Below are 69,249 nucleotides of genomic sequence, written 5' to 3' on the forward strand. Positions count from 1 at the left end.
GATATACAGTATTATTGTCTTGCTTTGTATATGGCAAAGTTCTAGTTTCTAACCCAAGATTCATGATTCCATGAGATCTCTGCCATAATGGAAATGAGGAAAAAAAAGCAGGATTTATTGTAAAGTACACAGTATACTTGTGTGCAATGAAAGTGATTTCCCTACATACTTGCATATGATAACTGGAATGATGATAGTAATATAATATAAATACAGTACATATACTATAGATCAGGGGTAGGGAACATACGGCTCTCCAGCTGTTGCAAAACTACAACTCCCAGCATGCATACTGGCTCTGCTGTTCTGGGAACTCCCATGGAAGTGAATGGAGCATGCTGGGAGTTGTAGTTTCACAGCAGCTGGAGAGCCAAAGGTTCCCTACCCCTGCTATAGATCATACATATAGTGCATGTGTGCGGTGTACATATTTACAGTATGTGTTGGAAAGATCAGGTGTTCACATGCGTATATTTTGATAACCTATGTAATACCAATGTATTGATTGATTATAGTGTAACAATTATGTAATGTCAATATTTGTAATTGGTTTTAAATACTTGTATAGTGCATCAGTGTGCCTGGGGTATTATATTGTGTGATTCCTGATTACAAATAGTATAACATTATTGCTTTACATAGGAGCCATAAACTGGGAAACACTTATCTGTCTTTGAGGCACCCATACGTAATTAAGGCCATCAGCCCCTAATGTTGGTCCTTGATTCTTTGACACGAAGTGGCACCGGTGGGTATAGTAGGGTACTTGTGTCAGCTGCCAAAATGTTCTAGGATAGCCATGTGACAAAAGTAGTACTGCTCTGGAGTCTGTATACTCAATGCTCTTTGTTTCCGCATTCTTCTCACTGTTTGCTGAATATTCAAGGTGCCCACATCTTCTATCTGAGACAAGCATATATCCAGTGTACAGAAAGTACCTGGGGAAAAATAATAAGATTCAACATTAGGTTTGTTTTTGAGTAGTTGTTGTTGTCTTTACATGTATCTTGTTCTACAGCTTTACTAAACTCTACATTTCAATAGTTATTTCCAACTAGCTGGTACCCGCGACTTCGTCTGCGGTGATTGTAGCAGTGGGTATATACAGGTGTGGGTAAGGTTTTCGTACTGTGTATAAGGGATGGGATATGAAATGTAAGTTTGTATCTTGTTTTTTCTGTAATTCAGAGAATACGTGAGACTTTTGTGTTGAAGTTACTTTGTATTTGAGCTGCTATATATACGGTGTTGTGAGAAACTTTACATAGTGACTTTGGGACAGAAGTATTTGAAGGTAACCCTTTCCCGCCGATGGCATTTTTTGATTTTCGTTTTTGACTCCCCTCCTTCTAAACCCCATAACTTTTTTATCTCTCCGCTCCCAGAGTCATATGAGGTCTTAATTTTTCCTGGGACAAATTTTTCTTCATGATGCCGCCATTAATTATTCTATATAATGTACTGGGAAGCAGGGAAAAAATTCAGAATGGGGTGGATTTGAAGAAAAAATGCAGTTCTGCGACTTTCTTACGGGCTTTGGTTTTACGGCGTTCACTGTGCAACCAAAATGACATGTCCCCTGTATTCTGTGTTTCGTTACGATGCCGGGGATACTAAATTTATATGGTTTTATTTACATTTTGACCCCTTAAAAAAAGGCAAAACTGTGTTAATTTTTTTTTTTTTTTTGAAAAGTCGCCATATTCCGACAGCCGTAACTTTTTTATACATGCGTGTACGGGGATGTATATGGCGTCTTTTTTTGCAGGACCGGGTGTACTTTGTAGTTCTACCATTTTCGGGAAATGTTATTGCTTTGATCACTTTTTATTCAAATTTTTATCAGAATCAAAACAGTGAAAAAATGGCGGTTTGCACTTTTGACCATTTTTCCCGCTACAGCGTTTACCGAAAAGGAAAAATATTTGTATAGCTTTGTAGAGCGGGCGATTTCGGACGTGGGGATATCTAACATGTATGTGTTTCACAGTTTTTAACTACTTTTATATGTGTTCTAGGGAAAGGGGGGTGATTTGAATTTTTAATCCTTTTTATTTGTTTTTATATTTTTTTTCCTTTTTTTAAAATTTTTTTTTTTTTGCATTTATTAGACCTCCTAGGGGTATTGACATGGGTGGGCGGTGTCGCGGATTGTCAGAGCGGTGGGGGTCGGCAAACATGGCTGCTCCGGAGCTTTAAAGAGAGCCTCCTGGGGTATCGTTAAGGTGAGGGGCAAAGTGGTAAAGTATATGTATATGTGATTGTGTGGGGTTAGGGGCGAGGCTGTAGAGGGCAATATGAATTTTGGGGCTTGCTATGGTCCAAAGTGTGTGAGATTGCAGAGATGGTGGTGTGAGTTTGGGTTTTGTGGGGGTCCTGGCACAAACGTATGTGCGCTATTGTGACGAAAAGTAGCCTATTGCGCAATCGGGTGTATTAACTATGTTTGTGGAAAATTTCAGCCAAATCGGTCAAGCGGGTTTTGCGTGATTGAGGAACAAACATCCAAACACACAAACCCACAAACATCCAAACTCACAAACTTTCACATTTATAATATTAATAGGATTAAAGTTGCCATCAATCAGGCTCCTTGCAGTCTGGTCTCATACCTGTCCTTCCAATTCCTGCACTGCAATGTACCACAATCGGAGGCCCGCCTGGAGGACCTTTCCATTGGTTTCCTAAATCATTCACCAATCTTCTCTGTTCCTTTTTTACGGCATTTCGAAAATTGATAAGAGCAGCAGCAGAGCTGGGTACCCCAAAGTCTGGCCAACTTAAGAACTGCAAATGACTGATTTGCCTCTTCTCCCGACCCTGAAACATGAGACATACATCCGTTATAAACAAAAGATATAAAGAATGGAAAAGAAATAGCAATCATTTGTCTTATGTAATAGTTTTTTCATCAAGAAGATTGAAAAATAATTTTACTTGAAGGTTTCCAATAGTCAATCATAATGTAATTTCTGACAAGATGTAGTTATCACAGTAACAAATATAACATACTGTATAAGACTTTTCAGAAACAGTTGTCACTATCCACTTTGTTGTGACATTACATTTGTAGTCACAATATGAGAGCAAGGAACAGATCACATTAGAATATGGCCTTCAATAACATTATAAAGCGTCTATAAAATATAATAATGAGGGCGAAAATAATACCTGGCGGGTACTGACATCCAGAGTAGTCTTTCTGTAATTCTGATGGTTCTCTGCGGCTTTGTTTGTTACACTCACAGCACCATATGAAGCTACAGATCCTGGTGAGAGAGGCCAATACTGACCACACTTTCGATGACCACCTTCCTCAACTCTGCTCACAAAAAAAAGGAAAAGAATAAAAAAATTAAATACAAAAATATTCAGAATACACCCAAAGACCATCTCAATAAACTCACCGCGTTGTCATGACAATGACCAAGACATTCTGCTCCCAAACCATTTGCCAAAAATCCTGGAATGTATTTTCCATAGGTCCTGGAGGAAAACATACGGTTACTGTATGTGATATTTATTTTATTACAGCATAGAAACATAGTATCAAGATTTTTTGTGTTGTTTGACTAATATAACCGATAAAAGAATATATTGGGCACAGTGTATTCATGAGCGAGCGCTCCTCTACATCTTCCCGCCTCTCTGGGCTGTGACTGACAGGTTTCTGTCTCTGCACAAATAGCACCCTCATTGGTGGAGGGGAAGACACTTTCCTGATCAAGCCACTGGACTTTTAACTCTGCGTCCAGTGTATTTTTTTCAGCACTTCTGTTAGCCAAATGGCACAACTTTTTTTTTTTTTTTTTTTACTGTTGTTTTAGCTACTACCGTAGGGCCTTTACCTGTAACATTTGAAAATTTACTATATTCCCTGCTCCTATTATTTTAAAGTAAAGTAATGCCACAACAACAATCATCCTGAATACTATTACAGCACAGCAACCAAGCAGTTAGTTATTAAAAGGAGTGATCTTTTAAAAACAATCCCTTACGATATGCCTATTGCCAGGCTGAAGAGCAGGTCCAACAATGGCGGACCTTATATTAATGGGCACCATGTAAAAGGCCTTTATTATCAAATTAACGGAAAATAAACCCACAAATCCAGCACCAAAAATATATTAAGATCATATAAAACTTAACTTTTAATGATGAGAATTATTTAAGAAAAACAACATGAATAAATATACTGTCGAAAAAACATCCAAGACAAGGTGAAAACATCATATCACAAAAAACATGACAAATACCCCACACACACACACAAAATGACAAAAAAAAATTAGCCTCTTAGTCATAGCACAGGATTTTTAGAAATAAACCCTTGGTCTATATATATACTGTGTGAATTACGCCCAACCAAATTAGACACAAGACAAACCAATAAACGCTAATTACACCATGACATCAACCCAAACAAAATAGAAACCAAATATAAATAACACTAGCAATGACACTAAAAAAAATGACAAATAACAAAAATCCACAAAAACAACATTTGCAACAACATTTTACACAAGAACAAATAAATATACATATAAATTCTAAATCATACAACGCAATATACACAGAGGAACTCATGTGTTCATTCAAAATACAAATCTCATATAGCGACTACACAGATGAATAGATCAATAAAAACAACAATAGTAACCCACATAATCAAAAACAATATGATAGATCAATTAAATCTGCGCACTCACCATTACATTTGAAAAGCGTGGACTGCAAATAAAGATAAAGCTGAAGACAATAACATGGCAAAAACTTGGCCATGTGATCACAACCAGCTAGACAACAGATCAGCTGACCAGTGACTGCTGACTTCTTACTATTTGCTGGTCGTCTTAGACCATATGCTCATTAGTCAGCTGACTGTCTCATTCTTTTTTTCTGGGTCTTAGGATCATGTGATCACTGGTCAGCCGATCTTGTTGTGATCACATGGTCAAGTTATCTTAATATATTTTTGGTGCTCGATTCACGTTTTTTTTCATTAGTCTTTTGCCTGTAACTGAAAGGTTTTTCCGTGCACCGTTAGAGTATATTATGTGCATGATTTGATTATTTTGGGCTGTGTTTTATTTTTTATTTTTTCATTATTAACAAATAGTTATTATGATGCCCAAAGTTTCCGTCGCTAGTATCACACAGCACAACTTACTATCTCCTATTACCATTAACATATTGGAAAACGTTATTAATTACCTTGTGTACCAATGTACATATTCTTCTGTAAGTATCCATCCATAAAACTGGCATTTATGTAGTCCGAGCGCTAAAGGATTAAGGGGTTTAGATCAGAAAAAACCTTACACACACAGTAAGCAATAGTTATTGTTATAAGGACAGACTGCATGACTAGGAGCTGGTTTTTATTCCACAGGACTGCATGACACAGCTGAATTCAATGATAAAAAGAAGTGTCCACTTTTGTCCGTATATATGAGAAGCTGTTCCCAGTGTATAACTAACACTTAAAGGGATTCTATCATTAGAATCCTATTTTTTCTCCCTAACACGTAGCAATAGCCTTAACAGCAATAGCCTTCTTCTCTGCGCTGCCGTTCGTAGATATCCCAGTTTTCTTCGGTATGCAAATGAGTTTTCTCGCAGCACTGGGTGCCGCCTCATCTTCTTCTGGCACACCTCTCCGCCGCATCCTCTTCGATGGTTCTTTTTCCGGTGTCTTCTGGATCTAAATCCCAGGCATGCACATTCGGTTCTGCCATCAGGCCTTGGGTAAAACCAACTGTGCATGCCTGGGATTTGGATCCAGAAGACGCCGGAAGAAGAATCATCGCAGAGGACGCGGCGGATTGGCATGCCAGAAGAAGATGACGTGGTGCTGGAGAGTTTTCTCGCAGCGCTGCGGACGCCCCCAGTGCTGTTTGAGCGCAGTCTACCACCCCCAGTGCTGCAAGAAAACTCATTTGCATACCGAAGAAAACCAGGATATCTACCGAACGGCAAAGAAGACTTCTAATGGTAGGAGAAGAATAGCCTTTCTTAAGGCTATTCCTATGTGTTAGGGAGAAAAAATTGGATTTTTATGATAGAATCCCTTTAAGTCTCACTGTATACTGAGTGTTATTCTTCATGTTGTACCTTTTTGCTGTACAATTTAACGGGATGGCAAAAATAATATCTAATGCTCGTGCATTTGATTTCAGGGTGCTAAAAAGAGTATGTCCTTACTTTCTTTGTCCCATGATATAAACATTTTAAAATACAGAATTTACTCTGAGTCACGTTAAATGAGGAGATAGAATAAAACAATTAATAATAATGAATTCAATAATCCATATTTGGGTATGTTCACACTACTGTCATTTAAGTCTGTTGTTGTCATAGGATCAGAACAAGGAACTGAAGAGTTAATATAATGACTAAGACAGCAGTTTATTAAGCCTTTATTGATTGTTTTAGATTGTGTTAGTTTAAGGGTATGTTCACATGGCAGGATTTGCCACAGATTTTGGGGTGAATTCCATCCCCAAATCCGTGGCAGATTCTGCCCGGAATCTGTCTCCCATTGTTTTCAAAGGGAGACAGAGATCACAGCAGGGCGCAGAAAAAAGAAGCGTCATGCTCATTCTTGCTAAGGCTCACATGATTGGGCATAATCAGCAGAGGAAATCTGTGATTGAATACCAATGCTCAGCATCAGTATCCCATTGCGGCTAGACTGCGGGCGTATATATGGTGGCGGAAAATGACCCAAAGTCATTGACGTAAATACTGGGGTAGCAGCTGCCACAGGGCCCGGGACATGAGGGGGCCTGGTGGGCCTCCGATTTTTTAAATTTTTTTTAATAGGCCATTACCTGCTGCAGTAACCCCAGCACGTAATGGGCCCTATTTAGTTACCGATCCTCGCTCCAGATCACGCAGCCTCCGCTTCCCCTTCTATGTCCCATATCATGTCACTGGAGGGTAGAAGAGGAAGCGAAGGCAAGTGTGAGCAGGAGCGGGGATCGGTAAGTAAGGCCGCGGGTCCACTAACCCTAACACACACTGCTATCATTATACTCCAGGGTCTTTTCAGACCCCGGAGTATAATGATCGGAGAGCCAGGGGAGGTGAGGGAACATAGAAAATCCTGTTAGTTACCTCTCCTGGAGCTCCGGCAGTCCGTGGGTCTGTTTGGTGACATCCCAAACATCATGTGGCTAAGTGATGTCTGCGCTGGAGCCAGGGAGGGTACATAACAGTATTTTTTATGTTTGTATCTGCCCAAGATCTCTGATCATTATATTCTGGGGTCTCAAAAGAACCCAGAGTATAATAATTGTTCATGGGTGGTCCACAATGGGGCATAATACTGTGTGAAGAGGCCACTATGGGGCCTAATAGTGTGTGCAGGAATGCATTTTGTGGAGGGGAGGAGGGGGCCCCATGTCAAATGTTCGCCTTGGGGTCCAGCCATTCCTAGTTACGTCACTTCCCAACGTCATACAGGCAGGACTTTCTACACCTAAAAAATAAACAAAATGGAAGAAAACTTCCATCTTGTTTTTAACATTTTAGTCAATGGAGACAAATTCAGATGGAGGGTGCTGCACCTGCGTCATTCTGTTGGTTTTTCAGTCCATTGTTCTGATCCTATGGCAATGGACTGAAGTTGACAACAGTGTGAACGTAGCCTTATCCATTTAGTCTGAAGTATATGCAAGTAAAAAGCCTAGGTCTCACACTATGAGCATAAGCTTGCTTTTTGATAACAATTGGTATTTACATCATGCCAGTTGACACGTCTTAATTTGACTCTTGTTTGGTCTAGACATGGAACATCTCCATAACGATTTCGATCACGGTTCACAACAGCCCTATAAACAGATTAGTGAGAGAGTCATTATATGGCAAGCAAAACTATAATTTGAAAAAAACAAGTAGTTGTAATAGTATGGGGCAAGATGGGAAAAAAAAAATCAAATTTGGACATGGTTTGTATACGGTTAGAACACAAAACTTGTGAGGTGCCTTCTGTATCGTGTGACAAAGTGAGTGCTTTAAAGGGAGTCTATCATTGCCATTTTTCATGTTGAATTAAACCTATTTTAATGTAGCCTTTAGAAAAGCTATTCTAGCCATACCACTGGTTTTCTGATCCTTCTAGCCATTTTCCAGAAAAAACTTTTTTAATATGCAAATGAGTCTTCTTGGAGCACAGGGAGCATTATACCTGTGCTCCGTGCACACCCAGTTGTTAGCCTGGACCTTTATTCACCGCCCCCTTCTTGCTTGAAGATCCCTCCTCCTTCTCTTCACTGCTTCCATGAGCATCTAGTCCCGTTGGCACGAATGAAATGTCACGCATGCACTGTACACTTGGCCACCAGGGGTATGGCTAGACTAGTCTTTTTAAAGGGTACATTAAGATAGGCTTATTTAAAAATGGCAAACAGCAATGATAGACTCATGAATCGTGAGACATGAGTCGTGTTATATCCTGCTGAAACGCTGACAGTGCACTGAATTCAGTACGTTGTCGGTTTTGCAGGTGTGTGCCACAGTGCAAGAGATTTTGGTGCGGATTGTTTCGGTATTGATACGCGCGTTATACGCCCATAACGACCCATTGAAATGAATGTGATCTGTTTTGAGCGCTCACATTCTGACACGTGTATACGTGCCAGAATGCATGCGCGTTAACTACATGTGAACTGGCCCTAAGAGCGGCCGGCCTTACAGCTCAGCGTCATCTCTGGGTGGTGAGGAATGCCCCCCCTCCTTAATGGTACACTTCTGTAGTCTTGTACAATCTGGGGAATGTTCCTCACCACTAAGCAATGATGCTGAGCTATAAGGCCAGTCCTTTGGACAGTGTAGTGATAGCAGTACCAAAACCAACATTGCATCAGGGTAGATACCTGAAAATGGGTCACCTTGCAGCAATACCTTACATGGCACATATTTGAAAACATGAAACATCCTCCTTAAAGAAATAGTTATAAGGTTTTTTATTTATTATTGCACCTATTCTCTTTGATTCTTTGCCTTTGTTAATGCTTAATGCTGTGTGCATAGCTTTTCCTCTTTTTTTTTTGCCTATTTTCATGACTTTTCCACAAGGCTTATCACCTTGCTTTTGAAACATACAAAAAAGCACAGCCACACTTGATGACATGGGTTGCGCATTGCGCAAAAAAAACTAAATTATATGACAACAGTGAAATCACTTTTTCATCTTGCAAATTTATACAAGATATATTACACATATTATTGTATATATCTGTACACTTCCCCCAGTATCTATTCTCATTTATCAACCATAAGTTTCCATTACTCCTCTTTAAATATTGAATAAATTGCCCTACAATGTATATGTGGATGGAACTTAGATTTATACTGAACCTAATTCACACTTACAGTGAAGCTGAGAAAGTCCCCTCTGGTTCTTCATTCCTAATCACTTCATATTCCTCATATATGCCTCGTCTTCCCAAAGAGGTGGTGTGTTCCTTAAGCTGAGACAAGGTCATGCTTTCAGCTCCTGGTTTATGTTCACTCCCTCGTTGTCCTTCTGCGAGCACCAGTACCACCTCATCTAGAGGATCTGGTTTTCCTGCTCGGGCAGGGAGGAGGAGACAGTTCCATGAACCAGGATCCCATGGAAGTAAGCCACCTAGAGACTCAGGAAGGCACTGTGGAGGCAGGTGCTCTAGAAGCTCACTCATGTTCACCATGTGCACCTAAAAGGATGGAAAATATTGTCTATTTTTTATAGAATAGCACAATGAATACATAATGCATAGAATTGGTCAGCCAGGCTTACTCTCTCTCTTAGCTTCTCTTTAAGTAGCAGACTGATGATAGAATATGGGACTCTGAACCAGACTGGAGGAGAAACAATCAGGACTTTCTTTAGACGAGCAGGAAACGCACCCTAACGTAAAAACACAAGAGACTGCTCACAAGGAGATAAAGGGATATGTTTTGAGTGGGGTAAGTGAATTAGGATTGTAGAAAGTTAACTCGGTTTTTGTCAGTAGATTCAAGGCTTCTATCAGTGGAAAATATGAGCAAAATGTGTGAGCTACAACCTGGGTTGGAGATGACTGCAAAATGAAAGAATTATGGAGTTATTGCAGACAATGTGACCTGTGGGAGATGCCAAAGCCGGCAAAAGCTATGATTGTATGAATGGAAGCCCTAACAGGGAATTGGAACAATATTGTATGTTTAGTAGTGCAAATGGATGAATGGAGAATACACTCACCCTCAGCAGGCTCAAGATCTTCTTGCTTAATTCCAGCTCAAAGTTGCTGTACTGACTGCCCCCCATATCATAGATAAACACCAGGCCATTTCTCTGTGTGTCGACACTGCAGCGAGAGTGCACTATGCTAGTCTAGAACTGAACAAACATGTAGCACTGGGATATTGTAACTCATATCCCCAAACTGTAAGTACCAGTGGGAAAAAGAGGCGTATGCTGGCATGACATGGTGATACTTCAATAAGTTTAAGTAACTATCAAAATTAAGAAAACACATCAGTAAACTTGGTATACCTTTAGCAAATGATATCCCACCATCATGTAAACAACTCTGTGTTGCTCAACACTATACTCCGCAAATGACTTAGAGTGGCCAATTTATGTGGATTATCTCACTGTTACAAGCTCTAAGAGAAAGGTACAGCCACCTTGGAAGACCTTTTAAGCCTCAGTAACCACAACAGTGAACAAAATACCTTGTCCGAATGATACATAAATGAATGGTACCCAGTGCAAATGCACCTATAGAACCTATGCAAATAGACTCCACATTGTCCTGGTGGGAAGTTACGGTGGAATATTACTTTATTAGTTTAGGTTAGTGTTTCCTTTAGTTTGCCAGTTACACATTTCTCCATTTTTCAACTATTATGTATACCATGCACTTGACCAGAATATGAAACTTTAAACAGCAGTACATTTACTTATACATATGTATAGATAAGATTTTAGATATATATTATAAACTGTACATCAATGTGTAGGTTTTTTTTTTTTTTTTTCAAATTACGCATTTAAAGAGGACCTTTCATGGTTTGGGGCACAGGCAGTTCTATATACTGCTGGAAAGCCGACAGTGCGCTGAATTCACCTTTCCCGATCTGTGCCCCGGGTAAAGAGCTTTCGGTCCCGGTACCGTAGCTCTTTACAGTCAGAAGGGCGTTTCTGACAGTCTGTCAGGAATGTCCTTCTCCACAGCAGTGCCTATCGCGCTGCACAGTGTGAGCAGGGAGGAACGCCCAATCCCTCTGCTCACAGTACTCGTCCATAGACGAGTATTATCAGGAGGGGAGGGGGGTGAATTCAGCGCACTGTCGGCTTTCCAGCAGTATATAGAACTGCCTGTGCCCCAAACCATGAAAGGTCCTCTTTAACCCTGTTATCAGAGATTCCATGACAAAATATATATATTCATTACTGTACTGAAAGGGGCTCCTGTAGCATTTTTCTATTTATTAAAAGTGTGTTCTCTTCAAAGACATTATCTTATATTGCAATATTGTCTGTGATGTAAATGAAGTGACTGCTGCAAAGAAAACCCCTACAGAACTAGCAATTGCCAGTCTATTATTAGACCTAGTGGGCAGACTTAATATTGCATGATGTAGTCCTTTTTTAAAAAAAAATACCGTATGTTGGAAAATGTGTTTAACATAATACCTTGATTTAAAAAAAACGATGTAATTTTCTGGCGACTTATTCCATGTCATTAACTGTACACAAATACATAGAAGCTATAGAGATTTACAAAAACAAGTAATGTGTGTGATGTACAATTCCACACAGTATTTCAGATATTTGCAATAAAAATATTTAGCACTTTGTATGTTCATGAAATATTCTGAATTTTATATATGTATGTTAATTCAATATGGTTACTCAGGAGAATTGATGGCGGTAGGGATCCAACCACTTTACCCACTTTCTCTCTGTCAACAGCCTAGTTTCTCATGTGATCTTAACTGCCACCAAAGGGAATGGGCCAAATAATTTACTGGCCAAGACTAATAGCTCCACCCTATTGCCATGACCGTAGATACACAAGCCGCTTAGATTTTTCACCCTTATTTAATAGAGCAGATCTACTGATCAACATCATGCAAATACTGAGTCCTCCTCATTGTTCATATAGGCATACTGCTTGTTCATGGACCATCAAAAGTCCAGAAAACCTTTATATATTTGTAATATCCAAATTAGCTGCATAATTATTCTTTTTCTACAATAAAGGAAAATGCAGTATGGAACTTTATATTTTATTTTGCAAATTCATGTATTCTGTGATAAAAAAAAAAATTGTGAAGTTAGATCAGTTACTATAAATGTTGTGATCACCTCTTTTAGAAATTAAGAAACCTTTATTTGTCTGGTAGTTAAGGGGTGTTATAAGGTGGCAGGAGTGCACTTTTACACATATTTCTTAGATATGATGTCCATCTTCTTATAACTCCACTGTCACCCTACCATATTCAGTTTGAGAAAACCAAAGCTGGCTTTAGGTATATATTAAAAAGTACACAATTACCTAAGACTCTGTCAATGGGACAACGCTTATGAAAGTGTCTGACTACTCCGTCTGCTAAGAGTTCATTCACATTATCAAATACAAGCAGTTTTGTCAAATTGACAAATTTTAGTGTATATGTATACTACATATATTCCGGTCATAAAATGTGTATTTTAAATTTCTACTTTTAGCTGCCCATAATGTCTCAGTTTTGTATGTGTCTGGAGCAGAACATATGTACTATCTGATCTCTTTATAGATACTTTTCTCACCTCTCCACTGCACGGTCCAGTAGGTAGAAGAGAGCCTGGAGTACTGTGTGCTGCACCTCTCTACTGTTCTTTCTTGCTGGGTGATGAAGTTTGGCAGTAAAGATTGCAATGGAGGCTCCAGTAGGGGCCCGTACACTCTATTGGTAGTAGACAGAAGATAGAAAATTCATGTTAGCTTACTTCAACAATTTACAACACTTTTCAGTGTAGATCTCTAACTGATATATAAAAGAAATTCTCACCAGCACAGTAAACTTGCCACTTAGCAGTTCAGACAGCAAAGGCTCCTGTAAAGGGTTTAGTTTGACAATCCCTTCTCTCTGACGTGTCTCCTAGCAGACACACAACAAAAAACAAAACACACTCACCATTAACCATAGTATTAAAGGTGCAAATGTCAAAACTAGTCCTATTAATTCCAAGTTATTATTAAGGATACTCATAACTGATGATGTCAGTCTCAAACCTAGTGTCCTAGTAATATCAGGGTTACTAATGTGCCTATTGTGCCAGTAAGGTACAACACAACATCTGAATTAGGCTTGCACCAACATGATCATCAGCAAACAGATTTTTCCTGAATCATTGTATCAGTTCAAAACTGTATAATAATATAAAGAATTGTTATATGCGATGATATCAATAACTTGTCACTTAGGAAATACAAAGTATGTCTACTCCATCTATGATAAATTGTTCCTTACAGATACACATAGTTTGAGATGTTCACTCACTTTACCAATAAAATATCTTGCCTGTCACTCATAGCCGCTAATGCAAATACAGTAGTCACTGTTGTAAGGTGAAAACCAATATATATATATATATATATATATATATATATATATATATATATATATATATGTATATGTGACTGGCTGTCGGGAACTTAGCTGTGACAACCCTTGTGGACAGGAAGGGGTTGCTCAGGATTACAGAATTACTGCTTCTCTCACTAAATGGTGCCTCACCTGCCCACAGTTTGTAAATGGTATTGCTATGCATTTTAGCGCCATTTACTTAAAAGAGACTGGGCATCAATACCAGACAAAACTCATGGAAAAGTGTGGCACTGTCTCTAGAATTCTGAACAATCCCTTTAGACGTAATGTAGTGTCATGTTTTTATATATTAAAAGAAGATATTGAAATATATCTTGTCTTGTATTTTAACATGGTCTATCTTGTCTGTGATATAAATAAGGTCTGCAAAGAACTCTCCCTACAGAATTGACAAATTACAATCTATTGAGGGTCCCAGAGGTGGACCCAGATAAATGCAACAGAAATAAAAATATTCTGGTCTTGTTCTGTTCTGTTCTGCATATATGAGTATAGCAAAGAAACCAAGTATTAGACAGTATTGCAGTACAGTCCTTTATATAACTGTCAAATTTTTGAATGGCCATGACCAGGACACTCCTTGAAGCTGTCCTGAAATTTCTACATTATAACTATAATGCACAATGCCCGCCACAAGTTGCCCCCCACTTTGACCACCTACTCAAAATCATGCCAGTCATTGAACACTTCAGCAACAAATTGCTGTGACATACATCCCAGATCAGGACATTTCTATAGATGAGTCTCTGATCTGTTTCAAATGAAGGCTTAAATTCTGCAAATACATACCCAGCAAGAGGGTATGGTACAGCTTTAAAATGTACAAACTTTGCAAGAGCAGCTCTGGGTACACCTACAAGTTTACAGTTTATAAAGGAAGGGACACAAGAATTGAGCCCCAGAATACTCCCCAATCCTAATAGTTAGTGGGGAAAATAGTGTGGGATTTGCTGCACCCATTGCTGGACCAGAGTTATCACCTTTAAGTAGATAAGATCTATACCAGCATCCCTCTTTAGGTGTTTTAGTTCCTGAGGAACTACAGCTTGTGGAACAGTGCACAGACATCAGAGAGGCCTCCTGAGGGCACAGGTTCTGCAACCCCTCAGAGGGGGTGAGAGCAGGGCGGTCTGCAATAAGAACATGCTGTTGGTCAAGAATAAAGACAAGAGGTAACAGCAGCACCCTAATCCTTTTACGTTGTACCAGTATTGCTATCCCCAGGCCAGACTGCATTGCATAAGTACATGGGAGGGGTTGATATATTTGACCAAGTCCTGAAGGAATATTGTGCAATAAGAAAAACAAGAGTATGGTACAAAAAGCTGTCGGTGCACATCATACATATATATGTGATAACACAATGTACAAGCAGGACAGGAACATTCCTTCAGTTTCAGGAGATTCAGGAAGTTCAGTATAGGTTATCAAGGCTCTAGTATTTTGGAAGCAGGAAGGGCAGCACCCCAGGACTTCTGGAATTGAAAGTGCCCATATCGTACCAGGACAAAACTTTCCAAGTTAAGTCCCACAAACTGGACTTATGTTGTGCATCAATTTCTGAAAAAATAGATTAATGTAATACCTGTGGAGTCCAAATGCTCGCTATACCCCTTGATACATTTCTAAAGGGGTCTAATCTTCAAACCGAGGTCATTAGTTGGGGGATTTTCACTACTCTGGTATTTTAGGGGAACTACAAATAGATCATGGCACCTGAAAACTATTTCTGAAAAATGTGACCAATACCGCAGTTTACATCCATATGTGGGACATTTCCTTAGTCGGGAGAAATTGCTTAACAAATTGTGAGTACAGTTTCTCCTTTAACCCCTTGTGGAAATTAAAAAATTGGGGATAAATATGTCATGTTCCAAATTTACTGCCCAATTCTATGAATCACCTATGGGATTTAGATGTTTACTATATTCCTTAATACATTTCTTGAGGGGTCTAGTTTCCAAAATGGGATGATATGTTGGGAGTTTGCACTGTTCTAGGACTCAGAGGCTCTGCAAATGATGCATTGTTCCTAAAAACAATTACAGTAAAATCTGCTATCCAGAAAGTGTTTTGTCCAACCATGTGCCCATACAAGAGTTTACATTCACATGTTGGACATTTCCATAGTTGGAAGAAATTGTTTAACAAATTATGAGTGCATTTTCTCCTTCAACCCATTACAAAATTAAAAAGTTTGGAGTTAAAGCAACATTTATTAGAAAAACCCCCCACATTTTTCATTTTCACATCAATGGTAAAAAATTCTGTGAAACACCTGCAGGCTCAAAGTATACTATACCCCTTAAAAATTCATTGGGGAGTCTAGTTTCCAAAATGGGGTAACTTCTTGGGGATTTGTACTGTTCTAATCCCTCAGGGGCTCTGCAAATACAACACGGAGCCTGAAACTGATTCCAGTAAAATCTGCCCTCCAAAATCATAATAGCGCTCCTTTTCTTCTGTAACTTTCTAAGTGCTGTGAGAAGGTGGCAGGCAGAGTGCCAGAGTCATGGTATATCTCCCACAGATTCCTGACATATGTGTGGTTCGGGGTGGATCTTGAATAAGCTGCAGACCAGGTGTGGGTCATAGGCTTGTTACTGGGCCATTAAGGGCTGCAGAGCCTGCACTTCAGGGCAGATCCTGGGAGGAGAGGAAGTGCCTGGGTCTGTCCTGACACATTGAGAGTCTGGTGTTATGGTACAGTGTTATTTCAAGACAGATTGTCGGATGCATTTTCTCCTTTAGCTTCTCGTGAATGTGTAAGTTTGAGGGCTATGTGAATATATTAGAGAAGGACACTGAAATGTGTAAATGATACCTCCATTTTGTTTAAATTCCTGTGAAACACTAAAAGGGTTAAGAAACTTCCTAAATGCTGTTTTAAATTATTTCAGGAGTGCAGTTTTGAGAATGGGGTGATTTATAGGAGTTTATATTGCAGAGGTCTTTCAAAGCCCCTTAAGGGCAGAGATATGGTAAATTATATTTATGTATAATTTGGATAGTATGACTCTCTATATGAAAAGCATGCAATTTCAGAGTTTGAAAACTGCATTTTTTTTTTCAAAACATGGCGGGTAAGATAAGATAATCCTTTAATAATCCTACAATGGGGAAGTTTCAGTGATACAGTTTCATGGATGGTACAGTAGTATATAACAAGAGAGAAACACATACAAGCACATGGCAGATGGAGAAATACTAGGAATCATAGCAACTAAAAAGAAAAAAACACAGACACACTGCAGGATCATTTAGTTCTCTGTGCGGAGTGATGTTGATAATACAGCCCGACCGTGGTTGGAGGACACGAGGAGGGGGTCACAGCATGTAGATATAACAGGCAGAAATGTTTTTTTGCAGAGGTGGGGGACATATGCAGCTATCATGATAACATGTGGTAGTTCCTTTGGTAGGTAGTGAGATGTCATGCTCACAGCTGATAATTCGGTATCTTGTATCAGCACTATTGTTCCTTAACCACAAAAAATGCCCCAAATGTCCTTCATCACAAGCCCTCCTCCTTTCTTCTTACCACTGTATTCTACTGCCCAAAGAAGTCTGAAGCTATCCAGGTAGACAGGGTGCTGCTCTCTCGCCAAGCTTCCATAACTCCTGGGGTAGGTGGGTGATGGTAGGTTCCCAGGCTGTAACAGAGTCCCACGTGTCCACAGTAAAAGAAAGAAATACCAGTCGGCTGTAGGCATCTTAACACATCAGCAATAGACAGCAAAATCATCTCCTTGAAAGAAGAAGTCCGCATTTCCATGCAGGTTTCTCCTTCAGCTTTGTCTGCCTCATGGTGACCATGCTGTCCTTAGTTCGTGGGGAGATGGTAACAGGCACATGTCCCTACAGGAAATTCCAGCTGATCAGGTCTTGAGTCTTGTCCATGCTTTAACAATAGAAACAAAAGGAAAAAAATACTCCACAAGGTCTTCCATTCGATTTATAGTTGCTAATTCACAGTGCTAGGTTGCTTGAGTAGAGGATTCTTGAAGATACAGACAAAAAGAGTGAAAAGGAAAGATAAAGGTTGCCCTCAGCTTGGAGCTCTGTATCGAGGCTGCCACTCATGCGGCGCCATCTTGGAAGTGAATGCTGGATCTTTAAACATTACGGCTGCTCTGAAGCAAAACCACAGCCATCATGTCTTCGCTGTATTGCACAGTGGAGACATGGAGCTAACGAGTAGCTTTCAATAGAAACTAATGAAAGACAGGCCTGGGAGCCTTCAGAAGGCTCCCGGCTGTCATGATAAGAGGACGCCAGCCCCGCAGCTTGCTCCTGGTACCGGCAATCCCTGGCAAAATTGTGGCACCACCACTAAAATAGCGTCTCGGTCAGCTTTGACCAAGGCACCAGAGGGATTACTGCCTGCAATCAGTTTGGGCACAGATCGCGGGCATTAGCGCCAGCAGTCAGTTTAAGATCCCATTCATTTCAATGGGTTTTTAAAGCAAACCACCCATATCTGTTTGCAGCCTCTCCAGTGTGAAACCGGTATTTTTGCAGTTGGACATGCAGGACTTTGTGTCCATGAAAAAAAAAAAAAAAGGTTTCACGGCGGAGAGGCTGCGTACGTGGACACCAGCGGTTTGCTTTAAAAACCCATTGAAAAGAATGGGTTTTTAAACTGACTGCCAGCAAGCCATCCCCAAGCAGTTTTTCCTGGTATTTAGGTAAAATCACGGGGGACAGGTACAAGGCGCAAGTGTGAACACCGTATAAATGGGGATGAGCTGCAGTAGAAAGCCAAGCAGCTCTACAATATTTGGTGCTTTGTTTTTGGTAGGAAGTGAAGAGGTGACAGAGCTTCAAACAGCTGATCGGTGGGGAAGCCAGGTTTCAAAGCCCATAAATCTGGTATTGATAACTTATCAAGGACAGGATATCAATATTTTAGTTTTGTAAAATCCCTTTAATAATCGTAATAAAGCAGATCATTTTTATTCACTGACAGCAAGCAAAAAAATGTTGAAAATGGCAAATAATTGAAACACAAAAGTGTAAGAGAAGGAGACGCTTTCTTGTTGCCCAAGGCAGGTAATTACAGGTAGTCCCTGGCATTTAGCATTAAATACTACTGACCTGTTCCCCACCAAACCATAGCATTTTATTCATAATTATACCCTCCACATGCACATTGCTGAATGATTACCCCACCACTAATGTGTAGGTATTGCCACACAGTAAAAATCTATTCTTGTGTGATGGATACCATTTGCATTCCAATTGATACACTAAAAGGCAAGTGCTAAGTAACAGCTTGTAGTTGACTATTTCTAATTAGGACCAGCAGAAAACTGTGAATTCAAGTTTGGACTATAGGATACTAAGATATAAGACACATACAGTACTTTAGTGACAAATATGGACGCAACCCACCATTCATGGTAGCCAATACAGTGGGGCAAAAAAGTATTTAGTCAGTCACCAATAGTGCAAGTTCCACCACTTAAAAAGATGAGAGGCGTCTGTAATTTACATCATAGGTAGACCTCAACTATGAGAGACAAAATGAGAAAACAAATCCAGAAAATCACATTGTCTGCTTTTGTAAGAATTTATGTGCACATTATGATGGAAAATAAGTATTTGGTCAGTAACTAAATTTCATCTCAATACTTTGTTATATATCCTTTGTTGGCAATGACAGAGGTCAAACGTTTTCTGTAAGTCTTCACAAGGTTGGCACACACTGTTGTTGGTATGTTGGCCTATTCCTCCATGCAGATCTCCTCTAGAGCAGTGATGTTTTGGGGCTGTCGCTTGGCAACACGGACTTTCAACTCCCTCCAAAAGTTTTCTATAGGGTTGAGATCTGGAGACTGGCTAGGCCACCCAAGGACCTTGAAATGCTTCTTACAAAGCCACTCCTTCGTTGTCCTGGCGGTGTGCTTTGGATCATTGTCATGTTGAAAGACCCAGCCACGTTTCATCTTCAATGCCCTTGCTGATGGAAGGAGGTTTGCACTTAAAATCTCACGATACATGGCCCCATTCATTCTTTCATGTACCCGGATCAGTTGTCCTGGCCCCGTTGCAGAGAAACAGCCCCAAAGCATGATGTTTCCACCCCCATGCTTTACAGTAGGTATGGTGTTTGATGGATGCAACTCGGTATTCTTTTTCCTCCAAACACGAAAAGTTGTGTTTCTACCAAACAGTTCCAGTTTGGTTTCATCAGACCATAGGACATTCTCCCAAAACTCTTCTGGACCATCCAAATGCTCTCTAGCAAACTTCAGACAGACCCGGACATGTACTGGCTTAAGCAGTGGGACACGTCTGGCACTGCAGGATCTGAGTCCCTGGAGGTGTAGTGTGTTACTGATGGTAGGCTTTGTTACATTGGTCCCAGCTCTCTGCAGTTCATTCACTAGGTCCCCCCGCGTGGTTCTGGGATTTTTGCTCACCGTTCTTGTGATCATTTTGACCCCACGGGGTGAGATTTTGCGTGGAGCCCCAGATCGAGGGAGATTATCAGTGGTCTTGTATGTCTTCCATTTTCTAATTATTGCTCCCACAGTTGATTTCTTCAATCCAAGCTGGTTGCCTATTGCAGATTCAGTCTTCCCAGCCTGGTGCAGGGCTACAATTTTGTTTCTGGTGTCCTTTGACAGCTCTTTGGTCTTCACCATAGTGGAGTTTGGAGTCTGACTGTTTGAGGGTGTGCACAGGTGTCTTTTTATACTGATAAGTTTAAACAGGTGCCATTACTACAGGTAATGAGTGGAGGAAAGAGGAGACTCTTAAAGAAGAAGTTACAGGTCTGTGAGAGCCAGAAATCTCGATTGTTTGTAGGTGACCAAATACTTATTTTCCACCATAATTTGCAAAAAAATTCTTACAAAATCAGACAATGTGATTTTCTGGATTTGTTTTTTCATTTTGTCTCTCATAGTTGAGGTCTACCTATGATGTAAATTACAGACGCCTCATCTTTTTAAGTGGTGGAACTTGCACTATTGGTGACTGACTAAATACTTTTTTGCCCCACTGTACATACACTTTATAGATGTGGATTCATCAAATTTACCTGCAAAATAATGTAGGCATTGGCTACTGTTGGTAAACATGCTTTGTCTGCATGCACCTGCCAGAGTATTTGGGCATACCCTCAGTCAACATGCACATAACAGAGTATGAAGTCTGTCAGGGGCTCTGATACTCCTTTCCGATGCAATAATTGTAGAGCAGGACTTATACTATTCCATGATATTGGACCAGAACAGGATGGAATACCCCATATAAATAAATAAAGTACAAAAAGCACTCGGATGACAAAAAAAAATAATAGCCCCAGTCCTTCTCCCCACCCTGCCACTTGCACAACGCCTAAGTATATTCACATGTCAGATTTGTTGCAGAAATTTCTGAAAAATATGTTCCATTCATCTGAATGGGCTTGCTTCTGCAGTGTGTGTGTATTTTTAACCTCACTAGGGTTAATGGGACAATGACAGACATTTTGTTAACAAATCTGCAATGTGTAAATATTCCTTAATACAGGCTGTAACTCTGGATAGGTACAAGATAAGTAATGCAATGTATTTGCAAGGTTACTCAATGTACTATGTAAATTATATACATTTCAGATTTCTTGTTCACAGCTACTTTTACTTTTTCCCTTCTCTATAATTCCTCTTATTTCTACAAATATGTAAGTTTCTTTCTATATATCCCTTACCCTGTATGAGTGGAATAGTTCAATTGCTCGGACAACATCAAATTTTCTTGCCATTAGAAACTTTACAGCAACATCCCAGGAGAGAGGGGGTACTGAGTGAAAGGAAGTCCAGGCATTCATCTCCTGCAGGAACCGCTGAGTGGCCTGGGAAAAAAGCATGGGTAAGTAAAAATATCCCAGACAGGGGAGTAACAGAGCACAATAAGGTAAACAATGCTGGGAAATACAAGCAGAAATAGTGAAAATGTGAGGGGAAAAAAAAGTATGTTGCTTGTATACGCTCCTTGCTGAGTACCATATTACACTTGCCGCCTACAGCCTCTTCATAAATCAACCGTGCCTTGCGCCTGTCGGGGGCTTTATTAAAACTAACTTATGATACATCAGCCTTAATAAATCTACCTCAACAAATAATATAGATTAACCAGACATCAATATCTCATATACAAGCTGATAAAATATCTGCTGTAACTTGACCTCAAAGTCACAAATTTCTGTCTCATGTGGAAAAACTGGCCTAGAAAACAAGTGAAGACACTGTCCTTATCAGCCAACCACAACTTCAGCTTTTATTTTTGCAGATCTTGTCTGAATATTACAGAATAGAGATGAGTGAATAGTATTTGACAAATAGTTTTGAATACCTTCTCTCCCATAGGAATGCATGTAAGTGGCCGAACACCAAGGGGTTAAGCGCCGGCCGCTAACACGCATTCCTATGGGAGTGAAGTATTCGATTCTACTATTCGCTCAACACTATAAGTGATTAGATTAGTCGTTCTGGGATACAGCTCTGGTTCTGGTCTGCGTTAGTTTTTGTACATAAGGTTTAATAGTAGGAGAACTGAGTCACTCCTTGTATAGATTGGTTAACCGGTTAAGGACCGCTGGCCGTAAAATTACGGCCAGTGATCCTGGTACCTAAAGACCGGCCGATTGTAAAAATACGGCCGGTCTTTAGACTCCATTTTAGAGGGGATCGCGCGTCCCCCCGGCGACAGTCCCGCCCCCACTACCGGCGCGGGACTTGGTGAACATGCCGGGGACCGATCTGATTGGTCCCCGGTCATGTGATCGCTGTGACAGCAAGTCACAGCGATCCGTTCTATTTACAGTAGTGACGGCTGCTTCTAAGTCTCCTCCTTCTCCTCTTCTTCTTACACTTAGTTTCTTTTGTGAGGAGAAGAGAAGAAGAAGCGATATCTTAGAGCAGCAGCTGTCACAAAGCACTATACTTTGTTTCCACTGCCCAAAAACCCATCGATCACCCCATCCACTGCCCCAAAACCCCTAATTCCCACCCCATATCACCTTATACATAGATCATATATATATATATAAAAAAATAAATATATATATATATCTCTGTATATCAGATCTAGATAGGGAGATATATCTATATATATATACCCGCCATATAGGTATATATATATATATATCTGTCCCCTGTATAGCGCTAACATATTCTGCGGCGCTTTACAGCCACTGTGCCAGAGGGCTCGCAGTAATCAGCTCTCTAGCTAAATACATATATATATATCTACCGTATAAAATATATATATATATATATATATATATATATATACCCGCCATATAGGTATATATATATATCTGTCCCCTGTATAGCGCTAACATATTCTGTGGCGCTTTACAGACATTGTCAGCCAAAGTGTCAAAGAGGGCTCGCAGTAATCAGCTCTCTAGCTAAATACATATATATATATATCTACCGTATAAAATATATATATATATATATATATATACCCGCCATATAGGTATATATATATATCTGTCCCCTGTATAGTGCTAACATATTCTGTGGCGCTTTACAGACATTGTCAGCCAAAGTGTCAAAGAGGGCTCGCAGTAATCAGCTCTCTAGCTAAATACATATATATATATCTACCGTATAAAATATAGATATATATATATATATATATATACCCGCCATATAGGTATATATATATATATCTGTCCCCTGTATAGCGCTAACATATTCTGTGGCGCTTTACAGACATTGTCAGCCAAAGTGTCAAAGAGGGCTCGCAGTAATCAGCTCTCTAGCTAAATACATATATATATATATCTACCGTATAAAATATATATATATATATATATATACCCGCCATATAGGTATATATATATATCTGTCCCCTGTATAGTGCTAACATATTCTGTGGCGCTTTACAGACATTGTCAGCCAAAGTGTCAAAGAGGGCTCGCAGTAATCAGCTCTCTAGCTAAATACATATATATATATCTACCGTATAAAATATAGATATATATATATATATATATATATATATATATATATATATATACCCGCCATATAGGTATATATATATATCTGTCCCCTGTATAGCGATTATGGCGAGGAGGTTTTATACTAGTGAGGAGGCATACGCCATTCTTTGGTCAGATGCATCAGATGCGTCTGACACTGAAACATTTGCAGACAATGAAAATGACAATATAAGTGTCAATTCCGATGTGTCTTCAGGGGACGTTCTCCCTGATGACATTGACTCTTCAGATGGTGAAGGTGCAGGAACTAGCAGTGCGGCAGCACACAGTGACACTTTCCCACTAATTGATGTGCGTTCCCTCCAGTGGGCACCTGCTCCATCTTTTGCCCCTAGAGTCCACCCATTTACTGCATCTCCTGGCATAACAGTGGATGATTCCCAATTTACCCACATGAATTATTTTAGTTTATTCATAAGCGACGACCTCCTCAATGAAATTGTCCTTCAAACGAATTTATATGCCACCCAGTACATAACCCAAAAACCTTCCTCTGCCCATGCCAAAGATTGGACACCCACAGATCTAGTGGAAATGAAAAAATTTTGGGGCCTCACCCTAAATATGGGTATTGTAAAAAAGCCCTCAATCAGATCATATTGGTCAAAAAGTCCCGCACAGTCAACCCCAATATATTCGGCAGTCATGTCCAGGCTTCGCTATGAGCGAATAATGAGGTTCCTTCACTTCAGTGATAATTCACAGGCCCCCCCAAGTAATGATCCAAACCGTGATCGGTTATTCAAACTGAGACCCCTCATAAATTATTTGAACCACTCCTTTTTACAACATTACACCCCAGAGCAAAACGTCAGTGTGGACGAATCCCTCCTTAGTTTTCACGGCAGACTGAGCTTTCGCCAATATCTCCCTTCCAAACGGGCAAGATATGGCATAAAGCTATATAAGCTTTGCGAAAGCAGTTCTGGCTACACCGCCGCCTTCAGAATATATGAGGGACGAGATAAAAAAATTAATTCCCCAGGATGCCCCCCAAATTTTCCCATCAGTAGTAAAATAGTGGTGGAGATAATGCAGCCCCTGCTACACAAAGGGTACCACTTGTATTGTGACAACTTCTATTCAGGTGTGGCCCTATTTAGACACTTGCATTGTGCAAGCACAGGAGCATGTGGAACCATGCGCAAAAACCGAATTGGTTTTCCGCAGCAGCTAGTGGGGAAGGGCATACAAAAGGGGGAGTCCTGTTCTTATTCTTGTGAGGAGCTGTTGGCGGTGAAATACAGAGATCGGAGAGATGTCTATTTGTTGAGCACAATACACCCCACAGGAACAGTGGCAGTGAGGGAAAGAGGGGCCACAGCAGACAAGCATAAGCCAATAAGTGTGTCCGAGTATAACAAACACATGGGGGGGGTGGATTTAAGTGATCAAATCTTACAGCCCTATTTGATAAAAAGGAAAACCAAAACCTGGTACAAAAAAGTGGCCATCTACCTAATACAAATTGGAATTCACAATGCCTTTTTACTTTATAAAAAGAAGGGAGGCACCGACAAATATCTGGATTTCCAGGAAAAAATAATTCACAACCTCCTTTTTGACCCTCAGGACCCCATAGAGAACCCCCAGTCTGAAAATGTCAAACGACTAACTGAAAGGCATTTTATCAGTCTAATTCCCTCCACAACAACACGAGCTAACGTGCAAAAAAAATGCCGTGTCTGCGCCAAAAATGGGCGACGCAGAGATACCCGTTACTTTTGTCCCTCATGCCCCTCACAACCAGGCCTGTGTATTTCTTGTTTTGAGAGATACCACACTGTTGTTCATTATTAGAGCTCTTCCCCAGAAAATATTCCACTTCTAATTTTGTGGTTGCCACCAAGCCCCATTTTTTGCATAAACCTGCAAATTCCTATTGTTATAAACTCTAAATTCCCTAAATTATACCCCTAGATGAATACATTGGGGAACAAAAATACTAATAACATTTTTTGCATCTTTTTCAACATTTCACAAAAAATCTGGATACTCTAAGAAGATGCTAAAGCACTTATTGAATGCCTGCAAACTATTCTAGCAAAATCTGGCCTACAAAATCCAATTAGCGCTCCATCCGTTCTGAGAGCGACCGTGTGCCCGTACATTCGGGTACCAGCACATATGGGGTATTGTCACGTTCGGGAGAAATTGGGTAACAAAATGTGGGGTGCAATTTCTCCTTTAACCCCTTTTGGAAATGCAAAATTTGGGGTAAAGCAACATTTTATAGCAAAAAATGTCATTTTCCCATTTGCTGGGCCAATTCTGTGAAACAACTGTAGGGTCAAAGTGCTCAATATACCCCTTGATAAATTCCTTGAAGGGTCTAGTTTCCAAAATGGGGTGATATTTTGGGGGTTTCCACTGTTTTGGCACTTTGGGGGCTCTGCAAAAGGGACATGATGCCTGCAAACTATTCTAGCAAAATCTGGCCTACAAAATCCAATTAGCGCTCCATCCGTTCGTACATTAGATTACCAGCACATATGGGGTATTGTCACGTTCGGGATGAATTGGGTAACAAAATGTGGGGTGCAATTTCTCCTTTAACCCCTTGTGGAAATGCAAAATTTGGGGTTAAAACAACATTTTATAGCAAAAAATGTCATTTTCCAATTTGCTGGGCCAATTCTGTGAAACTCCTGTAGGGTCAAAGTGCTCACTATACCCCTTGATAAATTCCTTGAGGGGTCTAGTTTCCAAAATGGGGTCATTTTGGGGGGGTTTCCACTGTTCTGGCACTTCAAGGGCTCTCCAAATGCAACATGGTGCCTGAAAGATATTCCAGCTAAATTTGCCCGCCAAAATCCCAACAGCGCTCTTTCTGCTCTGGACCTTACAGTGTACCCATACATCACTTTACAGCCACATGTGGGGCATTTCTGTAGTTGGGGGAAAATGCGTAACAAATTGTGGGGTGCATTTTCTCCTTTAACCCCTTGTGGAAATGCAAAATTTTGGGTTAAAGCAACATTTTATAGCAAAAAATGTAATTTTCCAATTTGCTGGGCCAATTCTGTGAAACTCCTGTAGGGTCAAAGTGCTCACTATACCCCTTGATAAATTCCTTGAAGGGTCTAGTTTCCAAAATGGGGTCACATTTTGGGGGTTTCCACTATTTTGGCACCTTGGGAGCTCTGCAAATGGGACATGGTGCCTGCAAACTATTTTACCAAAATCTGGCCTACAAAATCCAATTAGCGCTCCATCTGTTCTGAGAGCGACCGTGTGCCCGTACATTAGGGTAACAGCACATATGTGGTATTGTCGTGTTCGGGAGAAATTGTGTAACAAAATATGGGGTGCAGTTTCTCCTTTAACCCCTTGTAAAGATGAAAAATTTGGGGCTACAGTAACATTTTATTACGAAAAAAGTAATTTTTCATTTTCACGTCTCAATGGTAAAAAAATCTGTGAGACACCTGTAGGGTCAAAGAGCTCACTATACCCCTTGATAAATTCCTTGAAGGGTCTAGTTTCCAAAATGGGGTCACATTTTGGGGGTTTCCACTATTTTGGCACCTTGGGAGCTCTGCAAATGGGACATGGTGCCTGCAAACTATTTTATCAAAATCTGGCCTACAAAATCCAATTAGCGCTCCATCTGTTCTGAGAGCGACCGTGTGCCCGTACATTAGGGTAACAGCACATATGTGGTATTGTCGTGTTCGGGAGAAATTGTGTAACAAAATATGGGGTGCAGTTTCTCCTTTAACCCCTTGTAAAGATGAAAAATTTGGGGCTACAGTAACATTTTATTACAAAAAAAGTAATTTTTCATTTTCACGTCTCAATGGTAAAAAAATCTGTGAGACACCTGTAGGGTCAAAGAGCTCACTATACCCCTTGATAAATTCCTTGAAGGGTCTAGTTTCCAAAATGGGGTCACATTTTGGGGGTTTCCACTATTTTGGCACCTTGGGAGCTCTGCAAATGGGACATGGTGCCTGCAAACTATTTTATCAAAATCTGGCCTACAAAATCCAATTAGCGCTCCATCTGTTCTGAGAGCGACCGTGTGCCCGTACATTAGGGTACCAGCACATATGGGGTATTGTCGTGTTCGGGAGAAATTGTGTAACAAAATATGGGGTGCAGTTTCTCCTTTAACCCCTTGTAAAGATGAAAAATTTAGGGCTACAGTAACATTTTATTACAAAAAAAGTAATTTTTCATTTTCACGTCTCAATGGTAAAAAAATCTGTGAGACACCTGTAGGGTCAAAGAGCTCACTATACCCCTTGATAAATTCCTTGAAGGGTCTAGTTTCCAAAATGGGGTCACATTTTGGGGGTTTCCACTATTTTGGCACCTTGGGAGCTCTGCAAATGGGACATGGTGCCTGCAAACTATTTTATCAAAATCTGGTCTACAAAATCCAATTAGCGCTCCATCCGTTCTGAGAGCGACCGTGTGCCCGTACATTAGGGTAACAGCACATATGTGGTATTGTCGTGTTCGGGAGAAATTGTGCAACAAAATGTGGGGTGCATTTCCACTTTTAACCCTTAGTAAATGTGTAAATTCTAGGGCTAAATGAATATATTAGTGATAGAAATTGAAAAATGTAAATTTGACCTCCATTTTGTTTTAATTGCTGTGAAATGCTGAAAGGGTTAAAAAACTTTCTACCTGCTGTTTTGGATTCTTTCAGGAGTGCAGTTTTTAGAATGGGGTGACTTATGGGGGGTTTTATTACAGAGGCCTTTCAAGTTCCCTTCTGAACTGAACTGGTCCCTTGAAAATTGTGTTTTGGAAATATTCTTGAAAATTTGGAAAATTACTGCTTGACTTGTAAGCCTTATAATATCTGAAAAAATTTAAAGAGTGATTAAAATTTGATTGCAACATAAATGAAAGACATGGTTAATTAGATTTATGAAAAAATTTGGTTGGTATGACTCTCTATTTGGAAGACTTGCAATTTCAAAGTTTGAAAACTGCATTTTTTTCGAAATTTTCGCCAAATTTCATATTTTTTAAATAGTAAAATTAGTAAAATAGTAGTAAAATAGTAAATTAGTAAAATAGTAAATTAGTAAAATAGTAAATTAGTAAAATAGTAAAATAGTAAATTTTGGTCGGTATGTTATGTCTTTGATTAGACATAACATACCGACCAAAATTTACTATTGACATGAAGTACAATGTGTTACGAAAAAACAATTTCAGAATCACTTGTCTATGTTAAAGCGTCTCAAAGTTATTGCCATTTAAAGTGACACATGTCAGTTTTGAAAAAAAAGGCCTGGTCTTTAACATACTTTTGGGTCTGGTCCTTAACCGGTTAATATGCAATGTGTGGAAAAAGGCAAAATAATTCACTCATTCCTTTTTACGACATACATTCATCCACATATAGCAGGGAAAAAATGCCGCAGAAAATCTTCATTTTCCAAAACATTTTTGGAAAACTCACCATTTTAGTTGCAGAATTGCAGGCATTTTTCCTTGAGATTTAAGAGGGAAAAAAAACCCAGAAAAAGTGCAACAAGTTTTTGCTGCATTTTTTTCCACATTTTTTCGCTACGTGGGGTCTGAAGCTAGGCTCCCACTAGTGTTGTCCTAAGGGGGCATTCACACGGAGGAAGTTGGCGTTGATTCTGGCACAGTAACTCACTGAAAAAAAAGACTCCCATTGACTTGGTTCCGCACGGAAAACGGAACACATTGCAATCAATGGGAATCTTTTTTCAGCGCTGATTCTGCAGTGAGTTATCATGCCAGAATCAGCGCCAACTTCCTCCGTGTGAATGCCCCCTTTAACTGTTGTTAGGGTCCGTTGGAGGACCAGAACAGCAGATTGGTGAACCACTACAACAGCACACATGCAGAGCCCCATGGACCCCATTAACTATTAGGGCTAGTTCACACGTGGGCAAAGGGGAGTTTTTTGACAGCGGATTTCGCTTCAAAATCAGCCCCTTTACAATGGAACCCTATGTGAACAGCTAGCTTTTTTTTCCGCTAGCTTTTTTTAAGCTAGCAGAAAAAAGAAGCGACATGACCTTTCTTCAGGCGTTTTCCGCCTGAAGAAAGCAATAGAAGTGAATGGGAGGCAAAAACCGCGCGTTTTTTTTAGCCCATTCACTTTTATGGGAGGAGAAAACAGCCTGGCTTTTTTTGGAAGCGGTTTTTACAAAAAAAAAAGCTCCAAAAAAAGCTTGGCAAGGTCAAAAAAAAGCTTCCTAATTAGGAAGCGTTTTTTTTCAGGACCAAAATAAGCCAGGAGGTTTTTACGTGTGAACTAGCCCTTAAACTGAAACCATTGGACAATGTTGTGCTAGCCGGCGGCTATGAATGAATTGTATTTGTAGCACATGGGCCACACAAGGATGTTACCCGTGAGGTTCCCCGTGCATCGGCCATAATACCACGGCCACTTTCATTGAATGAATATTTGCCACGGAAGCAGGGCCACAAAATCAGACAGGAATAGGACCTGTTCCATATTTTGTGGCCTGGAATGTGACCATGTTATATGTAGTCATGTGTACAAATGAATGGGTCAGTGTGATATGTGAGAAAAACATAGATGGTACACTGGCCAGACATACTGTCGTCTGCAAGGGGGCTAATAAAAAAAAGGCCAGTATATATCTACAGAATTATATACATTTCCATATACTAGCTTTCTTTAGCTTTCTATTGCTGGTCTATTTGTTTAGAGTCATGCACAGTGACAGGACATCTATATTCCCAACTATCTTTAAGCAAATCTGCAGCAAAATCCCCATGTCTTAGACCCCATACACACGGCCGATTGTGCATCTGAGTTGGCCCTGATTTTCAGCAGATTGCAGTTGGAGGATACACTGAGCGACATCCTGAGAGCATTCTGTTATAGACTTACCTCTAAGGGGGCTTCCGATAAGCACTGTAGGATAGGACTTACTCTATTTTCATCAGAAATCACTTTGACATGAGCATGAAGCCTTACATGCAGAAGTTTATACAGATTTAAATGCGAATTTGAAAGACAGTTGTAGCCCAAGCCTTACAGCTCAGTAAACTGGTACATTATGGAGACGTCTTCCACTTAAAATATCTCTTGTCCTAATATTATTATAGGACATTGCACATTACAGAACCGCTTGCTGTGACCACTGTAAGACAGACTGGTTTTCAGGTTATAGATGCTCACAATAGAGACGAGTTTGTCAGGTAACACCATTAAGCTCTGCTATATCTACAATACATAAAATAAAGACATAGAACATTACCTGCTCCTCCTCTTGTGTCAATGCTTGTGCCATGCCTTCAATCTGTCCTCCACTTCACAGCTGCTACTATAGGCTGTGGTTCCTGGGAGGCCTATAAAATTGACTAGGCCTCTATGACAAACCTTCACGCTGGAGGCAAATGGAGGAAGCTGAGGATTTATGGTTGAGCTACGGTTGGCAACCTGCTTGAGAAACTAATGCAGGAAGGCTCATGCAGAAGATTTAATATGAACGGGACATTTTCCTAACAGGGGTGAGGGGAAAAGGAAGCAGTCATAAAAACAGTGAGCTCCAGAACAAATCCACAGGCACCCTCTAGTGGCCGCCATCATCTCTGCAAGGCAAGGAGAAGCTTCACGTTTAACTCCTTCATCACCACCTTCTTTACACTATAGCAGGCCCTCCATACGCGTACACTCCAATACTATAGTGCCCAGCAAATAGGACCTCTGCCAGAATTAGCCTCATTCAGTCTGACGGAAATAATTAATAAACTGGGAACCATTGAATTAGAACAATTTTATTAAGTTTAAAGCCTAAGCCAAAATGGTTGCACATGCCAATTAACCCTCCAACACATGAATACCGTTTCTAGCTTTCCTCCTCTATAATGTCATTAGCTTGATAAATTTCTATAGTGTCGGAACTCACACAATGTCTGACTCCGTTAATATTGGTTTTATGTTCTGTGAAATCTTTGCACGGTCATCTTAGACATACACTAGCTGGCTATAGGTGAATAATTGTAATGTGTAAGATGTGCTGTACCGCTGTAAAGATACGATCCTTACCTTTTCTCGTACATAATTACCAATGCAGAACACTAACTAAAGCATTGATGCCTCCCAACTTTGAGAGGACAGAAAGAGGGACAAAAGGTAAATTTAGTTCCACCCACTTCGAAATTGACTCTGCCCGTTCCCATCCGTTTCTCTTTGTGCTCCCCACACAGTGTAATGCTACTACAGTCACCCTAATATTATATGCCCCCAAATTATAATTTTCTCCTCAAATTGACCCCACAGTATAAAGTCTCTCTCCTGGTGCACCCACCAGTTTAAACTGGGGGCAACTTGAGAGAGACATTAAACTGTGGGGTTAGCTGATGGGGCACATTAAACTGGGGCTACTGGAGGGGGACATTAAACCATGGGCGCAGCTGGAGGGGAACATTTAAATTTGGGACAACTAGAGGGGGACATTGATGGACTTGATGATGCCTATTTAATGTTGCTTGTTCGAAATGCATTAAATAGGTAGGCCTCTTTTAGACCAATATTTAGAGACAAATGTTATTGTTTGTATAACAAAAAAAAAATGGTATAGTTTTCCTCTATACTTTCTATATCAATTTCAAACAGTTTTCTAGATCTCTTACCTCTGTTGGATGAAATTCCGACCATGGTCATGTGATGTACAGCCTATGGTCATGTGATGCACAGCTAGTTATAATCACAGTACAGTAATTAGACATCTACCTGGTAACGAGCTGTGCACCTGTGTGTCCATCACATGACCATGAACTACATGATTATGGTCAGAATTTTATCTACGGGAAGTAACAGAATGAATGGTAGCAAGAAGAGATCTAGAAAACCGTGACAAATAGATGCGAAAAGTATATTGAAGATTGTATAACTTTTTTTTTTTTTTTTTTAAGAAATAACAATTGTCTCTCAATATTGGTCTGAAAGTGGGCAACCCATTTAACTTTACGGTACAGGATGTTGTACCATGTGACAAAATATCTTGTCACATCTACGTGACATGTACGATTAGGTTAGATCTACATGCTCACGCAAACAATATATGGCCAAAGATCATCATATAACCCTGCAACTTCTTCAAAGATGTGGGTAAATGGAGCTGCGACTGACAGTCACGAACTGCTGGGGTTTTTTTTTGCTTTTTTTTGAGAGTAGAAGTCACAGCCACAGTGCCCTTGGTGTTGCAATGTAACTCCATTCTCTTATATTAGTAAAGGGGTTGCAGGGCAACAGTGTAATCTCTCAATGTGCAACAAGAGTCACAGCAAAAGGTACCGCGTAGCCCTAGCCGTACAGTTTTTACCACATGCATCTCACTGAACAAGTGCCTTACAGCATGTAGTTCTGTAGTGACTTTTTCCAAAGACATACTGATAGGAAATTTAGATTCGAGCCCTATATGGGACAGTGACCAACAATGTCTGTAAAGCGCTGTGGAATATGTTAGTGCTATAGAAGTAAGAGAAATAAATATGGTCAAAGATCTGTGAAAACATCACATTGGTGTGGTCTGCAAGTTTAGACCACTGTTGATTCCAAAATGATAGTGCTGAATATATCTGTGGCACTGCTCACAAATTTTTGTTGCAAAGGGCATTTCAGATCAACCATGTAAAAAAAAAAAAAAAAAAAAAAAAAGTGTCCGAATTTACTAAGAGCAGCTACAGAGGTTTAAGTGTTCTTAAGAGCCCCTATTCATATTAGTAAACTAGATGGAGTCTGAGATCGCATCATCTTTTCATAGGCTTCTGTGTTGCACATGTAACCCGGACTTTGTATAAGATAAGTTACTACCGGACTACATGCTGTTGGGCAATTATTCAGTGTGTAGAGATGCATGTGAGACTAAGAGGGTGAAGTTATACACAAATGTACAGTAAAATGTATGTGGAATAGATGCATACTGCACATCATTAAGACATGCATATCACACAGTAAAATCTGATGTGAAAAATATCCACCACGTCTCGTCCTACTAATAAAATACATAATACAATGTTTTGACAATATATTTTTATTAAAAAAAATATCAGAAAAGATATAGTTTATAAATGTGCACAACTATACATTAGTAGTAGTAGCTGATACAAAGGAACAGGAAAATAATTCCCAATGTGATCCAGTGTTAAGTGAATTCCAACACAAAAATGTGGATTCCTTTCTGGAAAGTCAGTACCAACAGTCTGCTACACACTCTTATTAAGATGAAGGTATTGTCGACAGATGTTCCAATTCATAACGTCCACCCTCAGCTGCTCCTTTCCCATCTTTTTTGTGTTCAAGAATCTGCCGCATTTGCTCTTGTGCATACGCTGGCTTTTCTGTGAGGGGACTGGGTGGGGCAGGAAATCCTAGAATTTCAGGTGCCATATAAGGACGTAACCACCCAACCAGCGGAGTACTACCTGGAGTATAGTGTGTATGTTTGTGGTAAAATAGCAGGCCATCCACCTAGAAATACAAAGTACACAGATAAATTCAGAAGTCTTCATATAAAGTAAAATTTATAAGGATCAAAAGACACAACTCTCAATTTCTTCTTCCTTCAGCCCCGTCCACTGCATAGCGGTGGTTCCAGTGAACTGCAACGCTGCTTGTTATCCTTTAGCAGCTTCCAAACCTCGGAGGCTGCTGCACCAGCTTATATGTGTGAGGCCGGAAAACCACTTTAATTTAATTCACTAGGTTATGATAAGATATATGATGAATTTGTCACAAAATTCTCAAAAAACGAGAGCTATGATTGTAGCCAGAAGTCAACAGACTTCTCCTCAAGCGGAGCTCAGGATGATTGAACAAGCTAGGTGTCAAGTGGCTCTTAGAGCTGTCAAAGCACTGGAGCAGGCGGATCATCAACGCCAAAAACAAGCTCATTATATGGCGTCCCTGCAAGCTGCTGAGATGCCAGAACAATCACAGTCAGGGCGTGACGAACAAGTTCAGCGGCAGGCCAGCTTGAGAGCTGGCGAAACGCCGAAGCAGGCGAATCATCAATGGTAGCAATTTGCTGAATATATGTGGATCATCAACGCCAACAACAAAAAGACAAAGTCACGGGCAGAAGCTAAATATTTTATATGGCAGAGGGGTCAGGGCCTAGTAGTGACTAATACCACTGCACTGCCAATGCCTTGGATGAGATTGTATTTTATTGTAATTTTTGAGTTAAACATTTCCAATACATACAGATTAAGCAGTTCTTTTGTTCACTTGTACAAACTATATTCTCAAGTGCTGGTTAGTACTTTGCCATTTTTAACTCTCTCTCCCCAGCTTGTTCGACCCCTTATATATGTTGGTGGAGTGATTCCAAAAAAGACATGTGCATACTATACCTTGTAGGGATAGGTTTGTACAAGAACACTTTGAATGGATTCCAGAGAGCAGGGGAAATTCTGTAGGCCAACAAACTTGAACTGCATGAAAATTATTATTAGAATTAATTTAAAAAAACCAACAATGATAGACACTTAAACATATATAGGTTTTTTCACTACTGTTCAGTTCAGTGGTCACAAACCTTTAATTACACTGTTAGAACAACATTTCACTAGAAAATAATAGGGCAGAATATGTTTGTGAAAATATAATTGCTGCATTGTAGCAATGTATATGAGCAAGCAATAATACCAAACATGACGTGAAAGTGGAGAAAATGTAAATACTCTTAAAACATGCATAGTGAAGTTTATGTTAGGGGGCATTCACGCTACTATTGAATGTCTGTTCTAATAGCGTTCATTACAAAAAATAAAAAACAGACTAACAGATGCCTCTCATAATGGACATTGATGGATTTTAATGTGTCCATTTTTTTTTTTAACTCATCCATTTAATGTGTCTGTTTTCATACTGTCTGATATTTGTCTTTTTTTATGCTTCTGTTTTCTGAGCATGCACAGAAAAATAAAACCTGACAGTAATAACAGACAGTATAACGGCCCGTACATTAGCCATAGACATTAATTTTAAATAATAATGGATGCTTGCCGTCTATTATATTGAAAGGACAAAAGTCCTGCACCCCTGGTTTTTATGTCCCTGGAAAAAAAACGTGATGGATATGGTGTAAACGGACAACTGATTCTGGCACAGCTGAAATATTTTCTCTATCCCCCACTGTTCCCGAGCAATCAATGCTGTTAGTTTTGGTGTCTGATGTGCTATTAAGGCTCTGTACCATCAGGAGGACAGGCAAAGGGTGCCTCTGATTGGAGCTCTGAATCACATGACAAAATTGGCTGTGCTTGTTGCTCAGGAAAGGTTGGCGCTAGAGAAAATAATCCAACAGTGCTGGAACCAGTGGAGCAAAGCCTATTAACAGATGCTAATAACTCAAATTGGTGGAGGTGGTGAAAGGTTCTCTTTGCTATCTGCATTTTCTACAACCATTACAGAAACAGACATGAGGGCACAATGCCACAAGAAAGTTTGGCATCCAGTGATGTACCTTTTTTTCTCTTTAAGCAATTATTGAGGGAGACATTATAGCTGCCAGCTAATAAAATCAGGGCTCCTAGCCAATGTTTGGGGGCCACTGCTGTAATCATTATTCTCATTCCACAGGATATATATCCTTGCACTGACATTGCACAGGATGTTACTTACTGGGTTGACCTTGGAAATATTACTCAACTTATCTTCTTCCTGCAGTTTGGACTGGAGCCAGTAAAAGCGAAAGTCAGTCTGCGAAAGGAGAACAAGTTTAAAACCCCAATATTTACCTTCAAGGTTTCCTTATATATCTTAGTCACAAGCATGTAATATTTTTCAGGCATGCTAGACAATCAGCTAATGTCAGGAATGGACTCGATAACTGGAAATTTGCCAATGTGATTTATTCAATTTTCACTGAAGTTGTATACAGGCTCTCATAGAAAAAAATGGCTTCCAGCTACTGCTTGAATTGGCAAGTCAGTCTTCCAGTCACATGACCAGCCAGGCGACCCATTTGGCAGCAGGATAATGTAAAGTATGTGCTAAGTGAATGATATCACTATCCATTACATACCAGTATGCCCTGTACTAGGGTTACTGAAACTGATTAAAATCTTAAGTCTTTCCTTTTTTTTTTTTTTTTTTTTTTTTTTTTTTTTTTATGTAAATTGTGAGCCCCATATTGGACTCACAATGTACATTTTTCCCTATTAGTATGTCTTTGGAGTATGGGAGGAAATCCACACAAACACGGGGAGAACATACAAACACCTTGTAGATGTTTGTCTATGGCAGGATTCGAACCCAGGACTCCAGCACTACAAGTTTGCAGTACTAACCACTGAGCCACCATGTTGCCCCTGTCTTTCCTCCATCTTATGCGGTACATGTAGTACAAAGAAGCCATGCAAGAAATGATATTAGGGCAACACAGTTTATCATATATGTTCTTCAGAGTCATCCTTGGTAATTGAAAATGAAAACATTATTATAATTCAGTAATCAATATCCATAATAGGGGTGCACAAACTCTTCTGGGCACACAGTGAAGATGTGTTTTTGATTTAAAGTGATAAATTCTGGACCCTTTCCTCACAATCATGTCTGTGAACACTTACTTGGCAGTCATACACTGGGTGTCCTCTCCAACACATGACATCCAACACGTAGTAAGTTCGAGACTCCTCATTATATATACAGTCTAGAATAGTGTAGTCTGCAATAGATAAAACAAAAGGTAATTAAACTCCCATAATATAGAAATATAGATTTTCTTTATTTGTGAAGCTGCATTCTGGTCAATTCTCCAGAAGGGATGAAAGTAATTTATTGTTTTGCTGGTGCTTTTCAATCTTACAACCTACTATGGTCTGTATCTTATATTTATGTACACTATGGACTGTTATACACATACTGTACATGGTATAGGGCTAGATCTAAGGACAACCACTAGGGTCAGGTCATCTGTTCAGATAAAGGAAATGTGATATGGCTAAGAAGAATGTATTAAATTAATTTTCCCATATTGATATTTCTTAATGATTTTAGTAAAAGTTCCCCTTCTCTGAGAGTTTGAGATTAATACAAATAGATGCAGAAATGATAAAAAAAAAAACCCCAGATTGAACCATACTATGGTAGTAATGTGATTTTTATTTGCTTTTATTTGCTTATAATTCATGATAGGTAGACCCTCAAAGTGAGTGATCTTACAATATATGCCCCCAAAAGTCAAATCAACATTGCACAAAGGTAATGAAATAAGTGAGAAATAATATTTTCTTAAGAACTAAAAACATGTTTTTATGACAACTAGACTTACCTTTACCACTGGCACTATTATGCCGGTTTCCTCCTGGTAATAGTGATGGAAACCTGTTCACGCAATACCCACTTTTTGTATAGGCTGCAGTAGAACCCTAGTTTTGAGTGGATGAAAGTAAATTTTAATGAATGCAAATTATATTAATAAATGCCACATGCAAAAGTACCAGACACTGTAAAACGACAAAAGGTAATCACGCACAATTGTCACCATGTAGACATGCTTAAAGGGAGTCTCCTACCAGAATCCAGCCCCGCACATAGACAGGTTAGGGTCACTTGAATAAAACAGTGTTAACTCTTGTGAATCAGTGCCTCTTACCCCTCCCTTCTGGGTTCTGGCTACAGGCTCCCTTTAAAGTGCACCTAATTTTCAACTCTGTATAAATTTGGCCATTACATGATATATATTTTAACATCTTTCTCTGCTGGCTCTCTAATTTTTAGATGGTTTACAGTTTCCTATGATGCATACATTTCCCACAGCAAGTAGTAGAGGTATTACATTGGATATTATAGTAAAGTGCTGACTTGTATTGATGTGAAAAAAAATTAAATCATAAAGTGAACAAGTGCATCTTTACTTCTACATGGAACTTGGGCACATAAAGAGGAAATGTAACCACACAAAGACAATATAAAAAGTCTATAATCTATGCTTTAAATTATATGCAATCATGTGTATGAGCATGTTATTATTGTACCATATGGGTAGCAAAGTGATTATACAGGAGCTGAAGAATTGCACAAATAGCAAAAAAAAATTTTTTAAAACTTATACAAAACATAATGCATCTCACCCGAGAAGCAACAACCAAAGAACGTTTTCCTGTAGGGCAGACCACAAGCAGCCAAAGATCAGCTAGGTCTGGAGGAATTTCTATTAGCCATTCAGAAAGCATAATCTGGAGACATAAATGCATAAAAGTATAAGAGTTAGTCATTAAAATAGAGATACTAATATTACGAAAGATGCCAATTTAAACTGTCCATTGGGAATGGAATTAAATATAGTATATACAACCCTAAGAAGGTACTGCTTCCTCTTAAGAGCAATACAGGAGAAGCAGTAGTGTGAGATGCTCCATTACACTTCAGACTGCTGGTATTGCTGCATGAATAAAGCAGATGGAAGCATCACCAGCGTTTCCCACCCACTCAATTCAGAAATAGAACAATGACTAGGAAATTTTTTTATTTTATTTTTTTAAACCAACATAAGCATGCACATTCTTTTTTTTTTTATTATACATTACCTGGTTAGCATAATGTCGAGGTAATTTTTTGCAAGGCTCCACATCCATGTCCTCAGAGTCCTCTACGTCATCTTTGTGTTTTCCATCATCATCTTTCTCTTCATCTTGGTCTGTCCAATCCCCAGCTGCAAGCCGACGGGCATGGTTTATATAGTCTAATCGCTTCCTGTCAATGCAAACTCAATTGTAAGGGGTTTTCAAAGATTAATAAATGCAGAGCACAATTTAGGTGACTATCAGAGAGTTTATGTCAGTAGCAGATCAGTAAAACACAAGTTTATTTGCATGGAACATTATGGATGCATAGAATCCAATGCGTTAAAGCACTTAGGGGGAACCTGTCAGCAGGTTTTGGGACACAACAACACTAGAACATCCTTATTTGCCAGTAATTTAGTGTCCCAAAACTGCCTGTGCCAAGTCTGTCCACTAGGAGGGTGTTTGGATAAAAATTTTAATAGACTCCAGAAGATTGGCCTGATGTTCTAAATCACTAATGCTCCCAGACACACAGGAGTACTGTGGCCTCCTTTACCAACAGATAAAGCCTTTAAAGGGATTGTCTGAGACTATGATATTGAGCTCCACTCCCTCTTCTCAGTTCAGTGACATCACATCTGTTGGTCTTTTGGCCATGCTGCAGCTCAGTTTCATTGAAATAAATGGGGCTGAGCTGCAATACCAACCACAGCCAATATACAATGCAGGGTGCACTGCTTGCCCAGTAGTGAAGACACCACAGCAATGAATATCGAAGTCTGAGACCACCCTTTAATACTTATACTGCACATGCAATTCCCCAATGAATCTGATGTCAGTAAACTTTGGCTTTACCATGCATTCGCCCACACTGACTAACCAGAGTTGAGTCTGATGAGAACATTGCATCCTCAGAAAACATAAAACGTGCCCACATTACAGTGTAGAAAAGCCACAACTGCAGGTTTGCATATGGCAGACTTGTTATAGAAATTTCTGCAACTGTAAATGGGGTTGTTTCTGTAAATTCAAATGATGGAGACACAAATGTCTGTAACAAATCTGCCACATGAGACATATCCTTATAGTGCATGCCAGTCACAGGTGCCCACAGTACAGATTGGTATAACTAAGTGATCATTCTAAAATATGTGTAGAAATCCTCTTTATATGCCAGTCCACAGAGTCACCTCTGTATAAGCTAGGACACTGTGCACCTTACATACAAGCCACAGAGTCCACACTGGCAAAGTGCCCCAGTTGTACCTTCACTACTAATGCTGGAAGGACGAGCTGCGCAGATGTAGATAGTGACCATGTATCCAAAAAAAGGCATAAAATTTAACTTTTATTAATATATTAGTAAAATGTTATCCCCGGGTATTAGAAAAATAAAATAAATAAACTCACTATATACCCTACACCCTATTGAGTTAGAATTACTGGGTATTAATCCTAAGCGGTGAAAGTTATTGTCTTAATTGTTTTTCACTTGTTTTTTGCTTGTTCACCTTGGGTGAACAAGCGAAAAACAATTAAGACAATAGGGTGTAGGGTATATAGTGAGTTTATTTATTTTATTTTTCTAATACCCGGGGATAACATTTTAATAATATATTAATAAAAGTTAAATTTTATGCCTTTTTTTGGATACACAGTTTGATAATTGGTCGATTCAAGTGGAAGTTTTGGTAGATAGTGACCAGTCACAAGTAACCTACTAGTTCCTCAGAAGTAGCCCGATTACATCACAGGGCCAGTGTTTATTTCAAGCGCAAGCCTTTACTTTTCATTTTATATTATGTAACATGTAAACATTATTGTGCATGTTATGCTCAGATATGTGCTATATAAACTAGATGGAGGATACATTATGTATATAAAGCCTGCAGAAAGTATATTTTATTGTATAATATGTACATGGGATGGGGGCTAGCCTATGGGATTATACGAACATTGCTCAATCATTACAGGAATATATTATTATTATTATTATTATTATTCTTCTTCTTAAGTCAGTTTCATCACTCACAATTTTTGCAGTTCTAGAAGTTTCCTCCTGCGCTCGCTCTGCTCCAGAGAGCTGTATTTGCCTTTATATTGAGCTAATCTTGGATGAGGAGCTGATGTACTATTGAGGTCAGAAGAAACGGCAAAACTTCCTGCAAGGGCCTCTGTAAGGGCATCCATTTTCTGATGTTCATGTATTGTCTGTCAAGAAAACAGGCAGAAGATGAATGGAGGTATATACGGTAATCACTTAAAACATATATAGTGCATATATAGTGGAACTTTATGGCTACACCAATGAACATATAATAGAAATATCTTTCTATGTCCCATACAGTTGATGCAGAAATAAATGGAAAATGCATGTGACGGGTTTTCAGACCTTCAGTACACTCGTTTCTGCTGCATATTCGAAGAGCGCGTCACCCCTTGTAGCAAAAGGATGTCATTTTCTAGATCCTGCTGCAGAAAGGATCTACAAAGTGAGAAGGTGCCTTCTGACCTTTTCTCAAGGTGCTGAGTAAAATATCACAAGATTGGTATTTTGCCAGATAGGCAAGCTATTTTTATTAACAGTCTAAGGATAAGTTCACACAGTTTTTTTTCGGTGAGGGTTTTGAGGCCGTAATCGCCTCAAAACCCTGACCAAAAAGACAGCTCCCTTTGAAATTAAGGGGAGCCGTTCAGGTCTTTTTTCCGGGAGCTGTTTCTTCCGGGTCCCGAAAAAAAGAAGTGAGATGCTCATTCTTCAGGCCGTCTCGCGATTCGGCCTGAAGACACTCCCTCCTCCGGACTAGGCCCATTCATTGGGCCTAATCCGGAGCGGAGTGCGTGTTTGGATGCCGATGCAGTGCACCGGCTTTCAGTCGAGGCTACCCGCCTCAGGTTCCAGACCTGGCTAAATAGGTGCCTATCCAAACTACCACAGCTGAGCAGCCTGAATCAATACACAATTGTCCTGCAACACTGCAATGAGTTTCTGCATGGAAACAGCTAGACCGCATAGGAGAGCCATATGAAAATAAGGCCCCTCTTACAAGGTCAGTATTTGTAAGACAAAAACACAAGTGGATGCAAATCACAGAACAGGTACAAATTTGTTCATTAGACTTTTTCCTAATGCCTTACAAATACCGATGCAAAATAGTGACTGTGTAAATGTGACCGAGCCTTATATTCTCCCCTAGAAGCCACATTCAATGAAGATGTCACTATTTATTATTTTGTTGAACCAGAGAAGCTCCTCTGTAGGATATCAGAAGGATAGAGAAGTACAGTACAATAGTACAGTAAAGACATATATCTTCATTCTCATAAATAATATAAGAGGTGCTCCTCCACTGACTCTGGTGTAGTTGAAAGTGATTCTCTAGCCCCCAATGTTCCTATGAAAACGATAAGATAATCTTCATGGTGAGCCAAGCTTGTTGTATGTGATGCGATTACCTGGAATAAAGATTTTGCATACTGTAAAGTATGTGGAGTGCCGTCCCAATCCCCTTTCTTTACCAAATCCTGCGTCCGGTGGTGCTAATTTCCATGTCAATACAGGCAGATTTTGATACAAATTTTCCTCAAGCAAATCCTGAATATTTGTATGTACCCTTAAAAGGCCACAACTCAAATATCCATAAGCCAGCATCACAGACTGATGACGCTTTACAGTACATGCACACGATCAAGATTATGTGCAAATTTCATTGTGGAAAATCCATATCACACTTATTAGTTATTATTAAAGTAAATAAGAAATTGTATTTATCATGTACACAATGAAGATTTTTTTGACGCATGGTAATCGACCTATGTTGAAAATTTTAAAATCCATAAAATTTTAAATGTATTTCTTTGGCTGGAGTGAATTAAAAAACAACCACCAAAGAAAACCAAACCTTCAAAATTGGCTACAAAATACATGCCAGTTGGTGGCCCAGGACAGTTCGACTCCGGGTACTGTTTACATGCCGTGCTGCTCACTTGCTATAAAAACTGCAGAGTAACCCTATAAACTACAATGGGACAGCACTACCAGTATCTACAGCCTCCATTATAATTTGATTGGCGAGTGGGCAGAATGGCGCCAGGTATGTACACAAAACAATCTTTTTTTTGTTGACCTATCCTGAGGATACACAATAGCCCTCCTGACCAATAGAAAAAGTGTAGTAATTGCAATGGCAAATGTGTATTCAGAATTTTAAAATAGACATTGGTGCCAATGTTCCCAGAAAATGTCAAAGGTGCCCACATGACAGTGTGGAAAAGTCACATTGAAGGGTAGAAATAAAGGCATTTTTGCATATGGCAGACTTGTTACAGAAATTTCTGCAACTGTAAATGTCATTGTTTCTGTGAATTCAGAGGATGGAGATGTAAGTGTCTGTAACAAACTGCCATATGGGACATATCCTTATAGTGCATGCCAGTCACATGTGCCCACAGTACAGTGCATGCCAACTAAAGGGGCCCTCTGAACATACAGTGCATTCCAGTCAAAGGTGCCCACAGTCAGTGCATGAACAATTAAAGGAACCCTCAATATGGTGCATGCCATCCACAGGTGCCCACAGGACAGTGCATGCCAGTCACAGGTGCCCACAATACAGTGCATGCCATCCACAGGTGCCCACAATACAGTGCATGCCAACAAAAGGGACCCTTAGTACAGTGCATGCCATCCACAGGTGCCAACAATACAGTGCACACCAACAAAAGGGACTCTCAGTACAGTTCATGCCAACTCCAGGTACCCACGAGTCCAGATTGGTATCACTATGTGAGGACTCTAAAACATGCGTGGAAATTCTCTTTCTCTTCCAGCCACAGAGTCACAAGTGTATCTGTATAAGCCATAGCATTGTGCACTTTACATACCAGCCAAAGAATCCACACTAGCAAAGTGCCCCAGTCGTGACTTCACCACTGATGCCGGGCGGGCAGACGAACTGCGCAAGCGTAGATCCCGGGACCAGTCACAAGCTACTCGTCCAGATCTGTTCCTCAGCAGCAGCCTGATTACGTTACAGTCACATGACCGTGGTGCCTGAACCATGTGATCGTTCCTATATTCATAAGCGCTGGCGCAGACTGTGGGCGGGAGATTCAGCTGCAGCGGCCATGATGTGTTGGTCGTGCTGTACTCTGTGTGCGCGCTCGAGGTGTTCATGAGGTGTTTTGTCAGCCATACTACATTATATGTATCATGGAGATGACGGAAGTGCAGTTACTTATACAAAAAAACGGAACATACCCCTAATGCCTCTAAGAAATTTAACGGAAAATTTTTTTTAATTAAAAAAAATTATGTGTTGGGTGGACTAAGAAAAATAAAAATGCCTTAACTCTTATTCTGAAGGGGAGTGTGGACATACCCAAACTGTCATCACTTTAAGGGCCAGTTCACACGGAGTTAACGCGCTTGCATTCTGGCACGTATACATGTTTTAGAATGTGAACGCTCAAAACAGATCCCATTCATTTCAATGGGCCATTACGGACGTATAACGCGCGCAAAATTACACACGTTATACGTCCGTAACGGCTCATTGAAATGAATGGAATCTGTTTTGAGCGCTCACATTCTGATACATGTATACATGCCAGAATGCGAGCGCGTTAACCCCATGTGAACTGGCCCAAAGAGGACCTTTCACTACCTCTGACAATTCTAGGTCTTAGCATCTGGTAATATCCGCTGCACAACCGATTCCAGCACAGGCGGAATTTTCTCTATACCCCCATTCCCAAACAACAAGCACAGGTGGTTTTGGTGTCTAATGTGCTATGGAAGTTCTGTAATGTCAGAAGGGCAGTGTCAAGTTGGGGGGGGGGGGGGGTGACTCAGAGCTCAGGAAAATAATAGTACATTTTATTTCTATAGTGCCAACATAGTCTGCAGCACTTTACAAATTGTAGGGCTCGTTCAAGTACAATTGTTTGCATTGTTTTTTTTTATGTTTGATAAACTCCCCTAGGACTAGGTTTATTATACTCTGGGGTCTGAAGAGTATAATAACAGCTAGTGAGTGACACAAATTGGAATATTATAAAAGTTAGAATATTATACTGTTTGGAGGAACCACTGTGGGACATAATACTAATACCGTGTGCAGAAACGACTATGGGACATAATACTCTGTGCAGGGATCACTATGGAACATAATGCTGCCTGCAGGCACCTTTATGGGACTTAATACTCTGCGCAGGGGCTGCTATGAGACATAATACTGTGTGCAGGGCCCACTATGGAATATAGTACCGTGTGCAGAGACCACTATGGGACATAATACTGTGTGTAGAGGCCACTATGGGACATTATTCTGTATGCACACTGTATAACGGTGTGTTTTCTGTATTCGGGATGTGTTTTTGCACATAAAACACACTTTTTTTTGTTCAATATGCACCATGTGAATGCAGTTTTACAACAAAGTAAAAGATCCAGTGGCCTATGAATATAGCTGTATTCAGATACATAGTGTGTTTCCACCATAAGGGTGCTGCTATACGGTGCTTGTGGACACGTACATATTACCAATCATTAGGGGCTGCACACAGACTTTCATTTCTTCTAAACGGAAACTACAGGTGAGACCCAGGAAATAGAAGTAAACACATGTGTCCTGAAGCATCTGGTGGCAGCACTTCTGTGTTATGGTTTGTGGTATATGACTTTAGTTTATGGGTTGTCAGTCTTACAATTATTTTTTTTTATTTTTTTATTTTTTTTAGGAAGGAAGGAAAAGAAAGAAAAAGAAAGGAAGGAAGGCAGGAAAAAAAAAAGAAAGAGAAAGAAAAAGAAAGAGAGAGAGGAAGGAAAAGAAAGAAAAAGAAGTCTTACAATTATTGAGTGGCACTCCGAGGACCTCATCTTTGAAATTTTTTAATTAAAATCGGCACACTGAACAACAAAGGTTGCTTACCCCTGTGATAGAGGTTACATGCATTACACATAAATAAAGCTGTATGAGCCGTCACCAGTCACTGTCCTTTAACGTGCAGATGGTGCCTGGACATATAAATTTGCAGTCTGATATGCATCATATCTTGTAGGGCAACGTGGGAACGTAAATGAAGGTGGGTTGGTTTTTGGTATTCTAATTGTGGAAGGATTTAGATTAGGAATTTTGATAGGCATGTCTGAAGAAATGTGTCTTTAATTTGCGCTTGATGCTGTAGAAATTGGGAGTTAATCTGATTGTCCGGGAAAGAGCATTTCAGAGGAGTGGTGTAGCTCGGGAGAAGTCTTGGATACAGGAGTGGAAGGTTCTTATAATAGAGGATGTAAGTCTTAGGAGTGAGCGTGGGTTGGGCAATAGACAGAAATGAGGGAGGAAATGTAGGGAAGTGGAGTATTATGGAGAGCCTTGTGGATGAGGATGATAAGTTTATATTGTATTCTGTATTGAATATGCAGCCGATGTAGTGACAGACAGACCTGAGGTATTGCTGTAGGTTTTAGACTGATAGATGAGATTGGCTGCTGCATTCAGAATAGATTGTAGAGGGGAGAGTTTAGTAAGGGGAAGACCGATTAGTAAGGAGTTACAGTAGTCAAGGCGAGAATGAATCTGAGAGACAATAAGTGTCTTTAATGTTTCTGTGGTAAGGAAAGGCCAGATTCAGGAGATGTTTTTGAGGTGAAGATTAGATTAGCGTGTGAGTGATTGGATATGGGGTCTGAAGGAAAGGTCTGAGTCAAACATAACCCCAAGGCAAGGGAAATAATGCCTGGGAGTTATGGTAAAGCCTGAGGCTGAAATGGAAATATCAGAGTTAGATCTGTTAGAAGGTGGAAACAGAAGTAGTTCAGTATTTGAGAGATTCAGTTAAAGTGAAGACATGATATTTGAGAAATATTTGAGAGACAGTCAATGGTGTTCTGTATTAGTGCAGGGGTGATGTTACGGGATGAGATATATCATCGGGTGTCATCAGCATAAAGATGGTACTGGAAGGCAAATTTGGTGATTGTTTGTCCAATAGGGGCAGTGTTATGTCAGTCCAGGTAGCTGCAACGGGGCTAAGGAATAGCAGTAGGGAATCTCGCCCTGCACTACTCCCACTAGCTATCCCGATCCCTGCACGGGTGTGGGTGTGGGTCGGCTGTACTCAGGCTAAGCCTGACCCCGACAGCTCCTCTCTCACTGATTCCGTAGGCCTAGAGGGAAGTGGGAGAAGGAATGCCCTATAAGACCTCTAGGGACTGGAGAATAAAGGGGGTCACCCCTAACGAACAAGTGAAGCTGCTACTGACAGGGACTGACAAGGGTGTGCGCTGACTAACAACACAAGCAGCACACAGGAAAAATGTGGGAAAGGATTCCCCCAAACCAATATGGGAAGGAACCTTACACTAGGAAACAAACACAGGGAAACTGAGTAGAAATCAATGGATAAGGCAATTCACTCGCACAGTCAATTATACACAGAGGGAGGATTGGTGAACACAGAAGGGAAAACACACAAACCAACTCGTTCACCCAAACCTCCCAAAAACCAACCACGGAACTTCCTCTATCCAAGATAACCACCTACTCCTCCTGCTAAGGCCTAGCTCTGTAAAAGCGACACTCAGCACAGAACCATGGGAGGCATGGGTTTAAATACAGAGTAGAGACCACTCCTCCCAGGTGCAAATGGGAGGACAGACTAATCAACCAGGAGATAAAGCTGCCTACCATCAGTGCGCACGTGCAAGTCAGAAGGTGTGCACCAATACTCACGACAGGACAACCCCGCAGCGCCAGGATGCCACCCCAGACACTGCGCAGCCAAAAACTCCCCAGGTAAGAAAAATAGAAAGTAAAGAACCTAAATACTCCTAACAGGATCCTCCCCTCAAGGAGAAGACTCCGGATTCTCTAGGAGCATCCTTCTTCGGGAACTCCTTGTGGAATTTCTCCACGAGTCTGGGGGCTGACATATCCGACTCCAGAACCCAAGAATTATCCTCAGGACCGTATCCCTTCCATGCCACCAGATACCGTAGCTTCCCCCGAACATATTTGCTATCCAGAACTCGGGATATCTCATACTCCCCGGACTCAGAAACTGGTGGAAACTTAACTGGAGACGTTCCCTTCTTGGCCTTCTTTAACAAGGAGACATGGAAGACCCGGTTTATCTTCCACCTTTTAGGTAGTTGCAGCTGCGCCGCCACTTCATTTACCATCTTGATGATCTTAAAAGGACCCACAAACCTGGGACCCAGCTTCTTGCTAGGAACCTTCAACCTGATATTCTTGGTGGACAACCAAACCATCTCACCAGGGAAGAACTGCAACTCTCCTCTCTTCCGATCCGCCTGGACCTTAGCCTGGTGCGACGCCCGCACCAGATTCTCTCGGATACGGGACCATACCCCTTGCAGCTTTTTAGAAAATAGCTCCTCCTCCGGAACTGGGGAAGAAATGGAAGAAAATACTCCGAAAACAGGATGTCTACCACCGGAGCAAAAAAAAGGTGTGGTACCTGTGGCATTGGAATCATGGTTGTTTAGGGAAAATTCTGCCAGGGGGAGAAAGGCAGCCCAATTATTCTGGTTCTCTCGAACAAAACACCTCAAAAACTGTTCCACATCCTGATTCTTCCTCTCTGTTTGTCCGTTAGACTCTGGGGAAACCCGGAGGAAAACGACAGTGTAACTCCCAACCTGCTGCAAAAAGCCCGCCAGAATTTAGCCACAAATTGCGGTCCCCTGTCCGAAACGATCTCCTCAGGAAGACCATGCAACCTTACAATTTCTTTAATAAACGCCTCTGATAGTGTCTTGGCACATGGCAGCCTGGAAAACGGGATCAAATGGCACATTTTCGTGAAGCGGTCAACGACTACCCAAATGACCGTGAAACCCTTAGACACCGGAAGGCCCGTGATGAAATCCATAGACAGATGAGTCCAAGGTGCCTTAGGAGGTTCCAATGGATGTAGAAGACCGTGGGGACGGGTATGCGACGCCTTGGCTCTTGCACAGACCGAACAATTTTGAACAAACTGCAAGACCTCCTTACTCCACCCTGGCCACCAAAAATTCCTAGACACCAATCTCATGGTCTCTGAAACCCCCGGGTGACCAGCAAGAACCGACTCGTGACACTCCCTCAGGAGACTTTGTCGGAGAGTAGTTGGGACAAAAAGCTTGTTTCTAGGTATCTTGGAAGGTGCAGCGTGTTGCGCTTCGATCAAGGCCTTCTCCAATTTCGCACCCAATACTGCTACCACCACTCCATCCCCAAGAATAGTGGCAGGCGCCTCTCGTTCCTCCTCAGTCGACATATACCAGGATAAAGCATCAGCCTTAACATTCTTTGAACCCGGCACATAAGTCACGGTAAAATGGAACCGCGCAAAAAATAGAGCCCATCTGGCCTGCCGTGCATTTAATCTCTTCGCCGACCCAAGATAAACCAAATTCTTGTGGTCAGTAAATACCTGGACTGGCCTTCTGGCCCCCTCCAGGAAATGACGCCAATGTTCGAACGCTAGTTTTATTGCTAGTAGTTCCCTATCTCCGATGTCATAATTCCGTTCAGAGGCAGAGAATTTCTTAGAAAAGAAGGCACAGGGATGCGTACCCTCCTCGAACTCCTGAGAAAGTACTGCTCCCCCCACCGAGGAGGCATCCACCTCCACTCGGAAGGCCAACCTCTCATCCGGCTGTCTCAAAATGGGAGCGGACGAGAATCGCTTCTTCAGTTCTTCAAACGCAGCTAGTGCCTCTGGCGACCACTTAGCACAGTCAGCCCCCTTCTTAGTCAAGTCAGAGATAGGTTTCACAACCTCAGAAAATCCCTTGATAAACTGGCGATAATAGTTGGAGAACCCCAAGAACCGTTGGACCGCCTTTAGGTTCTCGGGTCGCAGCCACTCCAAGACTGCCCTGACCTTCTCAGGGTCCATCTCGAACCCCTTGTCCGATAGGATATAGCCAAGGAAACATAATTTATTGACCGCGAACACACATTTCTCCAGCTTAGCACTTAATTGGTTAACCCTCAGGAGATCTAAAACCTCTCTCACTCTCTCCCAATGAGTCTCCAAATCCGGGGTGTAAATGAGTATATCGTCCAGATAGACCACAACCCCCCTCCCTATGACGGCACTTAGTACATCATTAATAAAATTCTGAAAAAACGCAGGCGCATTGGTTAGACCGAAAGGCATCACAAGATTCTCAAAGTGTCCTAGGGGTGTGTTAAACGCTGTTTTCCACTCATCCCCCTTCTTGATTCTCAGCAAGTTATATGCCCCACGTAAATCTATTTTACTAAACCAGCGGGCTCCCGTAATCTGGCTGAATAGATCCGAGATCAACGGAATGGGATAGGGATTCCGCACCGTGATTTTGTTAATCTCCCTAAAATCCAAACAAGGGCGCAACCCTCCATCTTTCTTCTTTACAAAGAAAAACCCCACTGCTACTGGGGACTTAGATGGGCGAATATGCCCCACCTCTAGACTCCCCTCAATATACTCTTTGAGCGCCTCCCTCTCCGGAATAGTGAGATTGTACAACCTTGTCTTGGGTAACACTGCATTTGGTATAAATTTAATCGAGCAATCATAGGTGCGATGTGGTGGTAATGTCTTGGTTGCCCTTTCCTCAAAGACCTCCCTGAACTCACATATTTCTTGAGGCAAATTGTCTATAGACAAAGACATAACGGATATGGGCAGACATCGACCATTACACCCCTGCCCCCAAGAAACTACTGACTCGGTCTCCCAGTTGATAATAGGGTTATGCTGCTTCAGCCAGGGCCACCCCAAAACTACTTGTGCTGGTAACTTAGACAACAAGAACAAGTCAATCTCTTCCCTGTGGCCACCCACAATAAACTCCAAACCCTCCACCTGTTTGGAGATGACAGCTTGCTGTAGAGGGGTCTTATCAATAGCCCACACCGGTATCTGAGACTCCAAGACCAAAGGACTCACCCTTAATTGCTCACAAAACTCTGAGTCAATAAGGTTGACTGCCGAACCACAATCAACCAAAATCCGGCACTTCTGCCCATTTACCCATCCTTCAAGGGTCAACCCGGCAGTCTGAGTACAGGAAATATGCACACCTCCCTCCTTAGTAGGTTTTCTCCCTTTACCCTCAATAGACCTGGGGTTATTACCCTCCTTGGCGAACCATTCTCTGGAGGGGCATACCCTTGCTACATGTCCCATCCCTCCACACACAAAACAGCGTACTGTGCGGGACCCTTCACTCTTGGGTCTTGCACTTCGCACAGTGGCCCCAATCTGCATGGGTTGGTCCCCCGGGTCCTCTCTAAAAACAGAGAATTGAGGAGGGCTAAGCCCCCCAGGACTCTTGTCTCCACGCTCCCGGAGGCGCCGTCCAACTCTAATTGCCAGCTGCATGGCCTCATCTAGATCTCCCGGAACAGGGTGAGAAACTAGATGGTCTTTAACCTGGTCCGAGAGCCCTGTCTCAAACTGACTAAGTAGAGCGGGGTCATTCCAGTGTACTTCTGCTGCCCACCTACGAAACTCTGTGCAATATTTCTCTATAGCGTGATCCCCTTGCACCACACGTCGTAGGTTATACTCAGCCGTGCGTACCCTGTCTGGGTCGTCATACAGTAACCCCATTGTGGAGAAAAACGCCTCTACAGTTAGTAAGCAAGCTGAGTCGGCTGGTAACTAGAGATGAGCGAACAGTGTTCTATCGAACACATGTTCGATCGGATATCAGGGTGTTCGCCATGTTCGAATTGAATCGAACACCGCGTGGTAAAGTGCGCCAAAATTCGATTCCCCTCCCACCTTCCCTGGCGCCTTTTTTGCACCAATAACAGCGCAGGGGAGGTGGGACAGGAACTACGACACCGGGGGCATTGAAAAAAATTGGAAAAAGTCATTGGCTGCCGAAATCAGGTGACCTCCATTTTAGACGAATAGTGGATTTCAAATCCGGGTCATATGAGAATGTGAACTTTGTGACTATGAGACAGGGATAGCTGTACAGGCAGGGATAGCTAGGGATAACCTTTATTTAGGGGGGAATGTTATTAAAAATAACTTTTTGGGGCTCTATCGGGTGTGTAATTGTGATTTTTGTGAGATAAACTTTTTCCCATAGGGATGCATTGGCCAGCGCTGATTGGCCGAATTCCGTACTCTGGCCAATCAGTGCTGGCCAATGCATTCTATTAGCTTGATGAAGCAGAGTGTGCACAAGGGTTCAAGCGCACCCTCGGCTCTGATGTAGGAGAGCCGAGGGTGCACTTGAACCCTTGTGCACCCTCAGCTCTACTACATCAGAGCCGAGGGTGCGCTTGAACCCTTGTGCACACTCTGCTTCATCAAGCTAATAGAATGCATTGGCCAGCGCTGATTGGCCAATGTATTCTATTAGCCTGATGAAGTAGAGCTGAATGTGTGTGCTAAGCACACACATTCAGCTCTACTTCATCGGGCTAATAGAATGCATTGGCCAGCGCTGATTGGCCAGAGTACGGAACTCGACCAATCAGCGCTGGCTCTGCTGGAGGAGGCGGAGTCTAAGATCGCTCCACACCAGTCTCCATTCAGGTCCGACCTTAGACTCCGCCTCCTCCGGCAGAGCCAGCGCTGATTGGCCGAAGGCTGGCCAATGCATTCCTATGCGAATGCAGAGACTTAGCAGTGCTGAGTCAGTTTTGCTCAACTACACATCTGATGCACACTCGGCACTGCTACATCAGATGTAGCAATCTGATGTAGCAGAGCCGAGGGTGCACTAGAACCCCTGTGCAAACTCAGTTCACGCTAATAGAATGCATTGGCCAGCGCTGATTGGCCAATGCATTCTATTAGCCCGATGAAGTAGAGCTGAATGTGTGTGCTAAGCACACACATTCAGCACTGCTTCATCACGCCAATACAATGCATTAGCCAGTGCTGATTGGCCAGAGTACGGAATTCGGCCAATCAGCGCTGGCCAATGCATTCTATTAGCCCGATGAAGTAGAGCTGAATGTGTGTGCTAAGCACACACATTGAGCACTGCTTCATCACGCCAATACAATGCATTAGCCAGTGCTGATTGGCCAGAGTACGGAATTCGGCCAATCAGCGCTGGCCAATGCATTCTATTAGCCCGATGAAGTAGAGCTGAATGTGTGTGCTAAGCACACACATTCAGCACTGCTTCATCACGCCAATACAATGCATTAGCCAGTGCTGATTGGCCAGAGTACGGAATTCGGCCAATCAGCGCTGGCTCTGCTGGAGGAGGCGGAGTCTAAGGTCGGACCTGAATGGAGACTGGTGTGGAGCGATCTTAGACTCCGCCTCCTCCAGCAGAGCCAGCGCTGATTGGCCGAATTCCGTACTCTGGCCAATCAGCACTGGCTAATGCATTGTATTGGCGTGATGAAGCAGTGCTGAATGTGTGTGCTTAGCACACACATTCAGCTCTACTTCATCGGGCTAATAGAATGCATTGGCCAGCGCTGATCGGCCGAATTCCGTACTCTGGCCAATCAGCACTGGCTAATGCATTGTATTGGCGCGATGAAGCAGTGCTCAATGTGTGTGCTTAGCACACACATTCAGCTCTACTTCATCGGGCTAATAGAATGCATTGGCCAGCGCTGATTGGCCGAATTCCGTACTCTGGCCAATCAGCACTGGCTAATGCATTGTATTGGCGTGATGAAGCAGTGCTGAATGTGTGTGCTTAGCACACACATTCAGCTCTACTTCATCGGGCTAATAGAATGCATTGGCCAGCGCTGATTGGCCAGAGTACGGAATTCGGCCAATCAGCGCTGGCTCTGCTGGAGGAGGCGGAGTCTAAGGTCGGACCTGAATGGAGACTGGTGTGGAGCGATCTTAGACTCCGCCTCCTCCAGCAGAGCCAGCGCTGATTGGTCGAGTTCCGTACTCTGGCCAATCAGCACTGGCCAATGCATTTCTATGGGGAAAAGTTAGCTTGCGAAAATCGCAAACTGACAGGGATTTCCATGAAATAAAGTGACTTTTATGCCCCCAGACATGCTTCCCCTGCTGTCCCAGTGTCATTCCAGGGTGTTGGTATCATTTCCTGGGGTGTCATAGTGGACTTGGTGACCCTCCAGACACGAATTTGGGTTTCCCCCTTAACGAGTTTATGTTCCCCATAGACTATAATGGGGTTCGAAACCCATTCGAACACTCGAACAGTGAGCGGCTGTTCGAATCGAATTTCGAACCTCGAACATTTTAGTGTTCGCTCATCTCTACTGGTAACGAATGTGCCCAGATGAGGGGATCATCTCTCAATAAAGTAATAATAATCCCAACTCTCTGTACCTCAGAACCGGAGGAAAACGGCCGTAGCCGGAAATACAAAAGACAGTCCTTTTGAAATCGGAAAAAATCTGACCTCTTACCTCGGAAGGGTTCAGGTAAGCTGACTTTCGGCTCCAGAGGCCGACCCACAGGGGCGCTACTCACCTGCCTCTGTATGCCCTCCACCTGAGAGGCTGTGTGTGGAGCCAACTGCTGTACTTGAGATACGCCAGAAGCTTGGATGGCATCCATTCGTAGCTTGATCCCCTCCATCTCAGTGGAAATCTGCTGCACCGCCTGGTACAACTGTTTCAGGTCCGTCATAATGCAAACAAACCTTTTTTTTTTTTTTTTTACACCGGCTGAGTGTACTGTTATGTCAGTCCAGGTAGCTGCAACGGGGCTAAGGAATAGCAGTAGGGAATCTCGCCCTGCACTACTCCCACTAGCTATCCCGATCCCTGCCTCACGGGTGTGGGTCGGCTGTACTCAGGCTAAGCCTGACCCCGACAGCTCCTCTCTCACTGATTCCGTAGGCCTAGAGGGAAGTGGGAGAAGGAATGCCCTATAAGACCTCTAGGGACTGGAGACTAAAGGGGGTCACCCCTAACGAACAAGTGAAGCTGCTACTGACAGGGACTGACAAGGGTGTGCGCTGACTAACAACACAAGCAGCACACAGGAAAAATGTGGGAAAGGATTCCCCCAAACCAATATGGGAAGGAACCTTACACTAGGAAACAAACACAGGGAAACTGAGTAGAAATCAAAGGATAAGGCAATTCACTCACACAGTCAATTATACACAGAGGGAGGATTGGTGAACACAGAAGGGAAAACACACAAACCAACTCGTTCACCCAAACCTCCCAAAAAACAACCACGGAACTTCCTCTATCCAAGATAACCACCTACTCCTCCTGCTAAGGCCTAGCTCTGTAAAAGCGACACTCAGCACAGAACCATGGGAGGCATGGGTTTAAATACAGAGTAGAGACCACTCCTCCCAGGTGCAAATGGGAGGACAGACTAATCAACCAGGAAATAAAGCTGCCTACCATCAGTGCGCACGTGCAAGTCAGAAGGTGTGCACCAATACTCACGACAGAACAACCCTGCAGCGCCAGGATGCCACCCCAGACACTGCGCAGCCAAAAACTCCCCAGGTAAGAAAAATAGAAAGTAAAGAACCTAAATACTCCTAACAGGCAGTATATAGAGAGAAAAGCAGAGGGCCTAGGACCGAGCCTTGAGGAACTCCAACAGCAAGGGGAATAGACAGAGCCTACAAATGAAATACTAAAAGTGTGTTCTAAGAGATAAGAGGAGAGCCAAGACAGTGCGGTGTCTGTGAGGCTGACAGAGTGGAGCATAGTGAAGCGGAGTTGGTGTTCAATAGTTTCAAATACTGGTGAGAGATCCAGTAGAATAAGAAGAGAATAGTCACCATTAGATGTAGCCGTCAGGAGATCATTGGAGACTTTTGTGAGGGCCATTTCAATAGACTGCAAAGTGTAGAAACCAAGTTGTAAAGGGTCTAGAAGAGACCCCTTTTCTGCTGTAGCCTGACAACATCCATCTCAAAGAGCCTAAATAGCATATCAGACACCAAATCTAACAGAATTGATTGCTCAGCAATGGTGGTGGCTAGAAAAATAATTCCAATTGTGCCAGAATCAGTGGAATGGAATGACACATATAAAATGATGTAAACAGCTGGACTTGGTGGAGGTGGTGAAAAGTTCTATTTAAATAGCACATCAGACATCAAAACTAACTGCACTTGTTTCATGGGAGCAGTGGGGGCTAGAGAAAAAAATTCAAACTGTGCCAGTATCAATGGAGCAGCTGGACTTTATGTGAAACTAACTGCACAGCAGCCAGATCTAGTTAAGTGATGCAGTCAAGAGTCAGATACACTATATTAGACTGTGGCACTGCCAGCCTAATATGGTGTATATGACACTGTACTTTAGAACTTGGCTATACCTACCTTCGGTGAGTTCATCCCAGCCAGGCAACCAGACCAACATATGTATACCTCACACTAGGTGGTAAAGGTTGGTGTCAGGTATTTAAAGTAGCCACCCACTTTTGTTTTATTTGCCCCCCTCTTTTCTACATGAGTGGTTGAGTTTGGTGTTGTAAGGGTTACACTTACTAGTTGTGTAATCTGTACAGTGGCCCTTGCTGGCCCACTGAAGCATTATTCGTCTCAATATATTAATGAGAGCCTCCTCCTTTTCCTCCTATGACAGTTCCACAAAAATACAGTGAATCCAAGGCATAGCTAATGGGGAAGAGGGCAGGGAAGATGGCTCTTTGGGCCCACTAACTCTATGGGAGTAGGCCACATACAAAGGCAGCAAAGGCTTGTGGCCTACAAGATGCCCTAACTACAACTAAGATGTCTATGTGGTCAGGCGCAAAGACATCATTGCATTGTGCCTCCTATGCTGGAAGGCAGACATCTTGTTTCATGGCACCTTGTAGGTTGCAGGCCTAAAGAGGATTACAGCCTACAAGAAAGAGGAAGAAAGAAGAGGCACACCGCCTCTGTGCATCGGAGATCAGAGGACAGGTGAGAATAATTTATTTTTTTTAACACTTTGGGTGTCAACAACAATCCATAGCTGTCTCTCTCCTGCCCTGACATATAAGCTGACTACTGAAGCTAATGTCCGTTGCTGTCATCCTATGACTGAAGGCAGCAACGGACATTAGTAACGGTAGAGTGAACTCCCCCTACCATGCAGAAAAACGTATTTATGTGCTATAACATCACTGTGTCCATCATGCCTGCATTAATAGTCAAATGTGACTATTATTATTTATCATTATTAGTACTATTGCTGTTACTTATTGGTCATACACGATAGAGAGCTGTTTGACTGAAAGCCATCTTACTCCATACACAGGCACACTTGGCTTGTCCAAGCATGTATCTGTTTTGAATGGGTAGAGACACTGTCGGAGTAGTTTTGCAACAGCTTATATAGTCAAGAACAAAATAAGTGAGCAGTTGAAATCCAACTCCCAAATCTGTATCTCCTCTACATCTGCTATAAGGGGAGAGTTAAGAAGTCCTTATACCCATTAGATAATTGGAAGGCTCTCCCAATATCCCTTTAATATGTATGACCAGTTTTACTTTCATCATTTTCTTTGGGTCAGGGGACACTCGTCCACATCAGGGAGAGTGTGTGCCTACATAGGCAGTACGGAGACTTACAAGTCATTCCTGCTCCGCTAGGGATTATGGGTAAAAAAATATGCAAATCTATTCTCCTGGATGGAATTATGAGAACAGAGTGCACTCTGTACATCACCCTATAGAGGGCAGCATCCTTAACATCATGAACGACTCAGTTATAAAGTCTTTTAATCATGATGTGGATTTAATTGCCAAATCAGTATTTCTGTCCCAAAAGGAACAGATTCCCAGCTATGGACAGCACTGTTTCGGCCTATTGGGCCATCCTCAGCATAGCGTAGGGATACTGATTTGGCAGAGTGAGAGACTATAGACCAGGGTCAGGGGACACTCGTACACATTAGGGAGAGTGTGTGCCTACATAGGCAGTACGGAGACTTACAAGTCATTCCTGCTCCGCTAGGGATTATGGGTAAAAAATATGAAACTCTATTCTCCTGGATGGAATTAGGAGAACAGACTGCACTCTGTACACCACCCTATAGAGGGCAGCATCCTTAACATCATGAACGACTCAGTTATAAAGTCTTTCAATCATGATGTGGATTTAATTGCCAAATCAGTATTTCTGTCCCAAAAGGAACAGATTCCCAGCTATGGACAGCGCTGTTTCGGCCTATTGGGCCATCCTCAGCATAGCGTAGGGATACTGATTTGGCAGTACTGATTTAATCATTTTCTTTGTGCAGTCAGTATTGTCTTTCAGCATCCTTTTGCACAAATATCAATATTTTTATTATCCCTATGGTGAAACCTAACTGGATACATTATTGATGTTCTGTAACATATTTGTGCTGTTATATTACTGTGTCCGTTTTCAGGAGAATATATGGGGTGCAAAGCTTCCAGGACCTAGATTAGTAACAACCAAAACGGCCCTCCAACAAAAGGAGATTAGCTCTAATCCACACACATAAAGCAACAACATCCAAAATAAAATAATGTGGCTGATAAACATTTTATATATATATATATATATATATATATATATATATATATATATATATATATATTTCTTATTGGTACAAAATTGCAATATTAAAGATAATAGTGAAAGGTACAGTACAAAGTGAACTGTACAGTAGAGGGTCACTGCAAACATGACTCAACCACTGAAACAAGACCCCCAGAGAGTCACTACATAAGATACATATCATACAATGAATAGAGCTCAATACAAGACATATATAAAATAGATAAATACAATAACAAGTAACCTTAGGTCTACCAAGTATGAGATATGATAGTCAGTAACAAAAAGTAATACCTGTAATCATGGTTAGCAGTAGACCAAAGGAATGATAATGCAATGGACACTCAGATTAAGAGGATGTCAAAACCATTTTAAAAAAATTTGAAAGGTTGCAACGCATGATAGTCCAGATGATGGATAAGCAGCTCCAATCACATATCAAAGAAATTCAAGCTGTCCTGCACGCTCAGGGTGCTGTTTGATGTGACTGCAGTCTCTTCATTGCATACCAAGTACAAAGCCGTACATTGTATAGCAACACTGGTTAGTATTGCAGCTCAGCCCATTCACTTTAGTGTAAGTGAACTTTATGACCACATGATAATTGAACATGACATCATTAACATGTGAAACATTGCTGCGGCTTCAGTTAGCTGATCTGTGGGGATGTTGGGTCCCCACAGATCAGATATTGATCATCAATATTTAAATCCTGGAAAACCCCTTTAAGTTAGGAGCATGCAAACAGTGCAAATATTACAGCACACTATGTTATATGTATTTTCAGTTTTGAGGACCTCATGAGTCATTGGGAGAATAGTGTGTAGCTAGGGAGGGGCAGTATGAACGTATAACATAACATTGCTCATGTTCTTAAAAACAGATATGCAGATCTCTAGAGGTCATTTTGGCTTGATAGTTCTAGCCTAGGGTACATGTGATTATTAGGAGAGGAGTTCAGTGGGTTCTCTTTATTTACTCACATCTTTAAAATCATTCCTATAGTTTTTCTGATTGTATTTATATGTAACTAGAGGGAGGACCCGGCTTCGCACGGGTATACTGCATTTTATGTTTGTGTAGTGGCCCCATAAGAAATGTCCAATTTTGCACTGGTGTATTTTGTATGTGGTTTGTGTGTATGTCCATAAGCGTCATGTGAATATGTGTATCTGTATTTTGGATATCAGTGAAAAACCTGTGATCAGTTGTTATGGATACCTTGAGTAAAGCTGTATCTAACCCTTTCCCGTGTAGTACTGTGTTTAGACGCAAGTATCTAATCCTTGTTGGTGTGGTACTGTGTGCAGATGCACATATCTAATCCTCCGGTGTGTGGTACTCTGTGCAGATGTGTGTATCTAATCCTCCCCCGTGTGGCATTGTGTGAAGAGGCACGTATCTAATCCTCTGGTAAGTGAAACTGTGTGCAGACGTGCATATCTAATCCTCTGGCGTGTGGTACTGTGTGCAGACAGGTGTATCTAATCCTCTGGCGTGACGTACTGTGTGCAGATGCACGTATCTAATCCTTCCCCGTGTGGTACTGTGTGCTGAGACGCGTATCTAATTATCTGGCATGTGGTACTGTGTGCAGAGGCATGTATCTAATCCTCCAATGTGTGGTACTGTGTTCAGACGCACGTATCTAATCCTCCCCTGTGTGGTATTGTGTGAAGAGGCACGTATCTAATCCTACAGCATGTGGAACTGTGTGTAGACGCACGTACCTAATCCTACAGCATGTGGTACTGTATGCAGACGCGTGTATCTAATCCTATGGCGTGTACAACTGTGTGAAGATGTGCGTATCTAATCGTCTGACATGTGGAACTGTAAGCAGACGCGCGTATCTAATCCTACGGCATGTGGTACTGTGTGCAGACGTGCTTATCTATTCCTATGGTGTGTGGAACTGTGTGCAGATGCACGTATCTAATCCTCCCCTGTGTGGTATTGTGTGATGAGGCGTGTATCTAATCCTACGGTGAGTGGAACTGTGTGTAGACGCGCTTATCTAATCCTACGGCATGTGGTACTGTGTGCAGATGCGCGTATCTAATCCTCTTGCGTGTGGTACTGTGTATTGAGACGCGTATCTAATTCTCTGGCTTGTGGTACTGTGTGCAGAGGCTTTTATCTAATCCTCCAAAGTGTGGTACTGTATGCAGACACACGTATCTAATCCTACCTTGTGTGGTATTGTGTGAAGAGTCGCATATCTAATCCTACGGCATGTGGAACTGTGTGTAGACACGCGTATCTAATCCTTTGGCGTGTGGTACTGTGTGCAGATGCGCGTATCTAATTCTTCCCTGTGTGGTACTGTGTGCTGAAGCGTGTATCTAATTCTCTGGCTTGTGGTACTGTGTGCAGAGGCATGTATCTAATCCTCCAAAGTGTGGTACTGTATGCAGACACACATATCTAATCCTCCCCTGTGTGGTACTGTGTGAAGAGGTGCGTATCTAATCCTACAGCATGTGGAACTGTGTGTAGATGCGCGTATCTAATCCTACAGCATGTGGTACTGTGTGCAGACGCGTGTATCTAATCCTCTCTGTGTGGTGCTGAGACGCGTATATAATTCTCTGGCTTGTGGTACTGTGTGCAGAGGCATGTATCTAATCCTCCAAAGTGTGGTACTGTATGCAAACACATGTATCTAATCCTCCCCTGTGTGGTATTGTGTGAAGAGGCATATATCTAATCCTACGGCATGTGGTACTGTGTGCAGACGCGCGTATCTAATCCTCTGGCGTGTGGTACTGTGTGAAGATGCGCGTCTCTAATCCTCTGGCATGTGGTACTGTGTGCAGATGCGCGTATCTAATCCTCCCCTGTGTGGTACTGTGCGCAGATGCACATATCTAATCCTCTGGCATGTGGTACTGTGTGCAGATGTGCGTATCTAATCCTCCCCTGTGTGGTACTGTGTGCTGAGACATGTATGTAATTCTCTGGCTTGTGGTACTGTGTGCAGAGGCATGCATCTAATCCTCCAAAGTGTGGTACTGTGTGCAGACACACGTATCTAATCCTCCCCTGTGTGGTATTGTGTGAAGAGGTGCGTATCTAATCCTACGGCATGTGGAACTGTGTGCAGACACGTGTATCTAATCCTCCCTGTGTGGTACTGTGTGCTGAGACGTGTATGTAATTCTCTGGCTTGTGGTACTGCGTGCAGAGGCATGTATCTAATCCTCCAAAGTGTGGTACTGTGTGCAGACACACGTATCTAACCCTCCCCTGTGTGGTATTGTGTGAAGAGGCACGTATCTAATCCTACGGCATGTGGAACTGTGTGTAGATGCACGTATCTAATCCTACAGCATGTGGTACTGTGTGCAGATGTGCATATCTTATGCTCTGGTGTGTGGAACTATGTGCAGATGTGTGTATCCAATCCTTTGGCATGTGGTACTGTGTGCAGACGCATGTATCCAATCCCCCTGGCGTGTGGTACTTTGTGCAGACGCGTGTATCTAATCCTTCGGCATGTGGAACTGTGTGCAGAAGCGCGTATTTAATCCTCTGGTTTGTGGAACTGTGTGCAGACGCGTGTATCTACTCCTCTGGCGTATGATACTGTGTGCTGATCTGTGTATCTAGTCCTCTGATGTATCTCAGTTTGGATATCAGTGTTGGGTTGTGTATGTGGAGTGACCATGTGTATTGCAGTTGGAATATGAGTGAAAGACTTGCAGGTTTGTATTGGCTAAGGGGGGGGGGGCATTATGTTTGGAATGCTGTATCTCAGCAACGGTACGTCTGAGCGAGTTGGAGTCTCGTCTTAAACCTTCCCGGATATCTGAAGTATCTCTGTGCCAAATTTGGTGAAGATCGGTCCAGTCGTTTGGTTCGCATTAGAGCACAGACAGACAGACAGACAGAAATTCATTTTTATAATATAGGGAGATTGTATTTATTTGATAATATCAGGATGAAAATGTAGGCCACCCAAGGGTGTCTTTACACTGGGGATTCAAAATCTGCCATGTATTTTCTTCTTCAGAGATCTGAGGCTGACCATCTCATTGCTGCCGTGGATTTCCTGCAGATGTGCGGTGTGCAATGATGTGCATTCACCTTAAATAAGTCACATATTGCTTATTCCCAGTAGGAAAAATACCAAATACCAATGTGCATGAATGGAGTTAACTGGGTTCTGTTGTGTGGGCTTATCCTAATATGTGCAGAAAATATACTGTACTTTAAACCATTAGTAATGTAGGAGAACATTACAGGATGATAGTAAATATACAGAAATGTTTAACTGATGGTAGCTATGGATGGTATTACAACTCATACCAGTTCACTAGAATGAGACTGAGCTGTAATACAAGGTGCAGCTACTACACAGAAGTACAGAGCTGTGCTTGGTAAACAATGAGGGGGGCACAGTGCTTATTGAGGATTCTTCAGGATTGTGTAATCCTGGAGAATCCTTTAAGTCACTAATAGCTTACATTTAACTCACCAACTATACAGCACTGCTGAAATCTAGTGCAGGGCATATCACATAATGTTCTTTATAGCTGGGTTCACATTTGCGCTGGGGTCTCCATTTGGAGAATCAGTCTTAGGAACTGCCAAAAATCACCAGATGAAAAAGTACTCAAGTCTGACCTTTTAATCCTACGGTTTTAGTTTAAAACAACGGAAACCCGGTGTGTCCCAATTTAGTCAATGGGGTCCTTGGGGCATTGTTGGTGTCAATTGTTTTAGTAGTCTTTGAGTCCATTGTTCTGGTCCTCAAATGGACCAGAACAACAGACAGCCAGACTCAGATGTGAATATAGTGTATGCTATACATTCTGTGCTACACACAATACATATTTTATTGTGAAAATTAAAATAATGTAAAGTAAGGCCACGTTGTCACAGTGCAGATTTGTTTGGTGCATCAAAGACAGTACCAAAGTTTACATTATACTATTTCTAAGGGTATGTTCACACAGAGTTTTTTGCAGGCTGAAAAGTCCCGCTTCAGGAATAAGGAAATGTTTTTTGATGCATTATTTTGCATGATGCGTTTTTTTTTTTTTTTTTTTTTTATCTGTAATTTTAATTGAAAATTTTTAACATGACAAATAAAAGAACATTGGTGAAAAATATGCAAAAACAATAGGGGCAGGCACATTGTCAGTCCTGCAGTATAAAACAATGTAATAAATCACAATAGAAAGATACAATGAAGAACAAGAGTACAAAGGGGGTCAAACATACAGAGACAAAGAGGAGGGGAAAGGGGGGGGGACTGCGGAGAGGGTACTAGGTCTCAGGCCTCACATGGCACAATAGGCATCCTAAGGGAACCAGACCGAGTTGAAAGCATCTAAATTATTGTTACGGCTGGCCGTCAGGGATTCAAGGCTCCGCACATCCTTAACACGGGCCAAAAGTTCTGCAGGAGAAGGAGGGGCCGGGCTCCTCCAATGCTTGGCAATAACAGTCTTAGCAGCTGTTCAGAGGTGAAGAAACAATCTGGAAGCCTTATTGCCGAGATGCCTGGGAGGGAGGTTCAAGATATATTTAAGGGGATCTAAGGGGACACCTTGTAGGAATAGAGAGTCAGTTAATGTTCTGACCTCCTGCCAAAAACCCATAATAAGGGGGCAGGTCCAAAATATGTGATACAGGGTACCTACAGCAGCGTTACAACGCCAACACTGCATAGGAAGGGCAGGGTTCAAAGCATGAAGGAGGGCCGGTGTATGGTACCAGTGCATCAAAAGGTTATATTGCGTTTCCCTAAAAGTTATGCACTGGGAAGATTTCTGAGCTTGTGATCAAACAATCTGCCACTGTCCCTGGAAAATAGATACACCCAGTTCTTCCTCCCATCTAGACATATATATCGATGTCAGATGGGAGAGCCGAGCATCTGACAAGAGAGAAGCCGATACACTGATGAGATGAAGCCTGTGGTGCATGGCAGATCGTCTCGAAGGCTGTGTGGAGAGAGACTTTGGAAGATCCATGGAGAGAGCGGATGAAGTGAGCAACCTGAAAATAATGGAACCATTCAGACCTAGGAAGATCCATATTGTCCACAAAATAGTCAAAAGGACTGAGCTCCAGCGACACCGAATCTATCATGTCAGCAATGCGAAATAAACCTACTCTGGACGACACCTTGACCATATCGGAAGACAAGCTAGGGGGCAAGAAGGGTTGTAAAGGATGGAGACCATCGACGAGCGTGGGGACATTAGAGAGAACCGAGTTTTACAGGCCAACCAGATGGAGCAGGTGAAGCGGATGGGGCCCAACAAATGAGGAGAGGGGGGAACATGGGGAGAGGCTACCCAGAGAAAAGCATTGTGAGGAGCCAACCAGAGCTTTTCAATCTCTACCCACCTGGTGTAAGCCGGGGCAGCAGCCCAAAATGGAATACAACGCAGGTGGGAAGCCAAATAGTAATGCAATAAGTTCGGGGCAGCCAGACCCCCACATTCACTACCTGCAAGGACAACCGAACCTGGGATATGGTGACGCTTAGCCTGCCAGATGAAGCAGAAGACGGCTTTCTGTAAGCCACGAAGTTCAGCACGTGGAACCCCGATGGGGAGGGTCTAGAAATAATAGAGAATTTTCGGGAGAAGGGTCATCTTAACCGCGGCAATCCTACCTAATAAGGATATGGGGAGGGTTTGCCACTTGTCAAGGAGGGATCTAAGATCGCAAAATAGGCGCGGGTAGTTTGCCAAGTAGAGAGTGGAATAGGAGGAGGTAATTTGGACCCCTATGTAGCGTATGGAGGAAGAACGCCATTGGAAATCGAAATTAGCTTGGAGTATTACGAGGTCAGGCGCTGGGATATGTAGGGGAAGAGCCTCAGTCTTAGAAGGGTTCACCTTATAACCTGAAAAATTGCTAAAGGTGTTAAGTAAGTGCATAAGATTAGGAAGAGTGATATGGGGGGAGGAGAGGGTAAGGAGGACATCATCCGCAAAAAGAGAGACTTTGAATTCCTTGTCCTGGACCAAGATCCCCTTAACATGAGGGTCTAGACGGATCATGGCCGCCAAGGGTTCAATACACAAGGCGAAGATCAAAGGAGAGAGGGGGCAACCCTGACGGGTACCATTGCGGATGGGGAAGGAAGGGGAAGAAGCATGGGGAAGTTTTACCGCTGCTGAGGGAGAGGAATAAAGCGCTTTAATAGCTGCGAGAAATGGGCCTGAGAAGCCAAAGGCGACCAATGTGGCCTGCATAAATGACCAATTCAAGCGATCAAAAGTTTTCTTAGCTTCTAGACTGAGAAGAAGTGCCAGGGTAGAGGAATAGTTGGCAACCTCCACCAGGTCCACGGCCCTTCTGGTATTATCACAGCCTTGGCGGCAAGGGATGAAGCCCACCTGATCTTTGTGGACAAGAAGAGGAAGCCAAACATTCAGTCTATTCGCTAGAATCTTGGTGAAGAGTTTCAGATCGGTATTCAGAAGAGCGATAGTGCAATCGTGGGGATCTTTACCCGGTTTAGGTATCAACATAAGAAGCAAATGAGACATGGAAGGGGGGATTGGGGAGCCCGAGAGGAAAGAATTAAAGAGATTCAATAGGTGGGGCGAGAGTATCTCCCGAAACACCTTATAGTAAAGGGACTTAAAACCGTCCGGGCTCGGAGATTTGCCATTAGGGAGGTCTTTGAGGGTATCCGCTCGTTCCTCAGCCGTGATGGGAGAGTTAAGGGACGCCAGGGCTCAGGGAAATAGGAGTATAGTGTTAGTTTGCTCCACTATTCTGTTCCATATTACCCTGTTTCCCCGAAAATAAGACAGTGTCTTATATTAAATTCTCTTCCGAAATATATGACCTGTCTTATTTTCGGGGGATGTCTTATGGAGCAGCTGGAGCTGGGGACAATCGGCAGTCATTCTGGCGCTTCCTTAACGGAGTGCCGGCATGACTGCCGGTTGTAGGTGGTGCAAGAGGTGGTGGTGGTGGGAGGTATGCTAGTTACCTTCCCCATCTTCATAGCAGTGCTGGTGCTGCTGTTGGTCACAGTGGTGGAAGTGGTTGGCGGGGCTTAGCAGAGATTAGCGAGGCTTCCGGCGGTTGTGCCGGAGAGCCTCACTTAGTGGGCATTGCAGCCGGCTGAACGCTGTGCTCCGTGTGCACAGTAAAGCTGGCTGCCTCCTCTGCTGTGATACCACTGTTCCGGCTGCTGTGGGATGAGCTGGGAGAGTGGACTCCCCGCAGCATACGATGCTTTCCCAGCTCATCTTACAGCAGCAGGAACAGTGGTATCACAGCAGAGGCAGCAGCCGGCATACCTGTGCACACGGAACATCGTGCACAGTGTTCTGCCGGCTGCAGTGTTTTTGGGGATGTCTTATTTTCGGGAGGTGCCTTATATTAGGCAATTTAACAAAACCTTCCCCCATGCCTTACTTTTGGGGGATGTCTTATTTTCGGGGAAACGGTAGTTAGTATTTCTTTTCTGTTTATACCTTGTTGCATATTTTCCCAGATCTCTATTCTGTGACTTATTCAGTAAACCTTGTCCTGGGAATTAAAACACTGTGTGTGTGTCTGTGTTGAATCGTGTACCTGCCGAACCTGTGGGCCAAGCCCTTGGTCCTCTTTCAGCTGCATACAGTGAAGAGTGTTGTTATAAAGGATTGGTTTTGGAGAAATCTAGCATAACTCCTCTTTCTCTCACCTGACCACTGCTGTTACAGAAGAGTTAGCTATCCCTAATATACATTGGACACATGGCCAGAATGTATTATTATTATTAATTATTATTATTATTATTGTTGTTTATTTATATATATAACACCATTAATTCCATGGTGCTTTACATTTGGGGGTTACATACAGTACACAAAATATACAGGCAGATATAAAACTAACAGTGACCAACTGGCACAGTGGGGTAGGGGGCCCTGCCCGCGAGGGCTTACAATCTATGAATTAGCAAGTTTTGCTAACTTATCTAAATTATATTGTCCAAACCTGCCTATTTGACCTACAAACTTATGTATATGAGGGTCTTCCAACTCCTCTCTACAGGCAGCTTTCTCATCTCTACCATTTCAGGACTCATACACAGCTCAGCCATATGGGGAAGTTTGACAAGATATCTTTCTAAAGTGTATGACCAACTTTAATCATTCAAATAAACTTAAAATAATGGTGCAACAGCCAAATATTTTCCTAGCTAAACGGAGCATTTGACTTTCCATTGACACAACATAGTGAGCTGTCAGGAGACACATGTGTTAGGAGTCACGCAAAAGCAGATATATAACACTGATTCAGCTTTGTGTTTTCTAAAGGTTGCACCCTCCAAGTTTGTCCCAGAAAGCATTGAGACCACCATCTATCCTGGACAAGTATCCAAAGACTTTGGCTGTGAAACAACCTGTATCATGAGGTTTTCTCCACCAAACTCACCCAGTACCTTCAATTCCTTCACTAGCTCCCTTTTCCCTTGTGTCTTCCAGACCGCTTTGCTCCCATGTATTGACTCCCATGTAGTGTATTGACTTTCGTCACATTTCTCCAAATGACCTGTTTCCAATCTTTTACTACGAGCGTCTTATGACAATATTGAAGTCAACAACAAAGAACCGACACTGGATCAAGATGATGAACCAGTGTTGAAGAAACCACGCTCAACAGGTGAGGAGATCAACGACTTTATGAAATGGTTAAAGCACGACGCGTTTCGGGCGTACACTTCGCGCTTCCTCACCAAAGCGTTGATCTCATCACCTGTTGAGCGCAGTTTCTTCAACGCTGGTTCATCATCTTGATCCAGTGTCGGTCCTTTGTTGTATACTTTTGCACCAGGAACCTTGCTGCTCTACCACAGAGAGGGAGCCTCTGTCAATTGTTCCCAAAGCTTATGTAAAGTTGTGTTTTTCACAACTTCCAAAGGTGAGCCTATATATTTTTTCTGTGTATCACTATTGTCTCCAACAATACTACCCTACGGCCGCTCGGTGTCTCTCCTACTTTTGTTTTTGAATTATAGAAGTCGAGGCTTTTTCACCTTTACTTGGGCCACCTTTCCAGACTTGTGTAACATGCATTAAGTGGTGCTTGCATGGATGTGTGCAATCTCACTATTACAAAGCATATGAGCAACCTCCACTGCTGTGTTTGTCGTGCCAGAACTGACAGACCTTCTGCAACATTTTTGTAGCTCATTTTTTTGATGTTTTAAGGACATTTTCCCCATTGACTTCACTTTTGTTGGCAAAAACAAACACAAAACAGCCAATATTAATTTTTGCACGTGGCAGAGCTTGTGTCATTCAGTAGGAATTCAGAGTACGTTGTTAGCTTTCTTTTTCTTTAAAAATGGATTATATATATATATATATATATATATATATATATATATATATATATATATATATATATATATATATACATACACACATACATACATACATACATACATACACACACACACAGGAATCATATCCAGCAGAGGTTAGAAGAATTGTGCTGTGCCTACAAGACTCCCCCTGCAGGGGGCACATTGGGGCAGTTTAGCTCCCTCTCCCAGGACTCTCATACTTTCACGCCCCATTGTGTCTGTGTCCTATTCCTGACATCATGGAAAAAACAGTGAAGTGAATGTGATGTGACAGGCGACACATGAAGCATATGGGAAATCCACACATTGTAGCTTGC

At 41.8% G+C, this 69,249-nt stretch overlaps 2 protein-coding genes across 2 annotated transcripts; both read right to left on the reverse strand.

Annotated features, from left to right (window-relative positions):
* Positions 1-366: 366 nt before the first annotated feature.
* Positions 367-31,163, reverse strand: PTPN9 (protein tyrosine phosphatase non-receptor type 9). Its single transcript, XM_075273692.1, has 13 exons — positions 30,862-31,163; positions 21,329-21,472; positions 13,030-13,119; positions 12,788-12,924; positions 10,229-10,334; positions 9,785-9,895; positions 9,379-9,701; positions 7,745-7,835; positions 5,215-5,284; positions 3,408-3,486; positions 3,172-3,322; positions 2,613-2,820; positions 367-938 (listed from the first exon to the last, which is right to left on the reverse strand). The coding sequence occupies exons 1-13, from the start codon at positions 30,892-30,894 to the stop codon at positions 772-774; spliced, it is 1,710 nt and encodes a 569-aa protein (XP_075129793.1). The 5' UTR covers positions 30,895-31,163; the 3' UTR covers positions 367-771.
* A 2,578-nt stretch (positions 31,164-33,741) lies between these two features.
* SNUPN (snurportin 1) lies at positions 33,742-44,098 on the reverse strand. Its single transcript, XM_075273730.1, has 9 exons — positions 44,009-44,098; positions 41,157-41,335; positions 39,146-39,311; positions 38,690-38,794; positions 37,888-37,984; positions 37,184-37,281; positions 36,237-36,314; positions 34,964-35,044; positions 33,742-34,079 (listed from the first exon to the last, which is right to left on the reverse strand). The coding sequence occupies exons 2-9, from the start codon at positions 41,312-41,314 to the stop codon at positions 33,828-33,830; spliced, it is 1,035 nt and encodes a 344-aa protein (XP_075129831.1). The 5' UTR covers positions 41,315-41,335; positions 44,009-44,098; the 3' UTR covers positions 33,742-33,827.
* Positions 44,099-69,249: the final 25,151 nt, after the last annotated feature.

The sequence above is a fragment of the Leptodactylus fuscus genome, chromosome 5 (assembly GCF_031893055.1).
Source record: "Leptodactylus fuscus isolate aLepFus1 chromosome 5, aLepFus1.hap2, whole genome shotgun sequence".
Classification (NCBI taxonomy): Eukaryota; Metazoa; Chordata; class Amphibia; order Anura; family Leptodactylidae; genus Leptodactylus; species Leptodactylus fuscus.

Bases quoted from the DNA above. Each gene is read 5' to 3' on its own strand.
- PTPN9 (XM_075273692.1), bottom strand. From the start codon at position 30,894: ATGGCACAAGCATTGACACAAGAGGAGGAGCAG. The intron at 9,702-9,784 runs GTAAGCCTGGCT...CCATCCTTTTAG, and splicing joins AAGAGAAGCTAAGAGAGAGA to GTGCACATGGTGAACATGAG. The intron at 2,821-3,171 runs GTATTATTTTCG...CTCATGTTTCAG, and splicing joins TGGATGTCAGTACCCGCCAG to GGTCGGGAGAAGAGGCAAAT.
- SNUPN (XM_075273730.1), bottom strand. From the start codon at position 41,314: ATGGATGCCCTTACAGAGGCCCTTGCAGGAAGTTTTGCCGTTTCTTCT. The intron at 39,312-41,156 runs GTGAGTGATGAA...TTGCATTGACAG, and splicing joins CTTCTAGAACTGCAAAAATT to GAAGCGATTAGACTATATAA. The intron at 34,080-34,963 runs GTATAGTATGCA...TTGTATTTCTAG, and splicing joins TACAAACCTATCCCTACAAG to GTGGATGGCCTGCTATTTTA.